This window comes from Paroedura picta, chromosome 5 (genome assembly GCF_049243985.1).
Source record: "Paroedura picta isolate Pp20150507F chromosome 5, Ppicta_v3.0, whole genome shotgun sequence".
Classification (NCBI taxonomy): domain Eukaryota; kingdom Metazoa; phylum Chordata; class Lepidosauria; order Squamata; family Gekkonidae; genus Paroedura; species Paroedura picta.
Window position 1 is genome coordinate 48,717,623 of NC_135373.1, and position 59,881 is coordinate 48,777,503.

A 59,881-nucleotide genomic window follows, 5' to 3' on the forward strand; every position below is an offset into this window, starting at 1 on the left:
CAAAAGCAAACCATCAAATGAATGGTGCCTGGAGACCTTTGTGACTGAATGAGCAACTTGGTGCTTTGCAGGGAGGACCAGAAAGTTGGGTGCATCAGTGATCACCAGCTTTCAGAACTGTGCTGGCTGGAGATTCGGAATACAATAATGACATGTTGACTTGCGTGCAAGAGCTCTCCTTTTTGGCTTCCAGTCTTCTGATTCGGCACACTGGTTCTAGCTCCCCATGTGTCATTGGCATACAAATGGGAATAAGGAGGTTACATTTACTCCAGCAAAGAATCCCCACTTTGTCCCCCCTCCCCTTGTTAGGGCTGCTGTACATGCAACTTGCCATTTCCATGGACCCACCCTGGTCTGCTGGCAGCGTTAAACGATGTGCACCAGGGTCCGGCCTGGCCTGGTTTTGGGCAACATGCAACTAGGCCTGGTCCTGGCCATGCTAGACACCAAACAACTGGGCTCAGCCCAGCCTCACAGCAGCGGTCACCACACCACTCAGCCAGTTTCTTCCTAGGGACAGGCCATAGGGGATAAGGCTGAACACGGCCAGGGGAGGTGGTGGAGATAAAGGTAGGATGGCTGTTGGGTGGGAAGGAAACAAGGAAGCAGGAAAAGGAGAGAGGGCATGTTACTTCCAGAGATGGTAAAATACAGGGAAATGAGATACCCCCCACCCTCCCCCCAAGTCTTTGTAGGCTCCCTGCTTAAAAACACTTATTCAAATACTGAGAATTCTGACACAAAACATGTTGTGCACAGAACTAGCCAGCAGGGGGTGCAGGTGTCATTCTAGTCAGGGAACAGTCCATATATACTTACACTATTAAATATGATGATACCAATAGCACCTTTAAGACCAACAAAGTTTTATTCGGGGCGTGAGCTTTCATGTGCACCCTTCTTCAGGCAATGCAAGCTCACACCTTGAATAAAACTCTGTTGGTCTTAAAGGTTGGTCTTTAGACTCACATTGTTCTCTAGCTCAGACCAAAATGGCCACTCACCTGGATACAGTTCATGCAGCCTTTAATAGTTACAGATGGCGTGATAAGATTGGGTTGATCCTGTAGTTTGTTTCATTTGACCTATAAAAATGGTTCTTTTGCTCTCTCAGCAATCTTCCACAAAGGCTGTTACTAGAATCTTCAAATGCCTTTGAAGTAGGGGCATTTGAAGGGTGGGTGGGTATATTTTTAGGTAAAGGTATCCCCTGTGCAAACACCGAGTCGTGTCTGACCCTTGGGGTGACGCCCTCTAGCATTTTCTTGGCAGACTGAATACAGGGTAGTTGGCTATTCCCGTCCCCAGTCATTACTGATTTCGGAAGGATGGAAGGCTGAGTCAACCTTGGAATGGCTGCTGGGATCAAACTCCCATCCTCATGGTCAGAGCTTCAGACAGCATGTCAGCTGCCTTACCACCCTGCACCACAAGAGGCTCTGGGTATATTTTTGCTCCTTTTAATTGAGTGGCTTGGTAGAATAAAAATGTGATGTGCATAAGTATATTAGTACACTTCTGCATATGTCATTTTTATCCTACCAATTTTCCAAGGAGGTCAGGGGAGTACACATGGGTTCTCCTCTTCCTCATTCTCACAACAACTGTACAAAGTAGGCAAGTGTTATTTCTAACTGGCCTAATCTTCAACAACCACTGAACATTAAACCAAGAAGTTACTGTGAGAGCTCTCACATGTGAAGTTGCTTCATAGTGAGGCAACTTGGGTGGGGCCACAGCTCAGGGTAAAACATCTACTTTGTACACAGGAGGTCCCAAGTTCAATCCCTGGCATCCCCATTTTTTAAAAAAGGATCCGACACTAGATGTGAAAGACCTTTGCCTCAGAGCCCAGAGCAGGGCTGCCGGCCACTCTGATGGGCCATTGGGTTGACTCAGTAGGAAGCAGCCTGACCACCTTACCACTACTCTATCGAACTCAGAATTATCTTATTCTGACTAGCAGCTGTTCTCTAGCATCTCAGGCAGAAAAAGGACTTCTAGGAAGGAGTGGTTGGCCAAGACTGACAAACTTTGCAGTTGGCAGAAGCTGTAATCCTCTGAAAACCCTGGTTCTTGTCCTAGGAGAGTCAGCACTCTGAAAACATGAGCAGCTCAGTTTTTATTGCTGCTGCGAGAGCTCAAAACGTCTGTCATCAGATCACGAGTTATCTGCTTTTAGTCCTTATTCTTGTAAATAAAGGCACCTGTTCCCAGCATTCTATCATAATAGGCCCTGTCTCACGAACAGGGCTTTTCCCCAAGGAAAACGAGGAATCACAGAGAGGCGTGCAATTGTGATCTGCAAATGTAGTAGCCTTCCATGTAGGGCCCCAGGCATGTTGCTTTCAGTGCATGTAGAGGAGGAATGGGGATAAGAATGTTAGCCCTGCCCTCCCCCCCCCCCCCGGGATGTGATGCCTACCTGTGTTCATGTTAGTTGCTGCCAACCAGAGCAGACCTCACAGGCTACATCGCTAACAATAGCTATGGGTACAACCAGTGCAGGGGAGAAACCTGGATTTAGTTCATTTGGACTATGGTTCTGAGTCCTCAATGCTAAATTTGCTTAAACTTTTGGGGCTTCACCCTTCTCTCAATTCAGAAGAAGAGTTGGTTCTTATATGCCGCTTTTCTCTACCCGAAGCAGGCTCAAAGCGGCTTACGGTCACCTTCCCTTTCCTCTCCCCACAACAGACACCCTGTGGGGTGGGTGAGGCTGAGAGAGCCCCGATATCACTGCTCGGTCAGAACAGCTTTATCAGTGCTGTGGTGAGCCCAAGGTCACCCAGCTGGCTGCATGTGGGGGAGTGCAGAATCGAACCCAGCTTGCCAGATTAGAAGTCAACACTCCTAACCACTTCACCAAACTGGTTCTCATTCATTCCACCGTCTCTCCCACCCAAATTTGTGCACGGGAGGCCTGGATCTCGGGAGGCCTGGATTCAGCCCTGTGCTTTGCCAGAAGTCACCCTAACCTCCCTTGGAATAAAACAGACAGCTTGGGGATGGTTGAACATACTCCTGGCTCTGAGGAGCTTCCCATGTCAATTTCAGCGGAGGGAGATGAGAACAGTTCTCACAGAGCAGTTCTGTCAGAGCTTTCTCAGCCCCACCTACCTCACAGGGTGTCCTGTGGGGAGGGGAAAGGTAGGCACTGTAAGCTGCTTTGAGACTTCTCCAGGTAGTGAAAAGGTGGGTATATATTAAAAAAAACAGCTCTCAACATCATTTGTCGTGGGGAAAATGAACTTTGTTGGCAGTAGATTGAGAAAATCATACTTCTCCCACACTGTATATGAATGGTGACCAAATGGAGCCTCTGGTTCAGAGGCGGCACCCTTAAATGGCAGTTGCCAGGGAAAAAGCAGTGGATGGCAAAGACATTTGCTGACTGCTCTAGCCTGGTCTCAGAAGAGTCTTTTCTCTCAGCTGCCTAAGAGCAGCAAGGAGGGTGGCACAGAACAAAGCAGGGCACATATTGACAATGTCTAAGCAAGCTTTATACAAAGTGACCTGGTCTTGAAAGGGTGGCCCAGGGCAAAATCTGCTGGTTTGGCCATTTTTTGCATCGTACTGGAACAACCATCAGGGTTATCAAGGTCAGTGGTCCCCAACCTTTTTATCACTGGGGACTGGTCAACGCTTGACAATTTTACTGAGGCCCGGGGGGGGGGGATCACCGCCGGCTGAGCCCCGGCTCCCCTGACTTCCCACCGCCCACTGGGGGGCGCTGCCAGCAGCAGCTGCATAGTGCCACACTGAGGGAGCCCCAGCCATGGCAGCCGCCGGAGAGCACCAAAGGTGAGCCAGCAGCAGAGTGGCAGGGCAACCCCCGAGGCAGCAGCCGGGGAGGAGGACAAGGAGGAGCCGCGGCCCGGTACTGCCTGATCCCCGGACCAGGGGTTGGGGACCACTGATCAAGGTGGGCAGCAAGGCACTTTCAGAAAATGTGAAAATAAGATGGAGTATTTCTAGGTTTAAGTGATATATTCTAGGAAAGACAGACAGAAAGCCAGTCTAGTATAGCAGTCAGTGCTGGATGATGATCCAGAAGGCCAGGTTTTAATTCCTGTTCTTGGCATGGAAACCAGCTCGGTGACCCTGGGCCAGTCACACACACTCAGTCCAACATGCCCCACTGAATGTTGGAACCCACTCTCCTGTCCCCTATGGGGAAAAAAGTGCAGCGTCCATGAAGCAGCAACCCCACCAACCCCCAGAGGGACTGAAACGCCTCATGGAGGAAAGGGACCCCTTATGTTCACAGGCACTACGGCTTAATGCAAACGCACTCCCCCCCCCCCCCCCAACGGGAAAATACGACGTCGGGCTTCAAGGCTTGGTTGAGGCTCGTCGGAGCCGGCCTATGTGACTGCGCCGACCCAACCCTCCTCGCATCAGCCAGCCAGCCAGCCGCCTTTGTTCGGCGGCTGGAGAGCGCGTGTCGCCTGCTTAAAGGGGCTCGCGGCGCGGACGAATGGGGGCCGCTCCTTCACCGCGGGGAAGAAGGCAGCGCGGGCGCACGTGTGTCCCCGCCGTCCCCCCGAGAGCTCGGCCGAGTTGACAAGGACGGCCGAAAACTCTTTCCGCCTCTTCCCCGGCCGCTTTAAGATCCAGCCGCAAGGCGTGCAGCCGACTCTCCCAGGGTCAATATTTGCATGGCCACGCCCACGCTCCCTGCCGGGCGGGGCCAGGCGAAGCCGGAGGTCCGTGGAAGCCTGACGGGGAGCTCGCCCCGCTCGGCGCTTCCCCTTTAAGAGCAGAACCTCCGGTCTCGCTCCTCTCCCTGAAAAATGTATCAAATCCGGTGGGCGGGGACGAGCTGGTGTTGCAGCGACCAATCGGAGCGCCTGGTTTTCCGCGGGAGATCCGAATTTCGCGGCACGTAGTTTGGCGCTTAAAAAAAAAAAAAGCGAGAGAAGGAAGAACGGAAAGAGAAAGGGCTGGGCAGCCATCGGGTCCTCTCTTGGCCCAATCCGGATCCATCCTTGCCCCAGCCAGCCCTGGCGCTGCCCGGAAACCTAGCGGCGGGCCAGCCGGGAGCCCCAAGAAGCAGCAGGAGGCAGCATTGGAAGGCGGAGAGCCCCAGAAAAGGCACCGGGGCCCCCGATAGGCTCCAAGGCCCGGCCTGGCTGCTCGGAGCCTCCCCGGGTGCTTCTTCCGAAGCTTTCCTCCCCGGGGGGCCGGAGCTCAGGCGCTGGAGCGGGGCCGGGGTTAAGGCTTCGGGGGGTGGGGGGCTTTTACCCGCCCGGCTTTTGTTTGCAGCCCTCCGGCTGCAGTTTCCCAGCCACAAAAGCTAGGGGGAGGGGATCGGCAAAGCTCGCCTCCCAGCTCCGGCACATAATTAATTGGGGGAGGAGGGGGGGGAATTGAAATATTTGCAAAAAGGCAACCCCAAAGTTGGTGCTCCGGTATCTTTCGAGAGCCCCGGGCCCTTTTCTTTTTTCTTGGTGTGTGTTCTTTTCTTTGAATCAACGTGGGCAATTCAGCGGCTTGGGAGAGAAAAGAAAATTGGGGTCTGGCTATCCTATGGCTCCTTCATTCCGGAAAAAAAAAGGACTTCGGAAACGGACTTAGATGAGAAGCGGGGCGGCGCTGGGTGCCCGCGATTCCTTCCCGTCAAGCGCGCCCCCAGCCCCCAATTGCATTTGCCTTCTGAAATGAATTAGGCGTTTAAAGAGCAACTGCATTGTGGGGGTTGATTCCTCCGTCCAGACCTATGGCAGCTTTAAATGGTTCCCCAGTCTACCTCTCAAGAACCAGTCCAAATCGGTTTTGAAACCCTCTGCTCCTTCCGGGGCCCTGCACCCTTTTTAACCCTTGCCATGCTGAGAATCCCCAAAGTAGGGCCTTCTGGCCCAGGAAGAGGGGGGCCCGCCATTGCTCCCCCACCTCAGCAGAAGAAAGCCATACCTGTGATCACCTCTGCTGACCTGACCGCTTCTAACCTTAGCAGTCCGCAGATGCGGGCCCTGCCGGCAACCTATTTCACTCAGGTGTACCCCCAGACTGCTGTGGTGGCCCCCTTGCCGAGGGGCAGCTGCTTGTATGCAACCCCCCATGGACCTGAAATCAAAACCATGCGATCGGCCTCCACTGGAAAATTACCGGTAATATGTTTCATTCCCTTCTTTTCCCCTCCCCCCCTCCCCCCCTCCCCCAGTTCTTCTTCCAGCAGCCTTTTGTAGAAAGCCATTATGGTTCCTTGAGCATATGTTTCATTGTGTGCTGGGTTTTTGTGTGCTGCTTGGTTATACCTGGAGGTGCAAGTTCCAGGTAATGGCTTTCTAACAGCACTGTGCCAGGGGAGGGGTGTGTGTTAGAATGCATAGTGTGTGTATGTGTCTAGATGAATCTCAGTACATTGGTCTGTGCAATCCTCAACTTCCCTGTACTTTTCGTTTGCAAAGCTGGTACCTGCTTCCTTTTTTTTCTTAACAAAAATTAATATTGCAACAGTGATTACCGAACATCATAAGAAATGCCCTCTGTAGAAAAACAAAGTGCCAGGAAAGACCTTTATACAGGAAGGAAAATGAAATTCCAGGTTGTGTGATTCTCTGTTGCAAAGGAGATTTCCCCTCTGAGTGTTGTACCTTGGGGAGAACTGTCTTCTTGGCCCAACCCAGTCTCTTTCCCCCTCCCCAGATCTTGATTTGTGTTGGCAGAGAGCCTTATCTGATACAGTTGCTTAGGTGTGTCTCTCAGCGCACCTGGGTCTCCTGTCTCCTCTGGTACAGTGAGGAGTGGGGTACTTGGAAATGTACGATTTCCGTACTGCTAGGATTAACAAGATGCAAGGACTGAGAGTTTCAACTGGGTGCTAGGTGAGATTTCTCCATCTGTGTTTACCAGACTCTTCTTCCACATTTAAAATTGGGATAGTATCTATGAAAATACCCAGTCAGACCATGAGTTCCTCTGATATCGTTTACTCAGGCCGTGGCTGCCCACAGCTGGTTCCTTGGTGGTGGCAGGGATTGCAGCTTGAGACCACTGCATGCGCTCCACCACCTTGCCTCAACTCCCTCCTTTGACTTTACTATGAAGCCTGGAAAGGTTTCCTTCTAGAATAAATTCTTCCAACCAGGAGGCACAGTCCACCTTGAGCGCGTGTTGGGATGCACCAGGCTGCCATCCTTGAGGGTGGTTAGCTGTTGTCTCTCTTTTGAGTGTGGGAAAGATCCAGTGTGGGCCAGAAATTTCCAGGAATGGCTAGTTTGAAGGAGGCAGACTGAAAGCCCGAAGGGGCATGAAAGGCATCTTCAAATGAGCCCTCTGGATTTACAGGGCCCTTTGTTGAGTTTGTTTCAGCCTGTGATGAGGGTATCCTGAGGACTCAGAGCCTCACTCACAACTGGAAGTGGTTTTGCAATTGGTATTGCGGAATTGCTTGGGCCAGGGCATATCTGCCAAGTGATTGGCCTCTGTGTTTTTGCTGTTGGTTGTAAACCGGCCCTAGGCTTTGCCTAGCAGAAGGAACAAGAAAGGTAGACCTAAAATTGTCAGTAAATAACCTGGGATGTTATCCTTGCACAGGATTCGTAATCTTTTGACATTCTATTGGAGTTATTGGGGAGGGGGAGGCTGTAGGACTAGGTTGTCCCAGTTCACATTCTGAGGTTCACAAGATGAGGTACCGTGTCTCAGTTTGTGAGGTCCAAAATTGAAAACGGTCTTTGTGGTTTTGGTGATCAGCTATGGAATGTGTGAACCAAAATTGGCTCTGAGCATGTGCAGAGTGTACTCCCTGAATTCTGGAAATGCTGAGGGTGCCACTTTGACCAGTTCGCATGTCCTCACTAGTGGCAAGCAGTATAGCTCCTCCACTGAGTATTTTTCAACCTTTTGACTGTGGAGGGTCCCCTGAAAGGTTTCTCAGGCTTCAAGGAACCCCGGACGTGATGACAGGCCCCTTCAGACAAGTGAATGTGGAAGTAAGATGCGGGAGCCAGCCAATCAATCGAGTATTCATTTAGAAGAAGAGTTGGTTCTTATATGCCGCTTTTCTCTCCCCGAAGGAGTCTCAAAGCGGATTACATTCACCTTCCCTTTCCTCTCCCCACAACAGACACCCTGTGAGGTGGGTGAGGCTGAGGGAGCCCTGATATCACTGCTTGGTAAGAACAGCTTTATCAGTGCCATGACGAGCCCAAGGTCACCCAGCTGGCTGCATGTGGGGGAGTGGGGAATCAAACCCGGCTCGCCAGATTTGAAGTCCGCACTCCTAACCACTACACCAAGCTGGCTTTTTACTGTTTCCATGGTGGAGAAAGAGGCTAGGCCTGCAGAGCAACAGAAGAAGTTGGCTCCAGTGATGTCAGCGGCCCTCTGAACTTCTGAGAAATCTAACCCTGGGCTTCCCTGGGACCCTGGTTGGGAATCCCTGGTTGAAACTGGGTACTTCCTTGCTGTATAAAAGAGGATGGAAGAATTAAGCTTGCTTTTGTGTGTATGTGTGTTAAAATAAAGGGAAATACAAGGCTACTTCTCCTGCCGTGATTTCAGAGGTCTTCCTTTTATGAAGCAAATGTGCACACCTTTGCTGTTGATGGATTGAACCTGTCAAAACAAACTTGTCAGGGGAGGCATGAGTGGCCAGGATCTGTGGAATAAGCCCTGAGAACAGGTCCTGTGACACAGGTGAGTGAAGCAATGAGGATGGCCAAACTGTGGCTCTCCAGATACCCATGGACTACAATTACCACGAGCACATGCTGGCAGGGGCTCATGGTAACTGTAGTCCATGAGCATCTGGTTAGCCACAGTTTGGCCACCCCAAATCATTATATTATTCTAGGAGGAAGGGGAGGGTTCTGTCAGTTCTGATTGACCTGCAAGGCAGTCTTCTCTGCTCATTCTATGTGCGGGGAAAGTGTGCGGGTTGGAGCATCCAGCAGTTTGCATACCATGGTGATACTTAGTTGGTAAGTCAGGCGCTGGTGCTCAAAGGGGGCTGGTTGCTACCACTGGTAGAGCTGCTTTGCCTGTTCTTATACCAGCCACTGTAACCTACAGCATATATTGTCTGGTAATGTTCCAGGTCATCTCAATGCATCCGTTGTGATGCAACGCTAAACCGTGGTTTGGTGCTACAAGACAGCTTCAAGCTTCAGTGCTCATCTTCTTTTCATGTGCTACGATGCCTTCCTTTCCTTCTTGGTTTTCCAGTCGTTGTTTTCTGTTCTGGTCAAACTGAAAGCAGCCGTTCTCAGCAGGGAAAAAATCTCCGAACCTGGAATACATTTGATTGGAACTCGCCAAGTAGCATAGAACACTGTGAATTTCTGAGTCCTCCAGACCTCTTCCTTCAGGCTGGATGTTGCAAGAAAAGCAGCGGTTTAGTTTTTACTCATTTTGGTATCATTTGGTGGAATAATGAAAGGTATTATGTAACTGGATTCATCCAAGTGAAACATCCGAAAGTTGGGAACCATGGGTGGCATCATGCACCAAAATGTCTCTTCTTTTGTTTGAATGCCTTTTGGAGGCAGGATACATACCATCATTCTCTACTTATCCTCTTTCCAGGTTATCTTCATTATGAGCATGCTTGTTACAAAATTTGTTTTACTCACGTCTTTTGGGAAAACATGCAGTCCAGCCAACCAGGCACAGAAGAAATACCACTCCAGAGCCAGCAGGGAATGGCCCAGGGCTTGCTTGCAGAATTGGGTGACCATGGTCTGTTGTTAAGGCTTAACCTCAGCCTTGGAGTTAAAAATGTCTTTCTGCAGGGGAGGTTGTACTTGATCGCCCAACCCAACAGCTGTGAAGTCATTCTGGAGAGCAGATTGTTCCTCCGCTTTTCTGCTCTGCCCGGCTGTCCCTGTTTCTGGGAATGGTGGAAAACTCTAAACTGGGGTGGCCAAACTGTGGCTCTCCAGATGTGCATGGATTACAATTACCATGAGCCGCTGCCAGCATGTGCTCATGGTAACTGTAGTCCATGGGTATCTGGAGAGCCATAGTTTGGCCACCCACCCCTGCTATAAACAGTTCCTTTCCGAGGTAGCACCCGAATTCCGGCTTCCAGAGAGATGTCCTTGTCCCTGCGCACTCTTCTAGGTTCTAGGGAAAGCGGGCGGGGGCTTGGTGAGCCCGGGGGCAGTCATTTCTTCCCCTTCATAGGCAACCAGGCAAGTAACAGTTGGTGCTGCTCTCACTACTCTTTCTTTGGGTGCCCGCCTGTTTGTTTGCCCCAGCATCTTTTCTGGGTTGGCTCCTGTTGGAACCTTCTGCCAGAGGCTCTGGCCAGTAAGCCTAATTGTCAGAGGCAGGCCTGGAGGTGTGCCTCCCCCCACCCTCGCCCCCGGCTAAGCCCTGGGAAGAGTTCCAGCTTCTGCTATAACTCTCTGTCCTCCTCCTCCCAAAGGGTTGAATCATCTCTCTGGTTTCATGACCTTTCCTCCTGTTTGCTGATGCCTCCGAGCAGGTGTGGACTTTACTATGAACATCACTGGGTCCCCCCCCCCAGGCTCTCCCTTTTCCTTTCTCTTTCTGGTTCTTGGAATGCCTGTTCTGGCAGAGCCTAACCTTCTGTGGGCCTGGCCGGGGTTAAATGACAGTCTTTCTTTTGTGTGCTTGCTTTTCTCCTGCTTGCCTGACAGCTGTGCTTTAATTTGCACTCAAAGAATCCTCCCTCTAGAGGGGGCTACCATAATGGCAGTGATCCCCACCTTCTGCTGCTCAGGTTGCATCTGAGCCAATGCTTCTGAGGGCATGCTGACTCTGTCACCTAGATGGCTGTCTCAGGTCTACCTTGAGATTCCCTCTCCAAACCTTTTTCCCCCCTGTAGAGCTCTTTGCGTGTGCCCGCCTGTTGCTCAAAGGTTTGTTCAGACCAGAGAATCCCCACAACTTCAGAAGGTTAGGCCACACCAGAGAATCCCAGAAAGAATTAGGAGAAGTTCTTGACCCCTTTTTTAGGGGGGGAGAGGGGAGTGCGATTGCAATATTGCGAAAATTCAGTGCGCACCTCTGCTTGGGCAGAGTGTGGTTTATGCACTTTGGAGCTCATGGTTTGAGCTTCCATGCCCATAGGTTGGTGAAGTATAGCTGGGAGCACTGTGCCTTTTGCTTGATAAGCATTCCTGCGTTGGAGTCCAAACAGTGGCTACTTTCCTTGTTTCTCTGAACCAAGGCTTTGGTAATTAGAGAACCAAACTGCTCCAAATCCAGAGTTCAACACAGAGCTGATATCAGAAAGCCTGTTTATATTACTGAAATCATACCTGTTAGAATTACTGATAACTGATGTGCTGATTGTCATATACACAGCCCAAATACTGGCTGTTGGAGGGCAGGTGAGCTCTTACTATAATATACACAAAAGACCCAATGTGATTATTTCGGATGACTGGCATAAACCTTGCTTTTGGAAACTGCCTCCATAACTTGCCTCCATAACTTGACTTTATGTAAAGTATATTTCAGAAACCCCTTAATAATTATGCATCATCAAGTTGCAAGCAACTTGTGGCGGCCCCAGGACCATGGGGCTTTCAAGACAAGAGACAGTCAGAGGTGGTTTGCTGTTGTTGTCCTCTGCATAGTAACCCCCCCCCCTTTCCTGGGTGGTGTCTCATCCAAGTCTTCACCATGGCTGACCTGGCTTAGCTCCCAATCTCTGGCAATATTGGGCCAGTCTAGGCTACTCGGCTGCTACAAAAAGCCCTTTAGGCCTAGAAAGATCTTGGTCTGCCCTTCCCTTCCCATACTGATTATTCTAGCACCCTGCCTACTCTTCTGATACATCTTGCCTTGCTGTAAACTGTGGCTAAGCTTCCTTAAGTGTGGTTTAGGCAAAGTGTTTCCACTTCCTGTTTTGTGAGCCCCTCTCTGTGGCTCTTTCTGACCCACATTCTTGTTGAATGGCATTATAACAGTACTGCTGTCCTGAGTCGGGCTCCTAAGGACCCCATCCCTGGGGTGGTGTTACAGGGCTGGCACCGGGCCATAAATGTATCTCTCAGCTATCTGCATTCCCATCTGTGGATTTAAGAAGCAGCCAAAGTACATCTAGGCTTTGACATCCTTTGTCTAATCCGTGCATCTTCTGTGGCAGGAAATCTTTGTTCTTGTTTGGAAGCTTGAGTGCGATAGAAGAAGATGTTGTGGAATTGTCAGGGTGGGGAGAGACTGCCCTAGAGATCTGAAGAAGCTGAGTCCAATGGCTATGGAACTGTAAAGCATAGTTTCAGTTAACTTGTTAAATAGGATCCCGATAGCTCACGGTCTTTGCCAGAGAAAACTGATGTGCTATAACAGTCTGGGATTGGGCTGACTTTACTTTAGCTCAAGCACTGAGTAACATTTTGCACGGACCTATGCTGTGCCCTACAGGGGTGGCCAGACTTTGGCTCTCCAGATGTACATGGACTACAATTCCCATGAACCCCTACCAGCATGCTCATAGCAGGAACTCATGGGAATTGTAGTCCCTAGGCACCCGGAGAGCCACAGTTTGTCCACCCCTGTGCCTACACAATAGATGCACAGACCCTGTGTAACAACAGCCTTGCAAAGTTAGCAACTGTTGCTTGACCTCAAAAATGTTATTGATATTTACTGTTTTGACATTTGTGGCCACTTCCCCTTTTATCTGAAAACCTTTCCATGCCTGTACTGAAGAACTTGAGGGGGAGGGGGAGAGAAGAGAGGGCATGGAGGCATATCGTTTTGGCAAAATCTCAATATTAATTAAAGTAAGATCTAGTTCTGCTGTACTGGAAGATTTGAAGGAGGTTTTTTTTTCTGTCATTCAAAAAGAACTTGTGGGTGGGGACTGTCTCCACTGTTAATTTGGCAATTTGTGGACCCCTCCCTGTTGCAGGCATGGAAAGGTTCAAGCAGTTCTTCTAAAAGTTTAAATAGGTGTGCCCATGAATACATTCTTCTTAACAACTGGAATTATCTTCTTTTCTAGGTTCTGAAAGTTCAGCTAGGATTAGTCACAATCCTTGTAGCCAAGAGGGCTTCTTTTAAAATGGAGACTGAACTTCTTGGGGGGAGCTCCTTTGCTACCACACAGCTGCAAAATTGCCACCACATTCTGCGCTTAGCGAAATCTGGTTATCTTTTGAGATATGGTTGGGTGATTGACTTTCTTCTTCAATGGTTTAGCTTTAAAGGTGTGGATAACATTGTTTCTTCATGGATTATTTTGTAACCCAAAGAGGAAACTGACAAGAGCAAAGTACTTTAGGAGGAAAAAAGTGTATGGGGGCATAGTGGCAACATTAGCTGGAAATAGAAAAAAAACAAATGATGCTTGTAGGGAAAGAAACTTTAATATTTGTCAGACCCCAATGCATTTCCCATCTGTTAGAGAAGGAAAAGTCAGATTCTACTGAGAATCTGAAGTTCTAGTGTTTCTTCTCCTGTGCCGAATGTAGCTTGAGCATCTAGCATTTCTCATTGGATATATGGTAGCAGTTTTTGTCGCAAGATTTTGAGCATCACGTTACATGCATAAGAAATGAATGCGGTCATCTGATAGTTGCTGCAGTCTTCACCATCTCCTGCTTTGGAACTGGGATGCAGATGGAGTGTCTCCAGTCTATGGGCCATTATTTTCTATATTTGTTGGCATATTCTTATTACGATTTTGATGGACTCAGTTTCTATGGCTTAGAAATAGCTATTGATATCCCATCTACTTGTGATTTGTTTCTCCCAATTATTCAGTGCAGCTTTCGTTTGTCTTTCTAAAACTGTAGGTTCTTCTTCAAAACCTGTGTTTGCAATGAATAAATTGTCACCACAGAATCTCTTGAGTAGCTCTCCTGCTTCATTGCTTGTCCAAATCTTCCATTGTTTCCTACTTTTGCACTCTAATCACCTGCAATTATCAGAGTATTGCTGAGCTGTGTGATCAGTTTCTCCCTGGACACTTGCATACAAGCTTTCTGTTTCTTCTTCAGCATCTGTAGTTGGGGTGTAAGCTTCAATTCTGATATTAATTGTGCTACATCTCACCTCACTACTAGAACAACTCAATTTCTTCTGTGTTTGTCAATTCTACAGTAAAACACTGGGTAAACTTTTGACTGAAAAAGCCCTGATCTAGTCCATTTCCGTTCACTCAGTCCCAGGATTGCCACGTTTAAGAGTTCAGTCCCTCATTTTACAATTTCCAGTTTACGTTGCATCATCTGACGCATGTTCCATATTCCTTTTCTATGAGTCAAACAACTTTGGCAATGTCCCTTGAGAGTTCACATGGCTTGTGCCGAGAGCCCCCTTGGTTACCTCCAGAATACTTTGCATGAATTGGGTGGATGGGAAACAACTTTTTAGAATCCACCAACTATTTAGATACCCTAGATTTCATTGTCTGTCCTCAACACCACACCTCGACAGAGCAACAAGTGTCTGGAATGACCTGTCAGGATATCGAAGAAGCTGAAAAGCTGAAGCAGCTGACAGAAAGGCTACATGTCGGTTCGCTAAACGAAGTGTCTTAATTAGAATGGATTGTAGAAAGTGTATATAATAAAATATATAAAGTTGAAATGACAAAAGGTGAACTGATTGTATCTATGTTTTCTAAATCCTTTTTCCTCAGTGGCATAAATATGAATTTTTCAAAAACTTGTCCTCATAGGGAAATCCTAGTTCTTGATCAATCATAAATATAGTAAAATAGAATATTATCACAACTTGTTATCTGAGGGACAGAGTATTCAGTGGAACATCTTCTCCAATTCAGAGCATTCAGAGGAACATCCTCTCTATAGTCCACCCAACCTACTTGAATGATTTATCTACACTTTTTACAATCAGTTCTCATTAAAAGACTCTTCATTTCGTGAACCTACACGTAGCCTTTTTGTCAGCTGCTTTGGCTTTTTGGCAGCTTGTAACAGTGGCCTGATTGACCCATGAGGTCCCTTTCCAATTATATGATCTATGATTTCTACTACCAGCACTCTCAAGTTAGACCACCCATCCCAGGGTATGGCTATTCTACAGAGATGTCACAATATCCAGCTGTCCTTGATGTCCTTAGCATCCTTTGACTCTGAACTGGAGGGTAAGGGTACTGTTGTATCTTGATTTAGCTTGGTCCAAACCATCTCCAGATCACAGGGTAGGGGCCCTCACTCCCATCTCCCCTAACAAAGATCTTTGCCTGTATGGTGAGCAGATGCTGCAAATAGCCAAGGTGTTGGACATTGATGTCTCCACAACTGATAATAAACTGAAGGAGAAAATTCTGAGTTGCCTGTATCCACATTCTCCGGGCCTCTAGTCTTACAAGGACGTTCTGACCTGACTACTCAGGTTTGGCAAAACTGGTTTCAAAGCCAGCAATCTCACAAGATCGAATCCCTGTATAGCATTAAGCAGGTGTCCTGTGAGTTTCTGTCTGTCCACCCACTATCTTCTTCTCTTGTCATCGAGAAGATGCAGTTGTATCAGAGACAAGACCAACATTAGTCAAGGAGAGTCGGTGCCTGTATTCTCTGGGTCACAAAATGCACTCTTCAGCAGCCTTGAATTTCAGGATCTTAAACTATCACGCCATTACATGGTACTATCAACTTTTTATTTGCGAGAAGCTCTCAGTATCTTGATAAGCTCCCAGACCATTCCCAGTCCCTGGCCAAACTTCTTCCGCCAGAAGCTATAAAGCTCTCTCAGCAGGAAATAAATGCTGGAAGACATGCTGCAGAGTCATCTGTGATATCCATGGCTTCTGCTGTTGTGCGAAGAAAACACTCCTGTTTGTGCATGACCCTGCATCTGGAGATACAGAGGGTTGAGAACTTTTGTGGGCTTGGGAGTTTTCTTTCAGAACACTGACAAGTTCCTCTCTACTGTTATGAGATGCAAACCACCAACTCCTTGGATTCTGTCTTCTGCAGCCTCAAGGCAGCGTTTCAGTTCACATCAAGGGTTTGTCAACCCCTTCTACCATGGCCAGAGGCAACTACCACTTCCAGTAATCCTGATGTCTGTACATCTCTTCCTTTCCAGAAGAAAAAAAACCCTCTATTCTGCCTCAGTCAGGAAGCCACCAGGTCCCCCAGAGGGACCCAGGACAGAAACCACAGCAGTTCTGACTAGAGGCACAACCCCAGACTGAAGCTCCCTTTTCCAGGGTTAGGCTGGCTAATTTCAATGAATGGCAACTCATTAGTTCAGGTAGCTGGTTTTAACTATAGTGTATAGTGGGTATTTCCTAGAGTTTTCTTTGTTGACCTCGTGTTCCCCTGTGATGGCAGCTGTTGTTAACCTTTACCCCAAACTCCAATTGAAAGGGTCCCCTTGCATACTTTTATATGTCACTTGGTTTGTGTTTTTGGCTTTTACTTGGGCCAACACAAATTAAGATTTGTTATGATTTCCAGTTGCAGGAAATTTTAATCACTAAGATTGTTACAATCTGTCTTCATGGCCAAAAATAATATGGGTGTGCATTTCCCTGGCGCCTTCTACTGTTACGGGGATAGTCCATTTATCTCCCCACCCCCCAGCTCTACCCTTGTTCTAAGAAGCGCAGGATGGTGAATGTAGTTTCCCCATTTCACTTTACTCTCACAACAATCCTGTGAGGTAGAACTAGCCTACAGAGAATTATTAGCTCAAAGTCACCTTGTGAGCTTTGTGGATGAGTAGGGATTCACACATAGACCTCTCTAGGACCTGGTGGCCAATTTGAAAATGATATACCACAGTGCTTCTCTGCTTCTGTTTCACAGAGCTATTTATAGTTGTCTCTTTTTTGCTGTATAAAAGACCAAGGGGTTGGAAACACGTAAATACATTCTTTGTGGCAGGTTATAGTGGATGAGTGATAGGGTTGTGAGTGTCCTGCATAGAGCAGGGGGTTGGACTAGATGACCCAGGAGATCCCGTCCATCTCTATTATTCTATAATTCTATGATTGTATTCTCACTCATGAAGCTGAGTCCACTTTAGTAGATACACAAAGAAGTAATTGCAGTGGGTGAGAGTGCAGGGGTCCCAGGTTCAAATTTTCATTCTGCCACTCTGCATCACTGGATGCCATTGGGCTGGCCATCCTTTCTCAGCTTAACCTACATTACAGGGTTATTGTGAGGATAAAATGAAGGGGAGGGGACATATGTAAGCCTCTTCAGTCCCTGACAGGGGAGAAAGGCAGGATATAAATGAAGTAAAGAAATAAAACATCACAGACAAAGCAGATGGTGATGGGAGGCTGGGCCTTTTCAGTGGTGGCACCATGTCTCCAATGCTATCCCCAGAGAAGATCCCTTGGCAAGAAGGAGAGAGAAGGCTCTAGAGGAATTCCATCTTACCACTCCCCCTCCTTGGCAGGATGGCTATATATTGTACTGGTTATAGTATTTAGCATCAAACAGGATGCTCCTGGCTGACTGGAACAAACTCCCAAACTCTGCAAAATCCCTGGATGAATAATCCATCTTTCCCCTGGTGTACAGAGTTAACGACCTTGGCTCAGCATGGCACATTGCCGTGTGCTCTCGAAGGCAGAGGGTTAGGCTATACTTAAGTGTGATGCTGAGCATGACAAAGTGTTTCCCTGTGCAGCTTTGTATGGTCTTGCTAAACTTTGCAGCAACCCCTGCCAAGCATGCTTATTTAGCACAGCAGCATGACGCCCACAAGGGCTACGGCTCTCTGCTGCTTGGCACGGGTTTCGCATGGCTAAATGAGTCTCAGCTCCCTAGCAAAGCTGTCTTGCTCCCATTTAAACCGAGCCTCAGTTCAGCTTTTTCAGGCAGCCAAGAAAAGAGGGAGGCAGAAGGAAATGTGCTGGTTTGGATCATACATCCTGGCTTTGGAACCTTCCGTTCTGTCTTAAGGAGAAAGAAAACTAGTGGTGCAGGGAGACGCACTTTCAAGTGCCTGCTGCAAACACAAGTGGTGTGATGGAACTTTTTTTTGGGGGGGGGGAGGTTGCTGTCAAATCACAGGTAACGTATGGCGACCCTGCAAGGCAGGATTTCCCGAACAGGGTACATCCATATAGTATGGCATTGCAAAGGCCCTTCAAAGGTATCACAGTGGGGGGGGGGAGTGTTTCAAAATGGTGGCTGGGGAGAGCCCTCCCACCTTGAACCTGCTGTTTCCAGCTCCGAGTGGTGAGGAAAGAAAAAGGGTTTAATTCTACCCTTCTTTGGGCAGGTTAACCTGCCCCCCTCCCAAAGTGGCCAATGATGGGCCTAGAGGGGGTGAGTGGGAAGGGGAAGGGCCCTAACCATTTCAACCTTTGCTGGCCGAGGCTCCTCTCACTTCCGGGGGGGGGTAGACGGACTTGGCAGGGAATCATGGCTAGCTGACATCGTTTCCTGGTACATGAATGCCTAAAAACTATTTCAGCAATACCTTGGTCTAAAAGTTGAAAAAAGGCTGCCGTGGGGTTTTGAAGTCAAGAGAATGAGAGATCTAACAAGATCAGGCTGTTCAGTCAGTTTCCATGGTAGAAACTGAACTCAGACCGCCCATGGTTAGCATTCTGTCTTCTGTGCCAAACCAAATCTCAAGGGTCAAGAATAAAAGGGCAGAGGTTGTTCACTTCTCCAGGCCGCAGGACCATGGTTATTCCTCAGCTGGCACCTGAAGAAGGGGGCTGCAGCCCACAAACAGTTTCTGCTGACATAAATCTGTTCATCTTTAAGATGCTGCAAGATTCTTTTATTGGCTTTTCGGCTAACAGGAAAGGGCTACCAGTGTCATCCTAGGCAGACTGATTCTGGCCGAAACCCACTGGGTGAAATAGACCTGGCCCAGAATAAATTTGCATAGGATTGCGCAGCGAGCCAGCTGTCTCTGATTGGAGATTTTTCTCTGCTGTGATAACCGTGATAACCGCTTTTACGTCCTCGCTATGTTTTGTGCAGCTGAATGTATGAATTGGCCTCCACAACGGCTTGGGGATTTGGGTGTCTGGGAAGATCCCCCCCCCCCCAGGAGCAGCTGTATGGAGCCTGTTTCACAGTAGAGCTCTTGTTTCCTGTGCATAGGGTGTGTATGCTTGAAGCAGTGGTGTGCTGTGATAACAGAGCGGAAGGGTTCCCACGCCCTGCGCAGGGTGTGTGTATCAAGGAAAGAGGGAGAGCAAGTTGTGGGCAGGACCTGTCTGCCTGGGCAAGGCTGGTGTGTGGCACAGTCCTCTTGCAGCATGGAGCCCAGAACTGTCCTTTTATCTGTGTTCCCTTCGGGCTGGGGCTGGCCATTCCCCTCTCCTCCTTTGGGCTGTGACTTGGAAGAAAGGCTCCCATTCCTTTCTGGGAACTGACTGGGGAGGGTCTTTTTCTTTTTTTAATCAGTGTGAGGTTGTGTCTACCTGTTTCCCCCCCAAGGGGTTGTGAGAGGAAAGTTGCCAAGGAATGTTGGTGTGGTTCAGGCTGGATGAGAAGCATAAGGCTTCTGTTGAAAATGATGGGGGTGGGGGAAGAAATGGGAGCCAAGAGAAAGGAGCCACTCTCACCCCCCCTGTAATTTTTTCCCATTTTCCCTTCTTGCCAGTGCAGGAAGGGGCTCTGTGGTCTGCTTGCAGACTGCTGGGTAGTAGCTGCCTTGTGCTTGCCTCTTTCTGCCCTCCTTTTTGGATGTGGGCCTGCCAAGCTGAAAGGATAGTAAATGGAGGGGGACGGACGGACCTCTTTCTTCTCCATTATCAATATAGCAGCTTGTCTGGCCAGCTGTCGAGTGGCTAATCCTGCCGGTGGTGGGGAATGACAGGATCGTGCTACAGCGGGCCAGACAAAACAGCTGTTCCTGGTCTTCCTTTTGTCCTTTCTGGCTGTCCTGGCACCCCCGGGGACTTGAATGCACCCTGCTTTTCCCTTTATGGAGGAGGGGATGCCAGCAAGCCTCCCTGCATGCACATGGCAGGGGAGTAGATACATATATGAGCAGTACTTTCTTTTCCTGCAGACGTGAGAAACGGAGCGAGGGGACTTCTCTCTTGAGAGCCAGTTTGGTGTAGTGGTTAGGAGTGTGGACTTCTAATCTGGCATGCCAGGTTCGATTCTGCGCTCCCCCACATGCAACCAGCTGGGTGACCTTGGGCTTGCCACGGCACTGATAAAACTGTCCTGACCGGGCAGTGATATCAGGGCTCTCTCAGCCTCACCCACCCCACAAGGTGTCTGTTGTGGGGAGAGGAATGGGGAGGCAACTGTAAGCCGCTCTGAGCCTCCTTCGGGTAGGGAAAAGAACTCTTCTTCTTCTTCTTCTTCTTTTTCTTTGCTGTCTCTTTTAGTTCCTGAAGCCATTCAAGAATGATGTGAGCCTAGCACTCAGCTCTTGGGTGCGAGTTGGCATTCCATAGCTACCTGGGCATGGGCCTCTTCTGGGAGGTATACATGGAGAGTGGGTCAGTTAGTATGTGTCAAGAGTCCACCTTCATCTTCCAGCTTGGGGGGATGTACCCATAAGTATCCAGAAATACACTTGCCGGGAACAAGCGCCTCTGTGGGCAGCAGGACTGCCAGAAGTCATAGAATGGCTGCTCGGCAGGGGATGTGAACAGGGCCCTCAAAAGAGACAAGCCAAATGGCCCTTGTAGTGCTTACAGGGGGGCTGCTCAGCTTGGGGACTGCTGGAAAAATTAAAAACAGGTGATGCTTAACTGTTGCCTTCTCCTGCAAACCACTAGTGTGAGATGAGGCTACCGACGATGATGTGATACTCTGAAGGATGTTTCTGCAGAAGAGCCTGAGCTCTTTGACGCAGGCAGAACTACTGTTTCTTGTTGGGACCACTGGCCAAGCGGCAGAAGAAAGCAAAGCATAAGAGAAGGCTGGCTCTGCTCCCAAATCTTGTAAACACCTATCTCATGCTGAGGAGCGAGATGTCATCTTAGTTGCCCCTGTGCACCCCATTGCCTCATTTTGGCTCTCCAGTCAGGTCCCTGTCAGGATCTGAAGAGGAGCATGCCAGTCTCCTGGCAGGGCAGTGAGAATGATCTGAACCAACCATGCCCTCATCATGGTAACAACCTGCTCTGCCTCAGTGGCCCTCATAATATATGTCACCAATGGAGCTTCAGCAGTGGCCTGAGCATTGCCCTCAGGGATCCCAAATTCCATTTCCCCTGTACCAGTTTTTTGTCATGACTCAAGTGATCCTGGGTACCTGTAAGTCTGCTCTCCTTTCATGCCACCTGACATGGGCCCTGAGGATGTAGGGACTGTGGCGTCCCAGTATAGCTCAGAAAGTATTAAGTCTATGGGTTCAGTCAGACACAAACACTTCAGCTCCAAACAACAAGGCAACTTTATTGAACACAAAGAACTGAACAACTGCTAGGCCTTAAATACTTACTTAAGCCACACCCTAAAAACACGCCATTGGTTGTTAACATATGCTTGTGATTGGATCATAACAGCCCTCAATTAATTGGTTACTCTAGTCATTCTGGTGAATCACAACAGAGGACCTAGACTCTAGGCCTAGGCCTCAAGCTCATAACCTTATAATATTTGAGTAATATCCACAGACATAACACCAAGTATATCAGAATCACCTCTGGAGAAAAGGGTTGGTGACCCAATGGCTATTTCTCCAAATGAAGATCTAAGGCTTTATCATGAGCAAATGTTCTAGATGGCAAAGGCACTGGGCACTTGACATTGACGTCTCCAAGTCTGATAATTGGTCAAAAGATAAGATTAGGACTTGCCTGGTAATGTGGTATTTTCTGTTTTGGAGGACATGGATTGACTTGACGAGTGTGTTCAGTTTGGTAGAAACAAGTGTCTACTCAGCAGAGAACGTGTGTAAAATCAAGAGGGACTCGTGTGAGTTTCTGAAAGCTTACCTGTCTCCTCCTTGGGTGGTTACTGAAAATATGTAGGTTATTACCACTCCTTCATCTAATAGGGAGAATTGACATATACATTAATTAGGTAGAAATATGTATTCCTCTGCAGCCCTCAAACCATCATGGATGGCTATCTGTTGCGATACCCGGGCACTCTTACTGAGGAACCAAAACCCTACTGGGTCTTCCTCAGTGGTCAGAACTGTGATTATATAAAATATCTAAACTCATTATAAAGTGTAGTTGAGTGGTTGAATGGGATCTGTAAATTATGGTTCCAACCAATATGTACATTTTAGACTTTGGAGACCACCTCCTATGGCATATGCCTAGGCTCACCACTCTTCGCTATCATATAATTCTGGGCTGAGAGTGTATCATGTGCGTCAGAAAAAAAGCTCAACTTCTGAGTTCCACTCTTACTGAGGAGCCAAGATATTTGGCCAAGTTAATGCAGTGAAGCAGTTAGGCTTTCCAAACATGAGATAAAATGTAGGCAGTCATGCAGCCAACATGGCAGCAAGGTCCATGGCCTTAGCTGTTGTCCTGAGATGACATTCATGCCTATGTACAGCTGCCCTCAGAGATGTGCTGTTGGGTTGAGGACCTCCCCTCTGAGGGACCTAGCCTTTTCTCTCTCACCACAGATGTTCCTGTTTTCAAAAAGAATCATCAAACTGCAGAGTCCCATAATGTGTTTTTTCATCACCTTTCACCCCAAGGCACCATGGATTTACTACTTGGTTTTGGAAGGGCCAGAAGCAACAGCAGCAACATCAGCCGCTCTCCTTCCAAAGGAGGTAGAGTGTGGTAAACCTAGGTCTGCAAGTCAGCAACCTCCTCATAGGGACCAACAACTTGTTGGGTTTTGTCAGTTGTTTGTGACAGTTATATTCTTGAGTTCACCTCATTCCGTCTATGTCTCTCCACTTTGGTGGCAGTGAATAACCCATATCCTGAGCTCCAACATCAGCTGAATTAAATTTTACAAAAGGTTGTGGTTGAGAGGGTTCCCATGGGCCTACAGTCAAGGGGCTTTCATTCCAGGTTTTTTCTCGTGGATACCAAATATGGAGACCACAGGCCAATCCTCAATTTGATAAAATTTAACAAGTTTCTGAAGGTTTCTACGTTCAGAATGGTTTCTCTTTCATCTGAAATCAAATTGATCACTCAAAATCCTGGTCTGCTGTCTTGGCAAGGTTCAGAATTTTTTCCAATATTTGGCTCTGCCATTTGGCTTTGCTACTGTTCCTAGGGTTTTTACTAACTGCATGGCAGTAGTCACAGCTCATTTAAGATCTTGGGGTTGTTCCATTCTTTATTTGGATGACTGACTTGCTATAGCCTTTTCCCAGGATCTCCTGAGGGTTCATTTGGATGTGATACTTTCCACTGGCATAGACTTGGGCTTAGTGGTCAATTGGGAGTCATCCCAATTGGAATCTTCTCATCAGGCTCAGTATATTGGGCATCACTAGATTTGCAAGAGAGTGCTTCCTTAACCCTGGATTGTGACAAGTCTATTAAAAGTAGTGGCTTGTGCCTTTCTATAAAAGATGTCAGTCAGTTAAATCTGCCCAATGCCTATTGGGACTTATTGCATCCACCACAGCTGTCTTCTCCTGGCTAGATGACACATACATAGTCTCCAGCTTTAGTTTGTTAGAAAGTTTTACCCTATGAAGCACCCCCCTGGACACTGCTGCTCTATCCTCAGATCTCTTAGCTGCTGGACAGAGGATGCCAATCTTTTTCACAAGAGTCCTATTTGGGGTTTGGGTCCACAGATCACCCTCACGACTGATGGTTCCTTGCCATGCTTGGATGCCCACTAAGAAGAATTCTCTGTTCAGGGCAGGTGGTCAGCACTCAGTAGTGGCCTTCACATTAGTATTTTCAAGCTATGTGCAGTCAGATTCATCCTTATCTCATTTGCAGGTATCCTTTGAGGCAAAAGAGTGCTTTTTCAAATGGACAATATATGTCCACCATGTATTACCTCAACAAGGATCTTGAAGGTTGTGTATAGAAGCCATTGCAGTTTGGGAGGTAGCTGCACATATCAGTATTTCCAACCATTGCAATTCACATAGCATTCCCTTGTGGGTAGTAATCTGGCCTCATTGGGAGATACATTCCATTGATTGGGAATGTGCATTTCTTCCCTTTCCTCTTTTGAGCTGGGCTATTGGGAAACTGATAGCAGAGGGTTCAGACTGTATTCTGATAGCAGCCTTTTGGCCATGCCAAATCGGATTCTTGGAGCTCCTCTGTCAAATTATATCACCCTTTCCCAAGTCCCAGATTTGTTGATGAAGCCTATTCTGCTCCATGATGTGGCCTGCTTGCACATTATGGGGGTATACCCATAAGTTTCAGTTCTTCTTTATCTGCCCATTACCTTTAGTTTTGGAATACCCTATGTGATGAGGGATTAGCTATATCTTCTATAAAGATCCACTTTAGTGGCCACTTTGGTGTATCACAAAAGTAGGGGACTCTTCTCTACTCGCCCATAAGTTGTTGCAGCATTTTCTCATGAGTCTGCTCAAAGTATTTTCCCCTGTTCCTCATATTGTTCCACAGTGGTCTCTCTTCCTGGTACTGGTTTTATGCCCCCCTGGCCTTGCTTTCCAGAAAAGTAGCTTTCTTGGTAGCTGATTACTTCAGCCAGGATAATTTCTTCCGAAAGTGATTTCTAAGTCTTACCTGGCACAGGAAATAGTGTTACTGGTGTCCTTTCCATTCTTAGATTCTAAGGCCAAAAAAACTCTTCATACTTTGGACATCAGAAGGGCCCTATTATTTTGTTGAGAGAACAAAATAGTCCCAGGTAGATAAGGCCTTGTTGATTTGTTACTGGGGCTTGAAGAAAGGGAGGACTACTTCTCAGCCCTCTTCTAGATGGGTTGTAGCTGCCATCTGTTCATGCTGAGGCAGCTGGACAACCATACCCATTAGAGATCAAGGAGCATTCCACAAGGACACAAGTTCCTTGACTGCATTTCAGTGGAGGGTCCTATTGGTGGACATCTGCAAAGTTGCATCATGGTTGACGGAAGACATGTTTGGCAAGTATTATGTGTTGGACTTTCCATCAAGGAAGGATACAGATGTAGGCAAGACAGTCCTTCAGTCACTTTTCCAGTGAGAAATTCGCCCCATCTCCTTTGGTGAGTAGCTTGCTAATGTCCAAATGTGGGGTTGCACTGAAGACAAAACACGAAAACAGAGTTGCACTTACCTGTAACAGTTGTTCATTGTTGTCTTCTGTGCACGTACACATTCCCTCCCTCCTGCCCTGCTATGAGCTTTCACATGGTTACATTTAGTAGTGTGTTTCTTGTGGTGGCCTTGCAGGAACTGAGGGAAAGTACACTTCCAGAGTACTTGATGGTTTGAAGGGAAAACTGTTGGCTCTGGAGGGGGAGAGGCACCCCCTCACATGATTTTTCACTGGAAGAAACTCTGCCCATGGTTGGACTGTGCAGGTGTAGTCCTAACATATGTCTTCACAGAAGATATTGATGAACAACAGTTAACAGGTAAGCGCACCTCTGTTTTGCTTGTGAGGCGAAGCGAGGTGCTCTGGTGTGATAGGACTCGATTAAGCAGGTGTTTCCTTTGTGGCTGTAGTTAACCGTTGTGTGCCAAGAGAAACTACTGAGCAGAGCATTTCTCTGTGGAAGCTGCTCATATGCCATAAACATGGTGGTTAGTGTTAGATTGGGAGACCTAGGTTCAATCCTGTGCTTTGCTATGGAAGTATGCTGGGTGGCCTTGGGCCACTCATTCTCTCTCTGTCTCTGTCTTGGCCTAACCTACATTATAGAGCAGCTTTGATACTAAAGTGTAGAAGGAGATTCAGATGTGTCTCTCTCAGACCTTAGACAGACACCCTAACACAGCACTTTTCAACCTGTTGACCATAGAGGAACTTCTGAAATATTTTTCAGGTTTCAAGAAGCCCCGGAACCAGGCTGGAAGTGGTCAGCTGGCCATGCTTCGCTTCCATGCCTGAGGAGGACTGTGGAGGGGAGAGAGGAGGTGGTTTGAGGCAAGTGTCAATGGAAATATCCAGTTCCCTGCTTTCACAGCAATGCTGAGAATAGCTTCTGGCCAAGTCCACTAAAGGAGGATAAAGGCTGGAAAGTTTCTGGGGATCCCTCTCAGAGCCCCGGGCCCCAGAGAGCCCTGGTTGCGAATCCCCACCCTAACATCATACTGTCTCTCCAGCCTTAAAGAAATAATAGAATGCCCTAATAAATAAGATGCCCTAACCCTAAAAGAAATAAAATGGTTCAGGGAATCAAATAGACTCACTTTGTTGTGAAACTGGAGGACCAAGCAGTTATGGGCACAGCTCAAGCCCTTTGAACTTCAGAGCACATTTTCAGCCCAAAAGCTGGCCCAGAGAGCTCTGAAAGACCTGTGACCGGCCCAAAAGGGGATAGTCTTTTGGTGGGCATGGCTCTCTGTGCAGGGCTGAAGATGTGCTGAGTGAAGTTTTCTTTTTTGTGCAGCTGCAGAATCTCCCCCCCCCCCTGCTTCTTTGCATGTGGTTGCTGCCGCTAACAGCTTTCTTGCTTGTGCTGGGCAAGCATTTTTTGGTCGGTTGACTCTGCCGTTGAAGTGATGTGGGGACTCATCCTGTGTGAGCCTCACAGGTGACTAGCCGGCGGCCTCATTTTTCTCCCTTGCTCTACTGATGTCCCCTCCTTTTGAAATCTCTGATAGGGCCCTTTTCCCTCCTCTCACAGCTCTGCAATTGCGGCCTTGACTAACTGGCCTGTTGTGGTCCATTTGTACTGTGTGAGCTGTAGAAAGTCTGCATCAGCCCTCTTAGCGTTGCCACTCACAGGGCTGAATAATTTGCCTGCTTGGCAACTCAAACTTCCTCTGCCTAACTTTTCTCTCATGGTTCCTGTTTCTCAACATGCCTATTGTGTACTCTTCCTTCCGCTGCCATCCCTCTCCCTTTAGCCTCTTTGCTGCTTGAGATTTCTTTCTGATCCTCAGCTGGCCCCACCATGCCACTTCTTTATGTAAGGCCTGTGTGAAGTTTTAATCCCAGCCAAGCTGACCATTTCCCATCCCTCAGACACTGGGCTGTTGCCATTCCCATCTGTTATTTGGCTTCCTTTGTTCCCCCACTGGCTGGAGGATTTGTGACCATTCCATGCCATCATCCTGGTTTAGCCAATCAGCGGTGGAGACTTCCCCACAACTGCAGCACAGCATAACTTTTCCATTCCCACTTGCCCTTTTCATACATTAAGTCCTGGAATGCTGCACTTGCACACAATTACCATGTTCTTTTACGGCAAGAGGCTGCTTATAATGTCAGGAGGCAGAAAGGGGCCTTTATTTATTTATGGAACATCATTTTAACCTTTGGAATGAATTCTTGCCATGGAAAAGTGGTGTGCTAATGGATCTATGTGTGTAAAGAAAGATTTGGTTTCTGAAGACATGCTGGGTTTTTGAAAATGTAATTTGGGGGCAGGAAGGAGAAAGAAATGTTTTTGAGTGCTAGAAAACTCCATGCTTTTAGAAGTGCATGTGTACATAAAGTGCAGATGCAGCCGCTTCTGGCAAAATTTATTTGTGATTGTTTCTGCGCATCTTTGGGGATTCTCAATGTAAGCTCGGGACACAACTACCCCTGACATTCAGGACCTCTGAATGCAAGTTAATTTCAAAAGAAGCCGGATTGTGAAGTGGGAAGACCCTCAGAATATTGTTCCAGATGGCCTCGTGCACAGTGTGGCTTACTTGCAAGTAAGTGTGCAGGCCACCGCAACCTCCTTGACAATGTTAGACCTGCTGCCTTACAATTACTATATATAAAAGGTTCTTAATGGAGCCTAGCCGTGAACAAATAAAAAAATCAGGGCAGGGAAGAACAACATACTACAGTTTGCAGGGTGCATTTTGCTTCTATCATTAGATGTATTTTGAATTTTGCTTATGGAAAACTAAGCTACTTATAATTTTTAAATTCTATAAGTAAAAGAAGAGGAGAGCTAGTATTTGTGTATATTGTTTTTTTCCGACGCGAAGGAATCTCAAAGTGGCTTATGATCAACTGCCCTTTCCCTCCCCACAACAGACACCCTCTGAAGTAAGTGGGCCTGAGAGAGCTCTGAGAGACCTGTGACAGGCCCAAGATCACCCAGCTGGCTGCATGTGGAGGAGGAGCAGGGAATTAAATTCAGTTCTCTGGATTTGAGGCCACCTCTCCTAGCCATTACACCGAGGGGACTCTCCTTGCTGCTTAAGATTTCTTCCTCATAGCCATAGTGCAATGTTATGTAGAGAGCCAGTTTGGTGTAGTGGTTAGGAGTGCGGACTTCTAATCTGGCATGCCGGGTTCGATTCTGCGCTCCCCCACATGCAACCAGCTGGGTGACCTTGGGCTCGCCACGGCACTGATAAAACTGTTCTGACCGGGCAGTGATATCAGGGCTCTCTCAGCCTCACCCACCCCGCAGGGTGTCTGTTGTGGGGGGAGGAATGGGAAGGCGACTGTAAGCCGCTTTGAGCCTCCTTCGGGTAGGGAAAAGCGGCATATAAGAACCAACTCTTCTTCTTCTTCTTCTTCTACTAACCAAGTTGTTAAAAAGACCAGGTTGTTAAAAAGAAATGCTTGCTGTGGTGTCAGGGCAGTACAAGAAAGTCAGTGGCCGATATATTTCAAATTTGCTCATCAATTTTGGCTCCCTCCCTCCCCAAACTGTTTTTTTTTTTTCCCTTCAAAATTTCTGGACGCTTTACAGTTTGGCTTGCTTCCCCAGTTTCCTGAAAGCACCTTGGCTTGTCTGAGTGAGCCTGCACAGAACGAGAGAGCGGCAGGCCCCTTGGGAGCTGGCTTGCCCATAGCCAGGAAGGGGGCAGGAAGTGATAGGTCAGCTTGGCAGGCTTTGGGCTCCTGTTCCTTTTTTATTTTTCCTGTCGGTCTTCCTTTATATAGCGCTTCAGCTTTCCTCCGTAAGCCAATACACATGGCCGTGACCCACCTTCCTCTTCCGATGCTGCCCTCAATGGATAAGTAACACCAAGTCCCTAGAATATATCTCCCCGTGCATGAATTATGCAGGCTCTCCCTTTTGGGGCTGCTGTCTCTCTGCAGCTGCTGTGTTTTTGGCATTTGATTGTGTGTTATAGATAACTTTATATATTGGCTGTTAGGGTCCCAGTGGCTGAAGGCATGGCGTACGAGTGCTAGAGAGGCAGTGTTATGCAGTGGTAAAAGGTTTAAAGAGCAGAGATCAGGGCTGCCATGAATCTCAATGAGGGGTTGGAGCCAGCTACTCTCGATCCACCTCACAGGGCAAATGAGGGCCAGGACTTATGTGCCAAAGTGACCAAACTATTAAGGCCCTGCTTGGTCCAGACATGGCCTCTCCTGAAATTTCTATCCAGAATGGCCTTGCCTTATTTATAGTGATGAATAAGGGAGGTCTGATCTCTGACTCATGGACCAATGCAATTCTGGTACCAATGTTTTAAAAGGGAGATCATTCACTCACAGATAACTATCATCCTATTAGTTTACTTTGCATAGCAGGGGAGATTTATGCCAGATTTTTAGTAAATAAACTCATTTTCTGGATGGTGGATCAGAGGTTTCTGCAAAGGAAAATCAATACCTTGCTAGAAATATTTGTTTAGAAGAAAAGGAGGAGGAAGAGGAGTTGGAGGAGGAATGGAGTTGGTTCTTATATGCTACTTTTCTCTACCCGAAGGAGTCTCAAAGTGGCTTACAGTCGCTTTCCCTTTCTTCTCCCCACCAGACACCCTGTGAGGTGGCTGAGGCTGAGAGAGCCCTGATATCACTGCTCAGTCAGTACAGCTTTATCAGTGCCATGGCGAGCCCAAGGTCACCCAGCTGGCTGCATGTGGGGGAGTGCAGAATCGAACCTGGCATGCCAGATTAGATGTCCGCACTCCTAACCACTACACAAAACTGGCCCTACCTGTTAAGCAGGTTGATTTTCCTGGGGCCTTAAAATAAAATGGATGAGTCTGCTGCTGTTGCTACTGAAACAACTCATATATGTGAATCTTTCGATTATTTTTACCTGGATTTAACATAAATGGCCTTGTTGACTTGTAGTTTTCCTAGAGGACTTGATGGCAGAAAGACAGTCAGTATTAAAGCAATTCTCTTAAATCTTTTAAACATTAGAAGATTTGATTTTAAAGTGCCGAAGCATATCCAACCTTTCCTCCAAGGCTTGCCAATGATCTATATGCTTCTTCCTCCTTCATTATTCTCAGAATAACCCTGTAAAGTAGGCTAGATTTAGGGGTGGCTGAACTGTGGCTGCCCGGATGTCCATGGACTGCAATTATGATGAGCTCCTGCCAACATGGGAATCGTAGTCCATGGACATCTAGAGAGCTGCAATTTGGCAACCCCTTGGCTAGATCAAGGGACAGTGACTTGCTCAAGGTTTGCCCATTGAAGCTGCATTGCTGATGAGGGCATTGAAGCAATCCTAGTCTGATACTTTTCTGTGCCCTGCTGTTCTTCTTCGTGGGGATCCAGAGCAGTTGATAACATTGTCCCCCCCTCTTCCACATCATCTTCGCTAGCAACATAAACATTGTGAGCAGGATGGGCTGCCTAAGGAGGTGGCACGCTCCCCCTCACTGGCAGTCTTCAAGTGTTGGCTGGACAGAGACTTATCCTGGATGCTTCAGGCTGATCCTGCATTGAGCAGGGGTGGCAGTAGATGGAGTAGATGGCCTCTTTGATTCTCTGGGGAGGCTGAGAGATTTATTTATTTATTTATTTATTTATCATACTTCTATACCGCCCTCCCTGGAGGCTCAGGGCGGTTTACATTATAACAGAGAACCATACATAAAACTGTAGAACATGTACATCAATAACCAACAATTGCAACCAAACACAACACAGTATAACAATAAACAATCATAATACAAACAGGTCCAGGGCTTGTTGATGGGATTTTGAGGGGGGTTGCTTATTGATTGAATTCTGAGGGAGGGGGTGGGGGGGAGCAGGGGCCCTTGGTCGCTGTAGATTATATCTGGTCTCGGCCAAATGCCTGGTGGAGGAGCTCCTTTTTGCAGGCCCTGCGGAACTGTTTAAGCTCCGTCAGGGCCCTGATCTCCTCTGGGAGCTCGTTCCACCAGGTAGGGGCCAGAACAGAGAATGCTCTGGCCCTGGTTGAGACCAGACGGACTTCTTTAGGGCCAGGGATCCTTAGCTGATTGGAGGCAGTAGAGCGTAGAGCTCTTTTGGGGGCATAGGCGGGGAGGCGGTCCCTCAGGTATACTGGGCCCTGACCGTGTATGGCCTTGAAGGTAATTACCAGAACCTTTAGTCTGATCCAGAATTCAACTGGTAACCATTGCAGCTGATGGAGAATAGGCCGGATATGGGACCTCCAATGTGCCCAAGGTCAGGTAGCAAGCTTATTTGTTTGTTTGTTACATTTATATTCCGCCTCTCTCCTTGAGGGACTCGAGGCAGATTAAAGTCCCATAAAATCCCTGATCTTAAAACTATCCACCTCCAAATGGCAGGAAAATAAGGAATAAATTCATCCACTTCCTCTATAATGTCCACAAAGGTTCAACAGATGATGCAGCAAAAACCTGGGGGGGGGGAGGGGCACCATTTGTAAACAACCTGGCCTCAACCAAAGACCTGGCAGAAGAGCTCCATTTTGCAGGCCCTGCGGAACTGAGACAGCTCAGGGCTCTCAGCTCTCCTGGGAGCTCATTCCACCAGGTTGGGGCAAGGAGCGAAAAGGCCCTGGGCAGGGTTGAGGCCAGGCGTACCTCTCTAGGGCCAAAGACCACTAGCAGATTAGTGCCTGCAGAGTACAAGGCCCTGTGGGGAGCATAATCAGATAAGTGGTCCCTCAGATAGGCAGGGCCCAAACCTCGTATGGCCTTAAAGGTCAGGACCAAAACCTTGAACTTGATCCGGGCTGTAACTGGTAACCAGTGCAGCTGCCTCAGCACAGGCTGGATTTGGGTCCTCCAAGATGACCCAGTGAGGACCCTAGCTGCTGCGTTCTGTACCAGCTGGAGCTTCCATGATGTAGTGCTTCTCCCAGATCCTAGTCTTATGCTAACCACTGTACCATGCTGACTCGCTCAGACCTGCTTCTACACTTTAGGCTGGGGCCTTCAGATGTTGTGGCTTGATGAGCCAAGTCTCGAGTCCTGTACTGTGGGCTGCCAGGTGTTGGATGCTTCTTCCCCCACCTCTGGTTTCTGCAGTCCCAGGATAGCAGCAAAAACAGCATGCTAAGAGTCCCTGGTGGGGCCTCTCTTATATGGCTCCCTCGCTGCTGCATTCAAGTTCTGTGAGTCAGAAGGGGCTCTGAAGAGTGGCCCCACCCCAGGACTTGTAAGGGCTGGCTTCTTGGAGGAGGCACACCACGCCCCCTCAGGGATTCCTCAGCGAGGCCTCTGCCTTGTGCTTCAAACACAGCCTGCCAGCTCTATTCAAATAGAGCTTACCAGCTTTCTGTGCAATTTTTCTATTTGTAGGAGGTTCATTTTTCAAATGTAAAGGAGCACTCAAGGCTCGAATCTTCCACCCAGAATCGAAAGTGGGACTCTCCATTCTACTGCCTTAGGGATTGGTGACCATATGTGTGATCTGGACATAAGTAGCTGATGCTACAGAAGGAACACCTTCGCCAGGATGCACTTCCTTGGACCCTGAGGTTATAATCCTGCTGACTTTGACAATGCAGCCAGCAATGCCGAGCGTGGCCTTTTAGGTGGTAGCATAACTGCCATAGAGTTCTCTCCCCTGTGTATTCTGTGAGCATCTTGCATGGTGTCCGCTGTGGTGGTTTTTAGGCTTCAAAATGGGTCAGCAAGTTATCATAAGTTATTTTTGCTGTTTTCATTGTAACGTACACCTCCAAGGGGTATGTACATGTCAAGAGGCAGGATAGAACTATTTAAATAAGCATTGCAGAACGACTGTCCATAATTATACAGTCCCCCTCCCCCATTTCTAAAGACAGCTCTGGCTGAATTCATATTCAGCTGCATCTGAAGAAGTGAACTCGGACACTTAAGGATTTCCGCTGGAATAAACTATGTCTTTAAGGGTCTACTGGACTTCAATGTTGCTGCTAGTGCCCAACACCACTATCTGGAATTTTTCTATGTCCTTACAAACTCCTAATTAGGTAATGGCTGTGGTTTAGTGGTAGAGCACGTGTCTGACATGTGGAAAGTCTCAGGTTCAGTCCCTGGCATCTCCCCTTGAAAGACTCAGACAGGAGATGCTAGCATGGCGATTCCGGGACCAGAGGAGCATGCAAGGACCCTGCTATGAGGAGCTGCTTTTTAAATATCTCCTACCATGTAGAGTCTTCCCAGCTGACCTAGGAAAGGAGACCCCTCTAGAAGAGTTGTGTTCTCAAAGAACAGCATCCTTAATTATTCATATCTGAGCACTTGTCCCCAGTGGCGACCCAAAGAGGTTTACAATGCAAGACTAAAGTATGACTTTAAAAAAAAGAAAAAGAAAGAAATGGACAAAACAAAGCTCTGGAATTCTTTTCCTAGGGAGATTTGTCTGTTGCTTTCTGATGCTGTCTTCTGTCAGTGGGAAGGTTTTTCTGTTCCATTTGGCATTTACTCAATAATCCCATCTTCTAAACCAGGGGTAGTCAAACTGCGGCCCTCCAGATGTCCATGGACTACAATTCCCAGGAGCCCCCTGCCAGCGAATGCTGGCAGGGGGCTCCTGGGAATTGTAGTCCATGGACATCTGGAGGGCCGCAGTTTGACTACCCCTGTTCTAAACCAATGTATTTAATGTTTTGTATTACTCAGTTCTGGCTTGGGTAGCCCGTGCTAGTCTGGTCTTGGAAGCTAAGTCAGGGTTGATCCTGGTTAGTATTTGGATGGGAGACCACTGAGGAACACCAGGGTTGCTATGCAGAGGCAGGCAACGTTGGACCCCCCCCCCCGAATATTTCTTGCCTCAAAAGCCCCATGGAGTTGCCATGGTTCTCTGTGACTTGAAGGCAAAAATAAATGATTCCAACTGTTTTATATGTTAAGCTTTTAGAAGTTGTTTTAATGATGTGTGTTTGGGAAGGCGGTTGATTTGAATGGTTTTATAATGAAATCATGTGTGTTTTAAATTAGTAGCTGCCTTGTCAGCTTTTTTTAAGGCCAGAAAGGCAAGGATATGAATTTTGTAAATGAGAATAAATGAAATAAAAACAGGTGAAAGGGGGACAAAACACATTTTCAGTATAGAGCAAACCTTCCTCTCCGTGCAAAAGGGAGTTTTATTTACCCAGTTTATTTACCCAGCCTTTCTCCCTAGTGGGGACTCAAAGTGGCTTACATTGTTTTCTTGCCGTACAATTTATTGACACATCAGCCTTGTGAGGTAGGTTAGACTAAGGGTGTTTGATTGACCCAAGGTACCATGACATCAGTGGGCATTCAAACCTACAGGCCTCACTTCATAAAAGGATCTGGACAGAATGGAGTGGACGAAGAAGAGAGCAACAAGGAATATTTAGCTATACTGATCAGGTCTCCATTTGGGGTTCTCATGTCACCTGTTAAGTTGAAATGGCTGCCAGCCATTTAAGCCCCCTGTTTCACTTCTCTTCCAAATTGAGGGAAGCTAAGTGGATTGCTGAAATGGATTGCAGCCATTTCAGCCATACAGCAGGGTGGGTGCACACATGTGCTGTTAGCCATTTCAGCAGTTCATTTTGCTTGTTTGGAGAATAAAAGACAGAAAAATTCAGATTTTATTTGGGTCAGCTATACCAGTAGCCAAAACAGAGCAGAGAATCTTTGTCTTAGAAAATATCCAAAAATACCAGTAAGTTATTTTTCCCCTGTATTTTTTTCTGGTTCAAGTGAACCAAATGCACACACCTAGATTATAGGAGAGAATAACTATCTCTCTATAGCCCTAGTGCTTTAATGGTTAATTTAGTGCTTTGGAAGAGAATGTTTTGTTTCTATGTATCTCTTTTAGAGAGAATGTTTCCCCTATACACATTGGCAACAGTTAAAAGGCTGTTTCAAGGTCTATTCATGTCAAACTTGATTGTTGTACCTGAAATGTATCTGTTAAAGCACTGCTTTTAATCTGTTTATTCTTTTTAACTGACCTTTTTGCCCCTTCTTTCTAGGCCAAGAGGAAGTTGGATCTGGAAGGGATGGGTCAGCAGTGTATCCCAGAGTTCCGGACCCCAAAGGGGAAGGGGAGAACGCTGCCCCACATCCCAAGTCCAAAAAGTAAGCAGTGCTACTACCCTTATGGGGGAGGGGGAAGCATTTGTCTTTCAATATGTCTTCAGATCTGCATTCTCAGACTTAAGAAATGAATTACTATTTCTTATGGCCTTAGAGATTAGTTCGATAATATGACGCACAATGAAAGCTCTGAAGCGGCAGGCAGCTTAAGCCCTTCAGTGTTTTCCAGAGTTTCATAAGGAGGGAGGAAGAAACGGGGCCTACAAAATTCCTTGAGCCTGTGTTGCTCTCTGGTGGCTCCCCAGAAACCAAGCGATCTTTCTCCCTCATCTTGCTGCCATGCTCTCACTCCCATGAAGGCTTATATACTTTGAATAAAACTTTGCTGGTCTTAAAAGTGCCACTGGACTCTGAATAACTTTGTTCTCCAGCAGGATGCCTGTCATCTTGGGGCTGCAGCAACACTTAGAAAGCCCCTCTACGAATCCATAATTACTTACTTGATCCCTTGTTTAACATGAAATCATAACAAGTGCTCTCCTGCAACTAAGGAACATTTTTTTGCTTCCATTTTAAGTCAAGGGTTAAAGTGAGCCATGGGTTCCTAAAGGTCTTTTCCTCCTTTGTTTAAGGATCGGCCTGTTTCTTCCTTTCCTGCCTTGTCTCTGTCTGTCTAAAGGTATGAGTAGGATCTGGATGGAGTTTTTCCAGGGGCCAGTGACTGCTCTCAGCAGTGGTGTCTTTTTTCTCTCTTTACCAAGATGGTGCTGGTCAAACTTGGAAGCACACAGCCATCCTATGATCTTCTTTCAAAAATAAAATATTTCTCCCCCCCCCCCCCGCAGACACTTTTATGGCTAAGAGATTAGGTAGATGGGATTCTCTGTGAAGGGACCTATGTGACATCTGTCTGGGATGCAGAGGGCAACCAAGATAATTTTCCTACGAGAAAAGGCTGAAGAGTCTGAGACTTCCCAGTTTAGAAAAGAGATGACTGGGGGGGGGGGAGATGATAGAGCTCTGTAAAATTGTGCATGGGGTAGAGAAAGCACAGAAAGAGAACTTCTTCCTCTCCCTCCCCAAATATTAGAACTCAAGGAGATCCTTTGAAACTGCTGGCCAGTAGATTCAGGACAGACAACAGGAAATTCTTCTTTTTACAACAAATGATTAAAATGTGGAATTCACTGCCAGGGAGTGTAGTGACAGCCACAAATGTGGATGCCTTTGAAGGGGGATTGGGCAGGTTAGTGGAGGATAAGTCTATCAGTGGCTACTAGCGATGATCACTATAAGGAACTTCTACAATCAGAGGCAGTCTACCTTGGGAGTCCCAGAAGGCAACAGCCTCTATGCTCTGCTGTTCCTCCTCTGAAGAAACCAGCTGGCCACTGTGAGACAGGATGCTGGGCTAGATGGACTGCTGTAGAACTCTCCTTCTGTAGTTACAGCACTTCGGTTCTGTCCTGCCCCCACCATTACATGCTTTGTTGCTTCCCATATTGGGCTGTCGTATTGTATGTTGTACATACAGCTGCTTTTCAGAAGTTAAGGGAAACAACTCCCAGTGGCTGACAAGACCAAGCCTCTTTGATCAGATCCCACAGCTCTGTTGCAGCTTCGCCAGTTTCTGTGTTGGTTCAGGGACTCCTAGAGGTCTGGTTGTACCCTGTGAAACCAGTTGGGGATCAGGATATGTATGCTTCATTATGAGGAAGCAGTACATATGTGTATTCCTCTCCCTTCCATCCCCTCCTCCTGCAGCCAACTGATCTTCCCAAAATGCTTTTTCTGGACCTTCAGGAAGAGGAGGACAAGCACTGTGGGGTTTGGCACCAGGCAGGGAGAAATTACCCTACCCCTTGTATCAGTGGAAGACTTACTGGCTCCAACCCAGTGCCTCGTGGTCCTATACCCTTAGAAGTTCAATGGGTGGCTGCACAGGATACGAGACAGCACTAAGATGATGCAACTGTTTCCCCCCGGAAGCCGATTAAGTACAGCTAGGGAATTTTGAGGGGCATTGCTGTTAGAATTCCAACTAGATAGTTTGTGCTTGAAGCTGTTATACAACAAACCTAGCCCTCTGCTGACTGTACATCTCTGGAGCATTTGTGTATGATGTGCCATGTGGCAGGCTCAAGCCCAGTGAGAAAGTACAGTGGTGTCATCCCACCTAACCTGCTGCCCTTGCTAAGCCTCTGAGCAAGCCAACCATCTGGCTTTTTACCTCCCATGTTGAGCCTGGATTTAGCTGCCTAGTATTAAAAACACAATATTAAGTGGAACCTGACTTGGTGAAGATGAATGGTATAGTCCAGGGATGGCCAAACTGTGGCTCTCCAGATGTCCATGGACTACAATTCCAATGAACCCTTACTAGCACTGGCAGGGACTCATGGGAATTGTGGTCCATGGACATCTGGAGAGCCACAGTTTGGCCACCCCTAGTATAGTGATTGCAAAGATGTACAAAGCACTATGGAGCCACTAGAGGGAGATATGTGGCCACATTTAAGCATCAGTGCCCTTGAACAGCCTTTATGGAATCCAGTCAGGCATGTGAAAGGGCACCAGAACTGTCTGGCACAAGTGTGCAGGGGAAGGAACTGAATTATTTGGCCACAGAACTTCCTTTGACTCCTGGATCATGGTCAAGCCTGTATCACACCCTGCAAAAAAAAAATCCACATTCTGTGCTCAGAAGTTTCGGAATATTTTATTTATAGACGCAGATGTGTTATCCTGTTGGTCTGAAGCAGCAGAACCAAGTCTGAGTCCGGTGGCACCTTTATGACCAACATATGCTTTTGTGTACATATGCTTTTGTGTCTGACAAAGTGTGCATGCCTACACAAGCTTATACGTTGAATAAAACTTTCTTGGTCTTAAAAGTGCTACTGGAATCAAACTCTGTATTACTTTATTTATAGTTTGCTGTTCTTGCTGAAACTCAGGATTTGCAAAAAAAACAAAATAAAAAAAGACCAGACAGTGTGAGACATCCAATAAACAATGCTGTAGAAGTAGGATTAAAGCACAGGGAAACAGAAAAGCAGACAACACCCATCCCATGCCATAGCAGAGAATCAGCTCCTGAGGAGAAAGCCCTCAAAGGCTCTCTATTTATCACATTCGTAACATATTTTGAGAAGGAAATCCATGAGTTCCCCATTTTATCCTCAGAGCAGCTTTGCAGGGAAAGGCTAGGCTGAATGGCCCAAGATTGCACAGTGAGGGCCATGGTATAAGGCAAAGTAGGTATACGAACCTGCTTCTACCTACCTTGTAAAAGTTCTCTTGAATCTATTCCTGATGCACTTAATAACCAAACTTCTATCTTGGAAAAGCCAAGCCCACAAGAAGCACAATTTATGCATGTTGCAACTCAGCCAAAAAACAATGATGCAGGGCATCAGCACCTTTACAAAGTTATTTTTGTACTTATCTTTTAAACTAATCAGGGGAGGGGTTGTTTTGGACAAGGCAGGGCTTTGATTGTAAGATGGAGATGGGTAACTTGGGACCCTGAAGATGGAAGAGAGAGGGAGAAGGCAAGAGGAGATATAGTTGGATGGATAGACTCTCCCTCCAGTAAATCTAGTTGCTGATCAAGGGCTCAATGGTGGATGGGAGAGGCTGGGATTCATTGACTGACCACTGGAAAAGTCCAGGTTCCATCCTGGCATCTCCAATTAAAATGATCTCTATATTAGGGTAGACAAGTCCTTGGAGAACAGCTGTCAATGGTGTATTCTGTATGTAACCCACCATGAGCCAGCTTGTCTGGGAGTGGCAGGTAATAAATATAATAATAATAATAATAATAATAATAATAATAATAATAATAATAATAATAATAATAATAATAATGATGATGATGATGATGATGTCCCCAGGTATTGTAAGGAGACTTCCTGTGCAGAGTCATGAGGACTAGAATCTTTGGCCTATAAAACAAGCCTAATTTTATCCATGTGAAATTGCAGGAAAGAGGAGCATGCCAATGACAAAAAGTGTCATCCACCTGGCTACCCAGTTGTCCTGAAAAATTTCCCTTATTTGTGCTTTAGCCCCTAAATCACCTGGGGAGAAGACCCGTTATGACACATCGCTGGGCCTGTTGACGAAGAAGTTCATCCACTTGCTCAGTGAGTCAGAGGACGGAGTGCTGGACCTGAACAGGGCTGCGGAGGTGCTGGATGTCCAGAAGCGGCGCATCTATGACATCACCAATGTCTTGGAGGGGATCCAGCTCATTCGGAAGAAATCCAAGAACAACATACAGTGGATGTAAGTGTCGTGGGGAAAGAAGGACCCAAGGGATTAAGGGATTGCTGTTTGATTGATATTGGATGATGATTCCAACTAGGGAATGGGTTTCATCCCCCCTTCCTGGTGAGATCTTTCTAAATGGTTCATGTAGCGTCTTTACAGGGAAGCCGTTGAGGAGCTTTTAGTGGTGGCCTTCCCACTCCCAAAGCTGTCCTTGTCATAAGAGAGACAATCTTTCACTTCACCCACAGCAGCGGGTGGGAACTTTACCCAATTGCCTTTTTGCCATGCAAAATACTCTGCCTGATAGCCTTGGTGTACAGTTGGATGTGCATTTGGATGAGGTGGCCGGGGAAGTGTTGTTAGTCTATCTTGTGGTTTTGGGAATGGTTTGATGGCAGTGTCTGCTCTCCTAAGTGAGCTACAATTGAAGCAATTGAGTTGGTTTTTAATGATGGGAACACATGATGTCAAGATGACAGAATGTAGCTGAAGGTAATTAAAGCATTCAGAAAATGGGATGAAGTCGCCTTACACCAAATCATAAAAATGGTCTATCAAGGTCCATCTTGTTCCCTGACTTGGCAGAATGTCTTCTGGGTCTCTCTGGTAAGGTTTTTCACATCATCTACTACCTAGTTCTTTGACCTGGAGATTTCAGGGATCAAACCAGGGACCTTTTAGGAGCAAAAAACGTAAGTGCTGTACCACTGACCTCTAAGTGTTGTCATTTCCCCCCATAAGAGTTGATAAACCCACCTATTCTCACTATTCCCACTGTGAATGCTGCCTTTTAGAAATTGTCCTTCCTAAGATAGTGATCAGAATTAGTAGGGTGACATGCCGGGCCCCTTGTCCCATCCCCACCCTCAATCCTTGTAAATACATAAATTAGTGTACAAAACCATGTCAATGTTTATCAACAGTTACCAGTTGTGGATAGGTGTACAAAAAACAAAGCAGTATTTTTGGGATTTGGGTATATTGAACCTAAAAAATATCAGTATATTCTGATACTCCCAAATCCCAATACTGGTATGGTGTTTAGATTCAGTAAATATTTGGGAATCCTTAATTTTTCCAGCTGCATTCTAACCTATGGGGAACATAATAGTCAATGGTAATGCAAAAGGGAGTCATAGGAGCTGATCCAGAATCTGTGGAGATCCTTTAGTTCATCATCAGTCTTCTATATGGTGTACCAGGGCTTCCATCAGAGACGTTTTCACAGCTAAGAGCCTGCAGGGGGCAGTGTGTGCCAGCGCCCTCTCACCCTCGTTTCCTCTTTTGCTGCTGAAGGTGGGGTCTCCAGTTTGCTACATGAGGAATCACCTCGGTTTGCTGGGCTGGTTTTGGTTTCTGAGTTCTAATGTCTCAGAAAGCTCTCTTTAAAAAATGCACCCTTTGTGGGACGAAGATGACCCAAACCAGTGAGCATGACCTATGTCTCTTCTGTTTGGGTGAAGGGCACAGTGTTCTCATATGTGAGGCCTGCTAATGCTTCATCCCCAAAGCCCAAGGGGATAGGGTGTCAAAGATGAAGGCAGCATTGCAGGAGAAAGCCCTCAAAGATTCAGAGCCATTGTCCAAATCCGGTCTGGGCACATAATCTCTTGCCGCATCCTCAGTGTCAACGAGATCGGCTCCACCTTTCGGATCCATATCCCAGCAGGTGATCATGCTCCATTGGAGTTGCCAGTTAAGAGGGCAAAAACTAAGCTCAAGGATAAAGAGAAACACAAGTTGGCATCTCAGCAGTGGGCTCTGGTCAGCACTCCTGAATCTCTTTCAGCTTTTCAAAAGAAGGCTAGAACTCCATCCTCAAGGCCAACGTCCCCTCTGGCTTTGATTTCGGATGGGAAAATAGAGGCTGGTCTACCAGCGAGTCAGTTCCTGTGTGATTGGGATCCAGAACAGATGTCTTCAGGTTATCTGGAGTAATGGAGTGACAGTTTGGCGCATTCTAGGGAGGTAAATGTGTATCCTACTGTTATCCACCTTCAATGACTGTCTCATGTGGACCGTGGTTGCCAGTACCTGTTGTGAGAGGAGAGGATCCTGTAATGGAATCTGACAGTTCTGAGACCACATTAGATTCCAGTTCAGATGTGAGAGTGGGCAAGGCCTGTCCTACAGAAGACCTCCAGATCTATGCAGAACAGACAATCTGTATGATTCAGTCCCTAGAAATAGAAATAGTTATATCTAAACATAAGCCGAAGGATAAGATATTAAGTTGTCTCTATTCAGATTCACCAGGCATTATTGCCTTTCTGGTATTGGCAGGACTTGAAGACCTTACACAAAAGTTGTGGCAGAAACCTGCGTCTATCCAACCCTAGAAGAGTGGCATTTTTCTATAGAATTAAGAAGGAGCCGTGGATAGAGCAGGCAGAAAGCTAGATGTTCTAGGGCAGAAATTGTACTCTTCGGCTGCATTGGAATTCAACATTTCCAGTAATGAGACCATGGCTAAATACCAGCAGTTCTTGTGGGAGAAGAACATGCCCTTTTTGGAGCTCCTGCCTGAGGATATGAAACCTCTTGCCAAGGTCCGACGTGCCGAAGCCTTAACAACCCCCCCCCCCCAAAGCAACAGATCAACGCATTCCATGGACTCTGCAGTGCACGTGACAGCGAGTTCCGTTGTGCTGAGACACTGTGCATGGTTAAGCTTTGCCTATAGAAACCAAGCTCGAGATCAAGCATTTCACCCTTTTTTCAGCATTCCACCCTTTTTTCAACTAGGACTGACGAGAGGCTGCCCTTAATGAAGAAAAATAAGCAAATGGCTAAGTCACTGGGAGTGTCTCAATAGGGACCTTCCCAATTCAAACAGTGACCATTTGTCTCCTGGCACCCCTACCAGAGGGATTACCACTATGCAAACCCTTCAGGGCCCCAGTATCCTACCTTTATGCCATTCACCCCAAATCAGGGCTAATAGAGGTGCCGGGGTTCAAGAAGACTTCGGCTGATCCACCGGCCGGCCCCATGGAAGGAGGCAAGTCTTCTGTCTAACACTTGGTTCACTGCCTGCCAAGTTTGGTGTCAGACTAAGTCAATTCTACTGCTGTCTGGGAGACTATTACCCTCGATTAATGGTCTCTTACCCATAATTACATTAGTTTTTAAATAAAGGGTTCAGGTCACTTCCACCATATTCATTGCCCCCAAGGGAGGGTATTCATGCAGCACTTACCGTGTCCCAAGCCTTAACTGCTGTAACTGAGGAGGCTTGTGATGATCAGGCATTCAATGGTTTTCTTCTCCAAGATGGGGGATTTAGGCCTGGACCTTAAAGGTTTGAATGCTTATCTAATACATATGTTCTATTTTACAGTTCTTAAAGCACAACTGTTGGTTTATGATTATTTACTTGAAGAGTGCTTATTTTTTATTTCCATCTACCCTTAACACTATAAATATCTTTGATAATATCTTTACATTTAAAAAACAAGACAGTAACTTGGAAGGGACACAAAATTTAAAAATGGGATCATAAAACAGATTGTACATATTAAAAATCATTCTACATTATTGGGCATATGGAACTGACGATATTCCTCCCCAACTTCCGCCTCAATATACCATATATATTCGAGTATAAGCCGACCCGAATATAAGCCGAGGCACCTAATTTTACCACCAAAAACTGAGAAAACTTATTGAATCGAGTATAAGCCAAGAGTGGGAAATGCAGCAGCTATAAATAAAAATAGATACCAATAAAATTACCGTATTTGCCGGCGTATAAGGCGACTGGGCGTATAAGACGACCCCCCAACATTTTCACTCAAAATGTGGAGTTTGCCGCCGCCGTGAGCCCAGTGAGGGGGGAGCTGGAGCTGGCGCTGCCCGCCGCCCGCAGCCTGCCGTGAGCCCAGTGGGGGGGAGCTGCTCGCTGCCCGCCGCTCACCGCCACTGTGAGCCCAGTGGGGGGGAGCCGCTCGCCGCCGCGCCGCCCGCCGCCCGCAGCCTGCCGTGAGCCCAGTGGGGGGGGAGCCGCTCGCCGCCGCGCCGCCCGCCGCCCGCAGCCTGCCGTGAGCCCAGTGGGGGGGAGCCGCTTGCCGCCGCTCGCCGCCGCTGTGAGCCCAGTGGGGGAGAGCTGCCGTCGCCCGCCACCGCCGTGAGCTCAGTGTCGGGGGGGGAGCCGCCCGCCGCCCGCCGCCCTCCACCGCATCCAGACTGAAGTGCACCCGGCGTATAAGACGGCCCCCCCAATTGGAGGCATGTTTTGGAGAGGGAAAAAGCCGTCTTATACGCCGGCAAATACGGTACATTAATTGAGGCATCAGTAGGTTAAATGTTTTTGAATATTTATTTCAAAGAAAAACTAAACTAGCTCTATAAGTGCAAAAGAGGCTCGACAAGAACAATATGATATCAACAATAACTTTAAAAGTGCAAAAGCCTTGGCTCAATCAGCAACCAAGCTAAAACACAAGAGTTAAAATCCTTCAAAACTGGATTCCTCATCATCCAACAGAGCTTCAGCTGGTGTGAGGTTATCAGCATAGACATTGTCGTCATCACTGAGTTCACAGTTATCACCATCACTGCTGTCGTTCTCATACAAAGTGCTGTTTTCACTGCCACCCATAGCATCAGAAAGCAAGGAGGGAGTGTCACATAGACACCTTCCTCCTCAGCAGGATTATTGCGAATCTACCCTACTGTCCTCCAGTGGAGGAGCTCAGGGTGGCCTAAGAGCTCCATCGCCACAGGCTCTCTCCCATCCTGCCTTCCCCCTCCCAACAAATACAGAAAAGTCAAGAGAATGAACAGCTGCTGGTTTTTGTACCCCACTTTTCACTAACCAAAGGAATCTCAAAGCAGCTACCAAACTGGGGGAATGGACATCTCTAACTACAACAGTGCCCCCCCAGAACAAAACACTGAAATAAAGAACTGTAAAAATCAACTTTTAAAAGGAACAAAACCCCAAGAAGAAAAGCCAAACAATACTGCCCCTCAGATAAAAAAGAAAGAAACACTAGGAGAAAGAAACAGTGAATCCCAAAGCACCTTCAAAACCCACCCCACCCACAGAAACCAAAAGAATAGTTCGGAAGAAGTGATTAAGAAGAGGAAGAAGAAAAATGAAGGCAAGAGGAAAAAAAGTCCCTCAGTCAAATTATTGATGTCTTCTCCAGTGATGATCCTCCAAAGTTCAGCACAGCAGCCAGCCAGCCAGCCAGCACACTCTCTGGGAATCAGACTGTTAAGAGTCTACTCTACCAGATGGAACAACAAGGCCAGGAGTCCAGCAACAGAAGGCAGGTAAGAAGACCCCTAGCCTTATATACTTTCCTGGCCAAACACAGAAGATTTTCAAAAAGGAAAAACTTTCTATGCTTGGCCAGGAAAAGTTTTTTCCCCGAAAAGCATGCTTTCCTGTAGGCTAATTTCCCCAGCCTCCCCCCCCCCCTTGTCTTTCTTTCAGCAAGCTGCCAGAGCAAGCTCAGCATTGCAATACATTTGCAAATGCAAATATCATTGCAATGATTGGCTAGCCTCCCACGGGGAGCCCAGCCAGCCATTGGTCTATCCCTCACTCACCCCCTCCCTTGGTTCTAGGGCCTGGGAAGCCCAAACAAAGAGGGGGAAAGTTGAAGTGCGAAAGGATCCAGGCCAGCCAAGGTAAGTGGCAGTCATGCCTCAGGATTTTTTTGTCCCAGCAGAGCTGCACATCCCTAGGGATCCTCACTCAAGTATAAGCTGAGGGGGGCTTTTTCAGTGTTAAAAATGTATTGAAAAACTTGGCTTATACTTGAGTATATATGGTACTTTCTTTTCCTCATAATAATTTCTATTGGTATATAGGAATTGGTTCCCTAAAAATCTGCATCCATGTAATCATACATTTTTGACTTGTTTTTCTTCTGTTTCATATTGAAGGAATAACGCATATATCCATTGTAAACAATCTTTTTTTTGTTTTGTAATGAGCTGTTCAAACTCAGTCCTCTCTCTTAGTATTCCACCTTCCCTATTGATGATCTTCTTTAATCTTGAACTAGATTGATAATATAGTAGCAATTGAATGTTGATTCCTTCATTTCTGATATCTTTCCAGGAATTAAGATTTCCCTGAGCATTTACCATATCACTGTATTTATAAGGTGGTAGAACTTTTGACAGCAGCAGTTTTGACTCCATTTAAAAGTAACAAATGGAGTCTTGTGATTCTCCAGTTTTGTAATTTAACCCAGGAACTTTGCTGCCTAGGGGGACGGGGATTTTTGAGGACTCCTCTACGGCAGCAAGACAGCAGGCATTGCGGCAGGAGCAGGCAGAGCTTTCCAAGACCGAGAGGATGCTGGACAAGCTCATCCAGGAGTGCACACTTCAGCTGAAGCACCTGACGGAAGACGAAACCAATCAGAGATATCCTTTTTGAGGGGCAAGACAGGAGGGAGATGCTCATGTGGTCTACCTGTCCCTAGTTGCTTAGGACAGTCCCTCTTCTTTGGGTAACTTTCCCTAGGCAATCACTGTCCTTCTTCGGTCTCTCAAAAGTGAAAACTCGGTGTGATGCGAGTGAGAATGTCTTGTCTTAAATACGTATGTGCTTCCACATCTTGTTGCTGATCCGCATGCTCACTAAGGCCCCGTGCAGTGCATGGCCTATGTTAAACGATTAATTTATGTGATAGTTCTTTCCTGGGGACTATTACTAACTTGACAATTGCAGAATACATGAATTATTCTGGCAGAAAAGTCTGCCATGAAACATACTTGTGAAAGGGGTGGATCCTTAGTCTGAGAATAGAGAGGTATAAGTTTACAGAAACAGAAGTTGGGTAGGAGGCCTGAGACCCACCCTACATTTCAGGAGCTGTCACAGGCTTTCTGGGGCTGTACCATTTCCAAGAAGGCATCATTTGCAAGCATAGAACATGTATTTGGAAGCTCCTGCCTGTGGGAAACATTGGGGGGGGGGGAGTGTCCAGCCCAGCCCTACTTGTGGTATGCTAGTTTTCTAATTGCAGGGAATTATTAAGGTCAGGAGACTCTGAAACCACATAATCCCTCACTTTGAAGACCCTTCTTCCATCTCCTTTTCTTGCATGTGCAAAGCAGGAGCCCAGCTCTCCTGCTGAGGAGAATAATTGGGCACTTGTGAATGGGTGGGGAGGAAGAGATTACTTAGTACGTTGCCTGCATACTTTTCTGGTAGGAAGAGCAAAATTGCGTTCTATTATTTTATCTGAATGGTAAGAACATGGCTTGGGTGAATCTGGAATCGGGGCCTTTTGTCCGGCATTTCCTTTAACTTGTGCCTCCTGCCCTACATTAGCTTATGTAACGTATCAGGACATCCGCACCATCAGCAACTTCAATGAGCAGACGGTGATTGTGGTCCGAGCCCCACCAGAGACTCGCCTGGAAGTGCCAGATCTATGTGAGGTGAGCAGGGCTGGGAGGTGGCTTGGCTGGCTTTCCCTCCATCTTGGTGGAGATAGCCGCAAAGGAATCTCACGCTGTACCTTCAGGCTTCGAGGTAGCAGGAAGTGATATCAGTTGACCACATTTATCAGAAGTGAGAGGAGCCTTGGCCGGGAAAGGTGTAGATGCCCAGGGCCCCTCCCCTTCCAACCCCCTCTAGACCCACCATTGGTCAATATGGGATGGGGTGGGTCATCCTGCCCAAATAAGGGTAGAAATATTTTTAATTAAGAAAAATAAACTTTATTACCTCTTTGCTTGGAGATGGAAATTTATATATTGGCTTGAGGCAGGTAACAATAGTCTCTTACAAAACCCCATAAAAAGATAAAATCCTAACCTCCATTAAAATCTGATTTAATCCCTGTCCCAGGCAGTGACCACACTTCTACCCAGCTGCTCACAGACTTGTTAGAACACCTCAGGAGGGCTGCCAAGACGGCCTGATGTTCCGGCTAACTCAGGGAGGGGCCCAGATCTTACTAGGCCTGGCTTTGACCAAAGGCCTGGAGGAAGAGTCCCATTTTACAGGCCCTGCTGAACTGAGGCAGTTCCATCAAGGCCCACGGCTCACCCGGGAGCTCATTCCACCAGGTCGGGGCCAGAACCAAAAAGGCCCTGGCCCAGGTTGAGGCCAGGCGTATCTCCCTCGGACCAGGGATCTTCAACAGATTGGCACCTGCTGAGTCCAAAGCCTGGCAGGGTCCTGGCACACACTGAGAAGGCACGTGGAATTGTAGCCTTGTTGAAGGTCTGAAGGGTGACTGTATGGAAAAAGGTGGGTGTGCTATCCAGGGTTCACCTTTATTTATTCACTTGCCTTTCTCCTCAAGGGGACCCAAAGAAGCTTATGTTCTTCTTCTCCCCGTTTTATCCTCTGGGAGATAGGTTAGGTTGTGTCTATGACTGGCCTGGAGAGCTTCCGTGGCAGAGTGGCGATTTGAAGCTGGGTCTCCCTCTTAGGCGCTCTTCACCATGCCCGACAGGCTTCCATAATGTACCAAATGAGTTCGAACCAACGGGAGATGTAGCCTTGCTCTGCAACTCCCAAAGGCTACCCCCTTTGGGAATGCACAGGCCTGCTGCCCACGGGGCCAGTTACACAAGGGCAGATTCTACTTGATTGTGAGGAGAAGCTTCCTGACACCGCAAGCAGCTCAGCAGTGAAACCTGTCAGGCCAGGCAGGGGCATGCTCTTCCTGGCTGGAGGCTGGACAGCCCTCTCGGGAGGGCACTTTCTAGCTTTGGATTGGTTGAAAAAGGTCCCTTCTGGTGGAAAGACATTCTCTAGTCAAGAGGGGAAAGTTTTCCCTGTTTGCAGCACACAGAACCTGGAATTCAGGGGAGGGCTGGCGCATTCCCTTAGGAAGCAGCTGTCCAATATGAGGCCTTGACATTGTTTTGTGCCAAGGCAGGCTGTGCCAGCTGTTCTCTGGGAAGGGAAGGGGCTTGAGAATTCTGGACAATGGAAACGTTTTCCTATGGGAGGGACAGCCAAAAGAAGGAGGGGGTTCAAGGAAACCTTGGCTGGAGGTGCAATTGATTATTTGTTACTTTGGATTGTTCCTGTTGGTGGATTTGGATTAATTATCCCACCTTTCCTCTTACGAGGCCGTGGGGTCATGTTGAGTTCCTCCTACTCCACTGGGATGAAGAAGAAGAAGAAGAGTTGGTTCTTATATGCCGCTTTTCTCTACCCGAAGGAGGCTCAAAGTGGTTTACAATCACCTTCCCTTTCCTCTCCCCAAAACAGACACCCTGTGAGGTGGGTGAGGCTGAGAGAGCCCAGATATCACTGCTCGGTCAGAACAGTTTTATCAGTGCCGTGGCGAGCCCAAAGTCACCCAGCTGGCTGCATGTGGGGGAGTGCAGAATCAGTCCCAGCTCATCAGATTAGAAATCCACACTCCTAACCGCTACACCAAACTCATGTTATCTTGACCACAGCCCTGTTAGGTGGGCTAGGCTGGGGGGGGGGGGGGCAGGCAACACAGTGCAATGTCTGCGTGGAAGATTCAGACCTGGATCTTTTGACACTTTAGCTGCTACCCATGCTGGCGCCACCGGGAGCCAGTGTAGTCTAAGAGTTAAGAGCAGCAAACTCCTATCTGGAGAAGTGGGTTTGACTTCCCACTCCTTCACCTGCAGCCAGCTGGGTGACCTTGGGCCAGTTGCAGTCCTTGCAGAGGAGTTCTTTTAGAGCTCTCCCAGCTCCACCCACCTCACAGGGTGTCTGTTGCAGGGAAAGGAAGGGAAAGGTGTTTGTTAACTGCTTTGGGACTCCCTTGGGTAGGGAAAAGTGGGGTATAAAAAACCAGCTCTTCTCCTACTAGATCAGGGGTGGCCAAACTGTGGCTCTCCAGATGTCCATGGACTACAATTTCCATGAGCTTCTGCCAGCATGCTACCTGCAGGGACCCATGGTAATTGTAGTGCATGGAGGACATCTGGAGAGAGCCACAGTTTGGCCACCCCTGTTCTAGATTATTTCTGTGGGGGGCTATGGGGGAGCTGAATGCAGCCCCCCAACTGTGGATTTTAGCTGTGTCAGGCAGGCACTCAATATCTCAGCAACTCCCTCTTTTCAGTTTCAGGCGAGTGGTTTTTTGGTGGGTGGTGCTTGGCTTGGCAGGCAATGTGTTTTGCTCCCAACTAACAGCACCTCCTCTTCTTCTTGGGCCAGGAAAACGTTCAGCTCCACCTGAAAAGCAGCAATGGCCCTATCGAAGTGTACCTGTGTCCCGAGGAAGTCCTGGAGGAGAGCCCCGCCGAAGAGAGCGGCTTCCCAGCCCCGACAAACCAGGATGGTGGTCACAACTCCAATCCCCCGACGGTGAAAGGTAGGAGTCCTCAACTGGAAGAGCAATGTGGTGGGACATCCCAAAGTGATTGTGGCAGCTGGTTTCTTAAAAGCCCCACCAGTCATTTCCTCCTGCCAGTGATGAGTTGGACAGAGACACCTTTCTTACTGTTCACTTTCCTTTAAGGAGTGGCAGCCTTGATTCCCCACTCCTCTTCCACATGCTGCCCACTGGGTTGACCTTGAGTCACAGTCACAGTTCTCTTAGAGTCACAGTTCTCTTAGAGCTGCTCATGCAGAGCAGTTCTCTTAGAGCTCTCTTAGCCCCACCTACCTCACAGGTTTGTGGGGGAGAGGAAGGTTAGGTGATTATAAGCTGCTTTTTTTAATTATAATTTTATTATTTATTATTATATAAGCAGTTAAAGAAAAGTAAAAGAGAAAAAGCGACCAGCTGATATGGTTTGCCATCCTCTTTTAACATACATATTCAGTTCCCATCACATATTAATCCTAATCTAGAAGTTTTTACCATCTTTCTTAGCAAAATAATTGTTAATGCATATGAGAGTATAATCTGTTATAAGAGTATATTCTATTATTATCTTAGGTGATATAAAGTCAGTCCCCTTCATATATTGGCCCTGACCTAAGAGTTACTGCTGCTGTCTTGATTATAAGCTGCTTTGAGACTCCTTTGCATAGAAGAAAGTGGGGTTCAAAGAAACAGTTTTCTCCCTGGCCTCCCAGGTCAAAACCATGACCTGTCCCGAAGGTAGATGAGCCAGCAAGCCTGGCTTGCTATGACATATGCCCTTCCCAGAGGAAAGATCCACACATGCCAGGAGCAACGGTGCATATTGCAAACATGCAGTCCCCACGACTCTCTGTTTGTCTGAACAGCTTTGAGGCCTGCAAATCAGAACCTTGAAAAATTAGCAGTGGGTTTGTGTGCAGCATAGCTTGCCCCACCCTGAGTTGGAGTCTGGGCAGGATAAAAACTTTGGCCTCTCAGTCTGCCTTGGGGGAAAGGAGTTCCTTGGGTAGCTGACGTATTAAAAGACAGAGAAGGAGGCAACTGGCCGATCTGCCACCTCAGAGGCCCGCTGTCCCTTGGGTGCCCTGTTCACTTGTGGGCCCCTTTTTTCTTCCTTCCTTTCTCCCAGAAGAACCTGTGAAGACTGAGCCGCCAAGCTGCCTCATGGAAGAAGGGGAAGACGGCTTCCTGGAGCTGCCCCAGCACCTCTTGCAGCAGACGGAGGACCAGCTCCCTTCGGCTTCCTACGGCGAGGCCGGCCCCTTTGTCAGCTTCTCCCCGCCTCTCGACCAAGAGGACTACCTGTGGGGGCTGGAGGAGGGCGAGGGGGTGAGCGACTTGTTCGAGGCCTACGACTTGGGCGACCTGCTCAAAAACTGAACCAGGAACTGAACCAGGATTCCGATTCCTTCCTTTGTTTCGGTTTATGGTGCTAACGTTTCCCCTCTCCCTCCCTCCGACGCCTCACGGCTTTTCTCGGAAGCGCTGGGTCGAAGGAAGCCACGTGAACAGCTTTCTGGGCCTCAAGGATATCTTTGTTCACCTCAGTCGCTTTCCGGAACCATCCGGGATTTTGTGGAGCCCTTTGGTGCAGGGCGGCAAAGCAGTGGGTTACCCTGTGGTGGCCTCTTGCGCTGGACTTTCTCCCTCAAGGTCCTCTTAGAAATGCTCGGCAGAGTCGGATGCTTACTCCTCCGTCCTTCTCCTTGCGTGCGCCGAGGGGAAATACTGTGAAGCAGCCATGCCTGACCTTGGGGGGGCCAGGCTGTGGTGCACAGGGATTCCTGACTCTGGTGGGAAGAGCCAGACGGGGCACTGCCGGTATTAGGGGGTGGTGGTGGGTGCGGGGCAAAGGAAGCATGCCGCCTAGCAGCCTGGGGAGGGGGTTTGCTATGGCAGAACGAGTGGTGGTCTCATCCTGGCCGCACACCCCATGATGGGTCCTGTAGTCAGGTGATTCATAAGGGCTTGGCATCTGTCTCTCACGGGGAGGCTCAAGAGCCACGTGACCTTTCTGAGCTCCTCAGCAGTTGTGGGTCTTCAGAAGTGCTTTAGCGACGGTCCTGCTTGGCTGTCGCCTCCAGTTCTCCCCGCATTCGGTTTGGGATCCCGGCGCAACACGACATTCCAAACGTATCCTCTTTCTGAGCTGCAAAGCCGTGCGGGTGTGCGTGCCAAAACCTAACTCCATGCTAGGGCGATACGGAAAACTTACTTCGGGAGCAGGCAGAGCAAATGAGGGCGTTTCGTCTCCCCTCCCCCCCGCTTTTCTGTTGAATGTGAGGTTTAAATAAGATGGATGCATGCCTTGCTAAGGTCTGCATGAAGAACTTACACCATCTTGCTTGGAAGGGCAGCCGAGCTGATTCTCTCCCCCCCCCCCCATGAGAAGATGGACCACTGGGCATTTCCACCTCACCTGCTGCTTCCCAGTACCAAAGCCCGGTTGACTTGTTAGTGCCATCCTAAACAGAGTCATGCCCTCCTAAGTGCGTGAACTTAGTAGGAATCAACTCTGCTTAGGATGGCCATCTAAACCCTTCTGTTCGTCTAAACACTGTAAGCAGAGCTGTTGGCAAGCCTTCAGCAAGATGCCCTCCAGGGTCCTTCCCCCCAGCATGTGGGCATGATCTTTGTGTATCCACGTGCACACATGCTAACTCTCAGAATCCGGGAAGTTGACTCTCATACTATTTTTAAAATTTGTTTGTCCTGGTAGATCTTGGAGGAATTAAAGGCTCCACTCCCGGCAGCAAGCCCATCCCCCTGAAGACCACCGCCGTCATCTCATGTGCCTGGTGGGACTCTGGTTGGTGGTAAAGCCCTCTTCTGCTTTGGCAGATACCTGTCCTCTGGGGGCGCCCATTTGGCTCAGTGGTCATCTTCTTTCTGGAGCCCCTGCTCCAAATCCAGTTGTTCCAAGTGGGAATTCCTTTCCATTTAGCAACACTGAGTGCAGAAGCTCCCTCTCTATGAAGCTGGAGGTGCCTTGGAAGGCTTTGGATCCCTTAGAAAAAATAACTCCTGTCTTACCTCCCCCTGCCCTAATGGTGGATCCATGGGTTCTCCGCTGCTCCCTAACCCCTGCCCCACCTCTAGGCACCTTTAATCCTCAGGGAGGTGCTTGCTGCCTCTGGAAGCCCAGGTGGGTTTGGTTGCTCAGCTCCGAACTCAGCAATTGAGTCAGCAGGGCTTCTTCTCCCATCTTCCCCCCATGACAAAGAACTACAAAACAGGGCATGTAGCCACCTTTGGGCCATCCTCTTCTCCTGCAGAGGTCTGTTCAGCTCCTGAGATGCAGAGCTTTTCACAGTGGGCTCAGTGCAACTCGGAAGGTTATATCTCTGTGGCTTTGTATTTGTGCTCCTATAGACATCCGTCTATTTTAAGTGAGATTCTTATCAGTCATTTTTAATGCTTTCCTAAGACAGATCCAGGCACTGACATCAGAGGCTTGCCCCAGAAAATGGCACCTTTGGTTTTAGTCCTTGCCCGTGACATCTTGTGAAAGGGGAAGCCTATCAGTGATATTCAGCATTATTGGGATGCCCTGGCTGCTGGGATGGGGGAAAGCTGATGATAAGCTTTATAGGACCATTGTGGGGAGAAGAGGACAATGCCTAGACGCAGGCATGCCATTTTCAGCGGCAGCCTCGTGCTTCCTGTAAGTCCTGTCCTGAGATGAACCTGCTTTCTGTAGCCAATAGACATTGACCTCGGGAAACAAAAATAATTGCATTGACTCCTCTGTCTCTTGTGCATCTCTTGAGAGTTAGCAATGCCTTTCTCCCTTGTGCAGTAAATGGCAATCAATTCAGCACTTGGGTCTTAAACCGAAAGCATTGCTTGGTTTTTATTCTTCGGCGTTGAGCTTTTTCTGTACGATCGTGTTTAGTTTTAACTTTATACATGTCTAGGGTGGTAGCTGCTAGTCAAGGTTTACAGGAGGCCATTTCCTTGAACAAATATTCTCCCCCCCCTCCGCCAGTCCCATTCCTGATCCAACAAACCCTGCAGATATTTGACTCTGAATTCAGTGAGGAAATAAAGGGGGGCTTGTCTGGGGGGGCAGGCAGTTCTGTTCTACAGCTCTTCACGCAGCTACCTGAAGTGACCCATCTGTGTGCATCAAACTGGGTGAGAGCTCACAGTGCCAGTTGGGGGAGGCTCTGAGATGCTGCATATGCCCCCCTTGCCTGGAGCGGGCCCATCTCTCCTCACTGCAGGCCCGTCGTTTGACCAAATTGCTGCACAGCAAGCAAGGTGAATGTTAGTCCTCCAATAAGTTCTTGCCCATTCAAAGAGGCAGGCAGGCAAGAGCAAAGGAGAGAACCATCGGAGTCCCCCGTCCCCCCCCCCCCTGCCAACTAGGCCATATGCCTAAGATCAGGGGTAGGTAAACTGTAGCTCTCCATATGTCCATGGACTACAATTCCCATGAGCCCCTGCCAGCATTTGCTGACAGGGGCTCATGAGAATTGTAGTCCACGGACATCTGGAGGGCCACAGTTTGCCTACCCCTGCCTTAGATAGAATCCGACAGGGTTGATTCCTGGCGCCAGCCTGACCAGCTTGCATGACAGAGCACTGACTCATTAACAAAACGTTTCTGCACCTTGAAAGAAGGCAGGAATGCAGACTGCACCACAGCCACCGTGTCAACCTGCACTAATACAACGAATGAAACCATGACAAAAGGGGGAGTCCCTTTTCAAGCAACATTGTTTCAAATATTACAAATGACTGTTGTTTCAAACCAATAAGTAACAATGGCTAGAAAATACGTCACAGTGTAAATAGTTAGAAAAGACTACCAGTTCAAGCTAAATTGAACTGCCTCTGCCGACTTCTGAAATTCAGAGAAAACAAGCTGGTCAGAGCTCCAAATGGCTGCCAAGGCTCTTGACTGGCTCTGGGACTTAATAAGGTGACCAAATTCAGCTACTGATGCATTTTGGTGCTTCTCTGTAACAACCTTCTGGTATAATATTCTTTGTGTGTGTTTGTATAGAAATGTCCACCTCCCATGGGAAGTTGCATAGGGGCAAGTCTGTGGCCTTTGTGAACGAAGCCTCTCTGTTGTCGTGCTAAATGGGAATGGGGAGTGAATGAGTGACAACCAAGAAGTTTTGGTGTGTGTGTGTGTCCTGTTGCAGGAATCTGCTTGCCTGTGAGCTTTAAAGATGCCAGGTCCACTAAGTCAGAGTGTCCATCATTTGAAACTTCTCCATTGCTGCTGTGTTTCAAATATTGCTCTTTGTTCAGAGGTGAGCTTTGCTGATCTTCTCACAAAGACTTTTTTTAGTGCGGGGGGATGGCTTTTCCAGGAGATGGTGAGGGAGGTGATGCTGGATCCCTGTGGCCTTGTTCTTCCTCCACTATGTGGGGTGCAGTTTGATACCCATCCTCAGTTGTCTCTTTCCCTGTTCTGTAGCTTGAGCAACATGCGTTCTTGGAATAGTGGCTGCTTCAGTTGATCCCGTCCAGTCCAGTTTAGCAGTGTGATGATATCACAAAGCCAATTCAGAGCAAGAGCAATGCTGCCTGCTCTCCTCCTTGAAGGACAGACATGCCAAACTTGGCGAAACCCTCCTGCCTAAACAAGTGTTGGTGCTTTATGGATTTTGGAACAATGTACTTTTGTGGTTAGAACATAGACTTGGGAGCCAGGAGGTTTCCTTAGTGCATCTCTGCCATTGAATCATTATACAACTTCTGTTGTGTCTCAATTCCCATCCCCACTCCCCCATCAGTAATTTCTTCATTTAGGTATTATAGCAATTCTCCTTTCTTCCTTTCTTTTATTAGTGGCTCTTCTGAACATCTCTGGTTCCGCCTTGGTAGTCTCACGGTTCAGAGATGTTGAGTGTGCTGGAGTGACATTCTTGATTGAGAAATGCAGCACCCGTGGGCTTGTATTTGCTTATGGGGACATCCATAGGAGAATAGGGGCTATGCCAGGCAACACACAACTCCCATGGCGGGGGTGCAGCAAAATGCACATGCTACATCCCTGCTCCTGGTCATCTTTTCCTAGGGACATGTTCAGTGGTGCAGCAAGAGCAGCTTTACCAGTCCCAGAGCAATCACAAGGTCAAGCCGTTCTGGGAACACCCCACTTAAGAGGGCATGCTGGCCACAGGACCATGCAGCATGCAACAGTGAGATTGTCCTGATAGTAAAAATGTGGTCTGGAAGTGAGTAGCCTGGGCTGGAACCTCCCGAGTTGATACACCAGCCTTCTTTCAAGCCTGTTTTTGACAGGTCGATAGAAGGTCCCTGACTGAGCCCTCTTTTCACACTTCAGGAAGTGTTTATACTGGTGTCTTAGTTGCAGATGACACAGGCCTGGAAAGCGCTCTGTGGAACTGCTCTAAGGCATAGTGTTCATGGTGCCCAAAACTGCCCTGGACACCCCCCCCCCCAAGCCTTTCTGCCCATTGTGTTGTCCGACACACCTAAAACTTTTGCCAGGGTTTGTTTGATTCCGCCTCTGCTTGGGGTGGGGGAAGGATGTGACCGCGCAGAAGGAGGGCTTTCCCCGGTTCTTTAGGCCCACAGTCTGATCCACCAAGGCAACGTTTCTCGATTTCAAATCCGATCACAGGGCAATTCTATACAAGGTTAACCCAGTCCAGACCCACTGGTTTCAATGGACCTAGATTGGCCTAACTCTGTGTAGGCTTGTGCTGTTGATGTCTAATTCACCTTGTTTGTTTGGCAAAGGACGACGCTCAGAATCAGCCTTATATTTGGGAACAGGTTTCCTAATGCAGGGGTAGACAACCTGTGGTCCTCCAGATGTCCATGGACTACAATTCCCATGAGCCCCTGCCAGCAAACATTGGCAAATGTAGTCCATGGACATCTGGAGGACCACAGGTTGACTACCCCTGTCCTAATGGACACATAATGAATTTATTCAGTATGCTTATTTTGTTAACCGCCAAACTGGTGTGTGAGCCACAAGCTGTGTCCGTGCTTCCCTAGGTGTATGCATCTGGCATGATTGCAAATGAACTGGCTGTATGATAGTGGGTGTTTGTTTCGGAGATGTTGCGATGTTCCGTTTAAGCCTGAGAACATTCCTTAGTGGGCCACTCAGAGTGCCACGGGGAAGGCTTTGTCCTTTGGGACCATCTCTCTCTTACTTAGCTAGCTTCAGCTAAGGAAGAAATGCTTAGCTAGCTGTAGCCATGCTTGCCTCGGCACCAAGCCCTGCCCGTGGTGGGCAGGGCCACGATGCTGCAGCATAAGGTGATGTCTCTTGTCTTGAAAGGGGGTGGGTGGTTGCCTATGGGAGCAGCGGGAAGGCCAGTCAGTGTTGTGCCACTTGCATGCCGGACAGAGAGAGCTCAGTCCCAAGAAAAAAGGGTGCCTTTTGAGATTCAGGTGCTTTAAGAAAAACCTTTTGGAAGACCTCCCCCCCAGTTGACTTTTGCCCAGAACCAACCCGTAGCCACATCCACGTGACAAGAACATCTGTAGTGCTGAGACCGCTGCACTAAAGCACCCTCGTTCCTGCTTGGAAGCAGCAGGTGATTCAAATTCTGTGCAGGCATGGGACATATTAAGCAAAGGATGCTGGTCAGGCCCTCCTGCCCTGGGGAACCCCTCTTCCTTGACTCCCAACAAGGTGAGGGAGGGCAATGAGCCAAGTTGAGTATACCCCTTGGGCATACTTCCAACTACCACCAGACCACAAGCAAGATCCTTGTGCACCTGCTTCCAGCACACTCAGATGTTCTGTGCAAACTGCATGTATACCTCAGATTCCTTTGGGGTAACACGCTCTGGTTTCTCATGTCATCATCAGCTACCTGCTTTTTGCTGCTGTGTGAAACAGGAAGGCAGCAGAAGGGGTGCAGAGTATTGAGGACTGCTGGCAGATCAAACAGGGTGAATTTGCCTCCTGGCTTGTCGGTGGCCAAGCCCTACTTTAGCCATTCACTGTTCCTTGACTAGGTTTAAGCCCATTTTATTGTCTTGCCCAGTCTAGAAGGAAGGGGTAAAGCTTGAACCGAGGATGCCTTGATGCTTTCCAAGATTAAAGGGATATTTAAGGGCTATCTGTCTTTACCAGTTTGAAAATAAGCTTTTTGTTCCTTTTTACCAACTCAGTTTTTTTCAAAATTTCTTTGTATAAATGAAAGTTTTGACTTTTGTACATAAGAGTTGTGGGTTTTGTTCAAGGATATCAGAGCTTTGTGGTTATTCAAATGACAGGAATTGTTTTGGAACTTTGGTTTGTTGTAGAATAATGAATTCTCCGTGTTTCTAATTGCTGAGTTTGCTTTTTAACCAGCTTCCCAAGGTAGTTAAAAAAAAATGTGGGTTGAGTGTGTCAATGAACTACAACTCAGCTTCCAGTCTTAATTCAATGCACTTGTACCAAGGAGGCTGTAAGTGATTCTTCCAATAGTTTCTCTTGTACAAGAATCTTTAAAAAAAAAATAATGCCTTTCAACATCGGCCTAGCCACACAGCAGGTCTTGTCTTAATATTGTAAAAGTTGTACATAATTATTGCACTGTATTTATAACAGGAACCCTCTTTGACACTGTTCCATGGTGTATGATGGGTTTATTTGTTTGTTTTTTAGACTGAATATTTAAAAGAGTTTGAAGATTTTTCTGTGATATTTGGCTTGGCCTTGTGGATGGAAATGCGTGTGGGGTGTGTGTTTCTCCTTTAAAAAAACCCAAAAAACTTGAGGCACTTGGTTTTCTTGTGAGCAGCAACAAAAAAGTGGAATGGAAATAAAGACTTTTGAACCAACATGATACGAAACTGTTCTGTACCTTGTCAGCTGATGCATTTAAAAAAAAACAACTTCTAAGAATGAAGTCATATCCCGGATCTGTTATTCCTCATCCATTTACTTATTTGCTAAATTTCTGTGCCATCTCTCTAAGGAACCTGACTGAGACAGCTCGCAAAATGTAAAACATTATACAAATTGTTAAAACGCAACATTCAAAAGCACAGCGGACTGCAAAATATGAAGCAGCTTAAAATGGGGCTTACATGTTTCTCAGGCTAAAAAAAGACTATAAAATGATACTGTTGGGTTTCTTTAAAACCCTACCATGTTTCACTGATGCTAGGGCTGTGTTTTCATTTGGATGTGGGGAGGATAATGACTTCCTTTCACAATGAGATCTCAAGACTTATCACCGCCTGTTTGTGAATAGTCACTATTCCTTGTCCATGTTTTGGGCTTTGTATATATATAAAAAAGGTTTGTGTGTGCCCTCTCTATTTAGTTGCCTTTACTCCTTAATTTTTGCAATCCTTTCCCTCCCATTTACACCAGTGTTTTCCAGTATGGTACCCACCCATGTTTGAGTTTCAAGCATAATATCCCAGGGTTCTTGAATGCAGCCGGGGGGCGGGGGGACCCAGGGAGCACCAGATCACTCCTTCATAAATGGTTAACAAAATACTGAGTTCATTTTGGGTATGCGCATCACAGGCATGTGCCCAGAGTTTGGCTGTAGGCTGACTCCATTTTATAAGGGGCAGAGGCATTAACAGGCTCTATATATTACAATACTATTTTTGCATTCTATGCGTTCTACGAAAAATGTTGCTCCATATAGACCAAATTTTTAATCAAGACAACCCCCCTGGTCAATCGTGTCCCGCTTTACCAATGTTGAAATCTGGCGACCTTAAGCTAGCACCCTGTGTATATCTTCAGCCAGCCTGGTGTAGTGGCTAAGAGTGGTGGCTTCTAATCTGGTTTGATTCAGCACTCCTCCTCCACCTGCAGCCAGCTGGGTGATCTTGGGCTAGGCACAGCCTTGTTAGAGCTGTTCTCACAGAACTCTCTCAGCCCCACCTCACAGAGTGCCTGTGGTGGGGAGGGGAGGATGATTGTAAGCCACTTAGAGACTTCTTTGGGTCATAAAAGGGATATAAAATCCTATTCCTCATTCCTTTTCTTTTTGTTCTTCAGTGCTACTACCAGTCTTCCCCTTTCTCTAAGATGAAAAGTGTAGCATGGCCTAGATGCACCAGGCAACAGATCTCACAGAGGGAGCCAGGCAACTGCCAAAATTTTCACTATCTGTCCCAGCTATCCCTATTTAATCCCGGTTTTAGAAACAGTTTGGCACAATTTTTAGAAGCATGATCTGCTATAGCTGCAGATAGTTGGATTATGTCCATAACTTCTGAAGGTTATAGGTTAGAGTTTCTCACAACTCCCCCCCCCCTCCCCAATTTTCACTGCAGGAATTTTCTGGGACATTCTACTGGGCTTGTATTGTCTTGC

The 59,881-nt window shown here is 47.5% G+C and overlaps 1 protein-coding gene across 4 annotated transcripts; it reads left to right on the top strand.

The window, feature by feature from the left end:
* The first annotated feature begins 4,707 nt into the window (after positions 1–4,707).
* E2F2 (E2F transcription factor 2) lies at positions 4,708–58,380 on the top strand. 4 transcript variants are annotated; one of them, XR_013231059.1, is made up of 8 exons: positions 4,708–6,116; positions 34,975–35,080; positions 39,112–39,331; positions 45,545–45,703; positions 46,612–46,726; positions 49,449–49,605; positions 50,732–56,364; positions 56,485–58,380. XR_013231059.1 is itself a non-coding variant. In XM_077337799.1 (7 exons), the coding sequence occupies exons 1-7, from the start codon at positions 5,739–5,741 to the stop codon at positions 50,980–50,982; spliced, it is 1,386 nt and encodes a 461-aa protein (XP_077193914.1). In that variant the 5' UTR covers positions 4,708–5,738; the 3' UTR covers positions 50,983–58,380. The 4 variants fall into 4 exon arrangements, 3 of the variants coding, with proteins under 3 accessions (XP_077193914.1, XP_077193915.1, XP_077193916.1); XM_077337799.1 differs by having other exon boundaries at positions 50,732–58,380; XM_077337800.1 differs by lacking the exon at positions 4,708–6,116 and adding an exon at positions 34,261–34,360 and having other exon boundaries at positions 50,732–58,380.
* The last annotated feature ends 1,501 nt before the right edge of the window (positions 58,381–59,881 follow it).

Excerpts from the sequence above, each read along its gene's own strand:
- E2F2 (XM_077337799.1), top strand. The coding sequence starts at position 5,739 with ATGGTTCCCCAGTCTACCTCTCAAGAACCAGTCCAAATCGGTTTTGAA. Across the intron at positions 35,081-39,111 it reads CCACATCCCAAGTCCAAAAA|CCCCTAAATCACCTGGGGAG; the intron begins GTAAGCAGTGCT and ends TTTGTGCTTTAG. Across the intron at positions 45,704-46,611 it reads GAAGACGAAACCAATCAGAG|ATTAGCTTATGTAACGTATC; the intron begins ATATCCTTTTTG and ends CTCCTGCCCTAC.